Source organism: Scatophagus argus, chromosome 9, assembly GCF_020382885.2.
Source record: "Scatophagus argus isolate fScaArg1 chromosome 9, fScaArg1.pri, whole genome shotgun sequence".
Classification (NCBI taxonomy): Eukaryota; Metazoa; Chordata; class Actinopteri; family Scatophagidae; genus Scatophagus; species Scatophagus argus.
The window spans coordinates 26,319,849-26,389,538 of NC_058501.1; the positions used below are offsets into that span (position 1 = coordinate 26,319,849).

At 44.0% G+C, this 69,690-nt stretch overlaps 5 protein-coding genes across 6 annotated transcripts; 3 read left to right on the forward strand and 2 right to left on the reverse strand.

Annotated features, from left to right (window-relative positions):
- Positions 1-641: 641 nt before the first annotated feature.
- LOC124064275 (sodium bicarbonate cotransporter 3-like) lies at positions 642-29,929 on the forward strand. Of its 2 annotated transcripts, none has more exons than XM_046398576.1 (25): positions 642-847; positions 9,480-9,561; positions 9,772-9,912; positions 9,995-10,133; positions 10,599-10,759; positions 11,879-12,067; positions 14,546-14,655; positions 15,598-15,755; positions 16,470-16,557; positions 16,863-17,009; positions 17,118-17,221; positions 17,721-17,895; positions 17,988-18,121; positions 24,666-24,911; positions 25,191-25,296; positions 25,749-25,910; positions 26,222-26,335; positions 27,462-27,623; positions 27,710-27,961; positions 28,138-28,206; positions 28,288-28,461; positions 28,542-28,673; positions 28,752-28,843; positions 28,921-29,028; positions 29,295-29,929. In XM_046398576.1, the coding sequence occupies exons 1-25, from the start codon at positions 803-805 to the stop codon at positions 29,374-29,376; spliced, it is 3,372 nt and encodes a 1,123-aa protein (XP_046254532.1). In that variant the 5' UTR covers positions 642-802; the 3' UTR covers positions 29,377-29,929. The 2 variants fall into 2 exon arrangements, with proteins under 2 accessions (XP_046254532.1, XP_046254531.1); XM_046398575.1 differs by lacking the exon at positions 642-847 and adding an exon at positions 5,646-6,048.
- LOC124064277 (complement C1q-like protein 4) lies at positions 21,936-24,443 on the reverse strand. The gene is made up of 4 exons (XM_046398578.1): positions 24,074-24,443; positions 23,131-23,181; positions 22,690-22,818; positions 21,936-22,316 (listed from the first exon to the last, which is right to left on the reverse strand). Exons 1-4 carry the CDS (start codon positions 24,201-24,203, stop codon positions 21,955-21,957), a joined length of 672 nt encoding a protein of 223 aa, XP_046254534.1. The 5' UTR covers positions 24,204-24,443; the 3' UTR covers positions 21,936-21,954.
- A 1,456-nt stretch (positions 29,930-31,385) lies between the features above and the next one.
- zgc:153896 (uncharacterized protein LOC569930 homolog) lies at positions 31,386-35,347 on the reverse strand. The gene is made up of 5 exons (XM_046398577.1): positions 34,756-35,347; positions 34,048-34,193; positions 32,622-33,245; positions 31,796-32,024; positions 31,386-31,610 (listed from the first exon to the last, which is right to left on the reverse strand). The coding sequence occupies exons 1-5, from the start codon at positions 35,021-35,023 to the stop codon at positions 31,543-31,545; spliced, it is 1,335 nt and encodes a 444-aa protein (XP_046254533.1). The 5' UTR covers positions 35,024-35,347; the 3' UTR covers positions 31,386-31,542.
- Positions 35,348-36,885: 1,538 nt separating this feature from the next.
- Positions 36,886-40,421, forward strand: mrps12 (mitochondrial ribosomal protein S12). The gene is made up of 3 exons (XM_046400496.1): positions 36,886-37,083; positions 37,757-37,807; positions 39,959-40,421. The coding sequence occupies exons 2-3, from the start codon at positions 37,759-37,761 to the stop codon at positions 40,339-40,341; spliced, it is 432 nt and encodes a 143-aa protein (XP_046256452.1). The 5' UTR covers positions 36,886-37,083; positions 37,757-37,758; the 3' UTR covers positions 40,342-40,421.
- Positions 40,422-47,244: 6,823 nt separating this feature from the next.
- Positions 47,245-49,950, forward strand: LOC124065130 (tripartite motif-containing protein 16-like). Its single transcript, XM_046400241.1, has one exon. The coding sequence runs from the start codon at positions 47,973-47,975 to the stop codon at positions 49,638-49,640; it is 1,668 nt and encodes a 555-aa protein (XP_046256197.1). The 5' UTR covers positions 47,245-47,972; the 3' UTR covers positions 49,641-49,950.
- The last annotated feature ends 19,740 nt before the right edge of the window (positions 49,951-69,690 follow it).

A 69,690-nucleotide genomic window follows, 5' to 3' on the forward strand; every position in this document is an offset into this window, starting at 1 on the left:
GGGAGGGCTGGACTGAGACTCATCGGGAGACACGGACAGATGCCAGATGAAACTGCTGGATGTTTCAGTCTTTCTTCGTCTTTCATGCAGTCCAGAACTGATCCAATGGGGGTCCACCTGCTGTTCACTTGCACTATACTCCACCCTGCACTACCTCACTTTTGGACTACCTCCAGAAAAATATTTATTTCACTTATTCTATTTTATTTTTATTTTTATTTTTATTTTATTCTTCAATTATATGTTACTGTTACGTTCTATGTATGCACCAATCACCAAGACAAATTCCTAGTAATGTGAAACCTCTTCACTTACATGGCAATAAAGTCTTTCTGATTCTGATTCTGATTGGGATGGACACAAACACATTTGTATCAATGGGAGAAAAGCAGTCTAGATAAAGTCTAGATAGATATCTGGTCCTACAGTTGTTTCCAAAGCTTCTGCATTTGTGCATTAGACCCGCTACTCGTTTAATAAATCAGTCAGCTCTGCGGTAAATGACTGAAAATTAATTTAAAAAAAGCTCTCGTGCTTCGTTTCTGGCATAGCTCCGCCTATTCTACTTTCCGCTCGAGGATTGGTGGAAGGTAAAAGAACGCTGGCACGTCAACGGGGAAGAGAGCTGTCAATCAAAAAAAAAGGCGGGCTTTACAGCTGGAGTTAATATATCCCAGGCAAGTTGCAAAGTATTGGTGAAAACAAACGTTTAGAGAAGAAGAACCGATTACTTAACGCTAATTCGGATGAATTATCACCTTCACCAGGAGAGAAACAAGAGTTTTCACAAGGTTTTCTGGAAATGGAGGACGACAACAGCGAACAGATGAGACCGCTCCTCACATCTGTAAGTTCCCACTTTCCTCCGTGTGTACCTGTTAGCCGGAGGCTAGCGACTCCTCAGCGGACTGCGGATTAAGCTGAGATGGTCAGAAACTGGAAGCCTCCTTAAACATGATGGCACAAGAAACCCTGAGTGTTGGTTTGCGGATAACTTGCAAACCCGGCCTGGAAACAACCGCTGCGAACAGACTGCTTTTGTTTTTGAGGGACCACGCTTATGCCAGGAAGTGAAGTAACGTTGCGTGCCGGTTTCTTTAACTGATTGTTAGGGGGCTCCGTTTCAAAATGTGGTGATTCTTGGTTCCGATGCTCCTGCCACATCTATGGGGTTTCTGAAATACGACGAACGGCCGAATTGGACTCTAAAATAAGCATCCTTACATTCGGCACGAATTACACCCATCCAACAGAACTCTTTTTGACAACAGTTGAGCTTCTTTTGTTTGCTTGCCTGCCATTTATTTGACTCTAACTCTATCTTCTGGGTGATGGAAGAGAATAAGTTTCGGCCGAAGTTTTATAGTAAACACAAGTCGATTGAACTCTTATTTACTTGCCGAATAAGAAATTTACTAATAATTACTCAGAACAAATTATTTGAGTTGTTGTACGATGTGCCCAGTTGTGCCGTAAGCACAAATGAAATGAAATTAGCAAGTTAACCATTAGAGTTTGGTTTGGACTGTTAACACTATTACTTCATGTAATTGGGTGGAAAGACGGGTGTTTAAGCAGACTCAGGCATCATCAACTTGTGTCCCCAAGTGTCTGAGGAGGGCAGCTTGTCTCAGTTAGGCAAAAAAGTGTCGTCAGAGCACGTGGAGATGAGTGTGTGTTGTGATGGGATGGAAGTGATTCATCATCATCATCATCATCATCATCATCATTATCAGGGAGAAGCTAGGTTGAAGCTTTGTCATGCTGAAGCCAAGTCTGTGCAACCCTGCTGTTGTAATGATGCTGGCTGAGTCGATTCTCACTATAGTGCTGGATGCTGGTGTTGCTGTGGAGACCATGCAGACAGAATCAGTGGTGTTTATTTAAAAACTCTGCGCATACTGCTGACTGTCTGCATCTCTATATAAAACACTTGGTGCCTGTAAGATTATTGCTGCAGTCCCACAAAAGTTTTTGGTAATCACCAGATGAAGTCATTGTTGTGATTCAGTGTCACATTGTTAACAATAAATGAAGTTATCTTTTTAAACGAACATGACTGTAAGATTTTAGACTGAACCGACTGTCCGGCCAGTCTGTGAACACCACAGCGAGTTTTGGTTCAAAGCGGATCTTTAAGGACTTGGCAACGTTCATTGGGTGTCATTTTAATAGCTGAGTAGGCTGAATGTTTTTGTCAGGTGTGTGTTTCTTAAAGTGAAATATGTTATTTTTTAAGAATGATGTATCAAACAGTAACGGTCAGACTGCTCTCACTGCTTAAAAAGACATTTTTAATGCTCCACATTTTTAATGCTCCACTCTGTAGCATCACTGTTCACTCAGAGTGCAGTTCCACAGCCCATGACATCTGCAGAAATGATATCCTCAAATTGTTTCTGTTACCACATGAAGTGTGGATGTGAGCAGCTGGGGCCTTTGATAGGAAGTCTGATGAGGTGTGAACTGCTGCTCTAGCCTGTAGTTACAACAATCTGGTCCAGGTCTCAGTTTTTAAGGACTGGTTTTCAGATTTGTGACTTTGCAGCCTCTCAACACTCCATCCATGTTTGCTGCTGCTGTTGCTGTTCTGCAGTCAGTTTTTAGCAATGTCAGATGTGTCTTTGTAAACAGGCGAGATTCCTCTGTAACAGTACTGTGCGGCTGACTTCCTGTCTGTAGACACTCCATGGAAATTGAGGTGAAACTTTTCACTCTGTCCGATCAAATGGCCCTCAGCTGTGAACAATGCGAGCTGTGTGAAGCTGCACACTGCGACTCCCTGATCGAGCAGGTTATTGTTTGGTGCAAATGGAGGCGGAAGTGGCAGCTCTCTGAGGATTTTCAGCACGGCAATAATACAACATTTATTAGGCTCTTTGATCCAAGGCAGCAGCAGGAGGACCAGCTTGGTGGCTCTTTCAAGAATTTCCCTTCAGGGATAAATAAAGGAATTCTGATTCTGATTCTTGACCCCGGCAGGGTCAGTGCAGCATCTGAGGTTGTTTGTGTCACAGGTTGTTAGTTTTTACTCAGTTCAGAGACAAACAAAGTGTCAAGTACACACATCCAGCAACCTGCAGGTGCTGGATGGAAACCAGACTGAAGCTCAAAGTACACTGAACGGTGTACTGATACTCGCATGAAATTCACGTGTCTGTTCCAGCTTTCTCTCTCTCTCTCTCTCTCTCTCTCTCACACACACACACACACACACACACACACACGCCGTGTGGACAGGTTAGTGTTGTTAAGGCGTCTCAGGTGACTTGTGTTGACGTCAGCAGACTCCTCTGGTGGCCCAACGCTCTCTGCTGGGCTGGTAGACTGGACCCTGTCAGAAAGAAGAAGAAAGTGTTCTGACAGGGTGATTATGTCAAGGCTTCATGCTTATCATGTTCACATCATCGGCTGAACCGATCAGAATCAGAATCAGCTTTATTTGCCAAGTACGTGTGACCCTACAAGGAATTTGACTCCGGATTTTTCTCTCTCCTGTGCACCATGCAAAATACAAAATAAAATAATAATAATAATAATAAAAAATAAAGTATTTACAAAAAGAAAAAACAAGATATAAATATATGTACATGAATTGGGTCTGTTTGATCAGCACTGTTTCCAATCACTCTGAACAGGAACAAAAGTTGTCCCCTATTGCTTCTCTGTGGTTCTTCTTCTGTGTTCTTTGCTCTTTTAGTCCTAATGTTGTCAGTCTCATTTAGTAGCTTTTCTGGCTCTTTCAGTCACATCTATTGATCCTGATTATTCTTTCAAGATTCAAGAGTCTTTATTGTCATTATGCAAGCATAACGAAATTTTGTGCAGATTCTCAGCTTAAAAACACACTTATAAATAGTCAGAGAAAATTAAAATTGCACACTTAAGAAAAAATATAAAAATATAAAATACGAAAGAAAATAACATTTTCTTTGTGCCATAAACTGTAAATGAACAGAAAATCAACAATTATTGAGCACAGTCAGTAGTTGAAACTCTTTCAGTTTCTGCAGTAAAGCATAAGAAGAAGGTGTTGATTAACACCAACGTGACTTAATGACAGAGTGATGAAGTTATCCTGATGAAGTTATGAACTTCAACAATCTTACTGAAAAATCTCTTAAATGTCACAGTGAAAACAGATTTCTACAAAATAATGCTAAATAAAAATTAATAATATATATATAAATATATAATGTAAAATCAGTGATTGCATAAATACCCCCCCTCACCCCAAGTCATTTTTTAGCAGATACACCTTTGGCCACAATCACAGCGCTGAGTCTGTGTGAACTGGTCTCAATCAGGCTTGCACATCTGGACACAGCAATTTTACTCCACTCTTTTTTGCAAAACTGCACAAGCTCTGTCAGGTTGCACAGGGATTGGCCGTGAACAGCCCTTTTCAAGTTCAACCACAAATCCTCTATTGGATTGAAGTCTGGGCTTTGACTCGACCACTCCAGAACATTCACCTTATTGTCTTTAAGCCATTTCTGTGTAGCTTTCGCTATATGCTTCAGTTCTTTGTCTTGCTGGAAAATAAATCCTCTCCCAAGTCGTAGTTCTCTTGCAGAACTTAATCAGATTGTCCTCCTGGATTTCCATAAGTGTTGCTGCAGTCATTTTTCCCTCTACTGTTACAGGTTTCCAGAACCTGCTGCTGAGAAGCATCCCCACAGCATGATGCTGGCACCACCATGCTTCAGATTAGTCAATTGATTAATAAATGAATTAGTCATTTTTTTTAAAGAAATGAGTCCAGATTTTCTTGATTATTTTGGTTGGTAGGTGTCTTTCGTCCACTGTGACAGTAAACTGAGTGTCTGTGGGTTGCGGACAGACCGAGACGTTTGAGGATGTCACCTTTGGTTATTAGACCTTCTCTCCCAGAATGCACTGCTTCCTGTTTGCCTCCTGCTTGTCATATGAATGGTTTTATTGTCCCGCTTAGATCTGCTCCGGGTTCAGTAAAGTGAATCGTGCTGCGATTGTTTTGTGTGTTTGTCCGGATTTGATTTAGTAGCTGAACCACAGACTGCAGCAGCTCACGTGAGGCTGCTGGATATGTTGCTCACAGGTCACATCTGACAGACTCTTTAATCTGTTACAGCATCACCTGAGCATCACAATGAGAAGTCCATTGTGTTAATTTAATTCACCAGCTTGTCCTCTGAAAACGGTTCTCTGAGTGAAGTTGAAGCTGATAATTCTCTCCCAGAAACATCAATGCACCATCAGCTCATTGGAGTACAGCTTCTCGGTGTTGTTGAAGTACGGTTGGGTCAAACTGAGCTCCTGATGATAAGTTTGGACCTGAATGTCAGAAAGCATTTCATGTTATTCTTGTTCCTGGTAGGAGTCTAGGTCTGAGTGTTTGTGCTCATTCATGTGTGTGTTCATGTTGTGGCTTGTTGTTTTTTATGACAGCTCCTGAACTGAGTGAAATATGATCTGTGTACTTCTAAAGTACTGTTACTCTAACATGTCAGTGCAGTGATGCAAAACCCCAGAGTGTGTTGAAACAAACAGAAGCTGCACAAGCACAGAAACACAACACAACTTCACTGACTTGTCTCGTGTTTTGACCTGGAACGCGTTGGGACCAACTTTGAGTAAACGTGGTGTAAATGTACTGCAGTATCAGAAGTATTGCACATACAAGTAATTGAGGCTTGTTCAGTGTGACCTGCTGTGTATGATGAGCATGAAGAAAAGGCTCCGCCTCCTTTTTTTTTTTTGCAAACTCAGACTCAGACGCTCAGTGAAGCAGCACAGTTGGCTATAAATACATGAATAACAGCCAAGGCTCCGCTGGCTGCTTGCCGGGTGTCTGCTTTTACATACTGAACCAGAAGCAGGAGTCCGCACGTTACGGTCAGCTGCTGGATTTATCTTTACGCTCTTTGACCAGCTCACTCCCAGAGCTCCTCTCTTGGTGTTTGGTAATCTGAGGAGGGTTGACTCGACACAGCCGACGGAGCTGAAGCTATGGAAGACTTCTGGGGACATATTGCCAGTCAGAGGGTGGCCAGAGTGACGTCCCTGGTACGTATCAGAGCTCACTTTGTGTCTCCCGTCAGAGTTTGTGGTCCAGCTGAGCTTGACTGACATGCTCATGAAACTCATGAGGAAATGAAACGGTAAAACAGGAAAAGATCAGAGCTGAACCACATGTGCAAACATCCTGCCTTGAATGCAGGACTTGTACTTGAACAGTGAATTTTTACTGTCTGGTAGTACTTTTACTGTAGTAAATGAAACAAGTATGTCCCCCACCTCTGAAGGGAAGTACAATAAGTTCTTGTTAAATTATTCCAGGCCTCCGGAGTCAAAACTCCTGAGTATAAACCCTGAAATCTTTTTTTTGTTTTTGTGTTGTTGTATAAAATGAAACAATTCCGTTGGTTTGGAACAGAAATCATTTTACAGAACAAAACTGAAGCTGAAATATACAAGGAACCTGATTTATTATATTTGATGGGTCTCGCTACTGTGCGAGTTTGATTCTTCTGCACACTGAGAGTGTAAATCTGAAAGCTGGTCTTTGTGTCAGCCTCATCACCACATTCCTTCAGGACAAACTTTACTTTTGGTCTGTATGTCACGGCTACCTTATCTCTGATCCTTGACCACGCTGTAAAAATACTAAGTAAAAGTGCTGAATTCAAAATTCTACTTGGGTAAAAGTACACAAGGATTAGCAGCTACAGCTTATTGTTAACAGGGTGCATTAGTTAGTCCTCTGCAGCAACTGGAGTTTCACTCTCTGCTGCTGTGAGCTTCTACAAATCAAGCACTTTAGCATCTGTCATATCAACACAGTTGACTTCCTCCATTTCCACACAAATGTCTGATGGAAGTACAGTAGAAGGAACAAACTCAGAGATCCACTTTAACAAACACTGAACTAAGGAGGAGCAGCCAGTTCATTGTGACTGAGGAGGTGCTGAATCGTGACCCACATGTCACACCAGTTCACACCAAGTGTAGTGGAAGCAGCAGAGGCAACATTAGTTCACTTCCCTTTGGCGTTTGATTTGTTTGGTGACAGACGCTGTGATGATGGGACAAATCCACCGCAGTGTGATACTGATATTTGACCTTGATGAACGAGGTGGTGACAGGGAGGTTATGGATTGCAGCTGGCCCTCATTTCATTTTGATCACTTCATAGTGAGGACACAGTCAACATCGAAGAACTATTCAGGTCCTTTACTTAAAGGTGTAGTAGATAAGATGTTTGTTTAAAACATTAAAAACAAACATCAGCAGAAAGTGAAGGAACAACAGAGCTGATGCTATATCAGAGACGTCTCTGTGTTGTGTTGCAGAGATATCTAGTGTACTTAGGATGCTAACCAGCTACCCGTGGACCGTCCTGTCTGTAATACCACTTTGTACCTCTAGAGGCCTCTGCAGTTTCAGCTGGGAGATGAATATAAGCAGCCAGAGGAGTTTCACAAGCTCTCTTAGAATTTATTCTAATAAGGAAACGAACAAACTCACAAAATGTCCATACAGGAAATAATCTTACTTCTGTTTTTCTTACTAAACAAAAAAATACAAGCTTTGACTTTTGTCTGAACTCAAGTTTGTTTATGTTAACGAAATAAAACCCACACAAACTGTCTTGGTTTGTCTTTCCACGATCACCTCTGGTTTGGTCCAAATAAATCGTCATTTCACAGAGTGAGATGTGAAAATATTCCTGCTCTACACGCTGCTGATGTCCAAGTCTGTCTGTCCTCTGCTGCTTCACGTCTCTCTTGTCCCTGACTGCCGGGTCCGCTCGTCCCCGGAGTCTTAGTACTCCTATGAGCTGCTGTAAATCACCCCCGCTGTGTTTGCTGGGAGTTATCTGAGCTCTGTTGCTCACAGTGATCCCCCTGCGGTCCGAGGTCACCATCCAGTGAGCTCCACAGCTGACTGAGCTAATGGTAGCTGTAGCTACAGCCAAAGATCATCACTGCAAACAGTTTAGTGAGCAGCAGCTGGCCGTTACTCTGCTGAAATGCTGCCGCCATACAGTTTTGGAGCTGCCTTTAAATTCTGGCCAAATGTCACAAGTTGTTAATTTAAGTACCCATACAACAAGTCAAAGTACTGCATTGGAAATCCTACCTAAGTAAAAGTATGGTATTATTGTCAGCTTCATGTGGTATTTTACTCTTTTACCAGCTCCACTTTTCAGGGGTCAACAGTAAGGTCAGCCTGCCTGCTGTGTCACCTAAAATCCACCTCAGGCATTCACCTGAGCAGACCAAAACAGGATTTAACACTTTGGGTTTTTTGGAGGTGCTGATGGACGTAGGAGTTGTGCTGCCACGTAGATTTCTAACCCACTTGCCCAATTTGGCAGCGCTGAACCTCATAATTAGCATGCAAGTTTAATAGCTAACTGTGTATAAAATAATTCGTTACTAAAGCTGATAACTGTTCAGTACTTTCATCATCTTTAATCAGTCTTCGTCCAGTCCAAAAATCTGTTGTTGGTTTGGAAAAGTTACTGCTATGTTTATTATTAATTAAACATTCAACTGGACAAGGACCATCTTTAAGTTGTTTCAAGGCTGCTGGTGTTTGGACAACATTCTGAATCAATGTCACGTTGGCCTGAGTATTGAACAAGTATCATTTTGGTGTTTGGCTGTGGTCACCACCAGCTGTTTGACTCTGAAGCTGTCTTTACATGTGTAGTCTCAGGTTACAGTGGGAGTACAGAGGTGTGTGTGTGTGTGTGTCTGTGTGTGTGTGTGTGCGCGCGCGCGTGTGCAGGCTGTAAGCTCACAGTCACAGCAGAGTCACAACTAACGAGCATGGAGATGCACTTCCTGCAAGCATCAAAGCACTTTTGGTGTGTGTGAGTCTTAGTCGATGCAGCTGCAGGTTCTGTCCCTGCTGACAGTCCACTTGTCCAGTTGTCAGCACTTCCTGTTGACAGTGTGAGTCATGGTGTTCCCATGAGCTATGGGCGGAGCCTGATGTTCTGAGTGTGAGCAGTGGGCAGCAGCAGTAGCACATGCCACTGATTTGATAAAGACTCTTGTTGATATGGTGTTCAGTGTCTTCCTGAAGGACGTGTGGACAAGCTGGACCAGCTGGGACTTGAACCACTAACCTGGTCTTTATGTTCTCTAATCCTTCTGCGTTTATTGGAAAGAAAGCTCTCACAATTTAGAAAGAATTCGTTACCAATAAAACTGTAAAATAATAGATTTAAAATGTTGGCCCTGAATGGTTTATATGCTCACATCACAGTCAGGAGATCTGTTAGCTTTGGCTGATGGAGTCAGAAGAAAATTTGAAGTTCCGTAATGATGGTTAGGGTGATGGCAGGAAGGAAGGATGAGAAAATTTGCAGAAAGAAACAGAAAACAGCTGCTCTGGTGAATAAAGAAACATCAGTTTGTGATGACTGACGGCTGCTTCCTGTCAATTGAGTCATTCTATCTCACTGAATCGTGTTTGTGTTGCAGGGAAATGATGAGGAGGCGGTGTTGGACCAGGGGAAGACAAGCTCCACCCTCCACACCAACTTTGAGAAAGAAGAACTGGAAAGTGAGGCACACACACAAGCAAACACACACAAAGTAGTTTGTATCGTCTGTATTTACTTTAAAACAGAGGGAAGTAAAGATGGCCGAGTAATGTATGAGGAACTGGACAGACAAACAGACAAAATGCTGATCAATAACGTGATCTACTGACCTGCTTGCTGTAGTCAGCAGAGTCAGGTGCAGCTTTCCTGACTGTACTTCTGTCCCTCAGGTCACAGAGCGGTCTACGTTGGTGTTCACGTTCCTCTGGGCCGACAGAGTCGAAGGCGTCACCGTCACCGAGGACACCGACCTCACCGAAAACGAAGGGATCGCTCAGACCGGGAGGACGGACGGGAGTCGCCTTCGTACGGTCGGTCCAGACACAGGGACAGCGCACTGTTGGATGCTTATGGAATCATGATCTGATAGAGTTTGTTGTTGTGTCTGTGCAGACACGCCGTCCCAGAGAGTCCAGTTCATCCTCGGGACGGAGGATGGAGACGAGGAGCACATCCCCCATGACCTGTTCACTGAGCTGGACGAGCTGGCCTTCAGAGACGGAGACTTCCAGGAATGGAGGGAGACTGCTAGGTGAGGACTCATTTGACTTAACTCCAGTTGTCTCATTTCACCTTCCTCCCACCGGTGTCTTCTTCTGTGGTTTTAAAACAGTTTGATACAAGAAGATCTGTGTGTCTTTTCCTCTGCTCATTAATAACACATTGTATTGAGAATAATGCACCGCTTTGATGGGTCATGCTTGGCTCTTTGTACAGGATGAAGCTAAATTTATAAATTCAGGATTTGTCATTTAAGCGCTGAGTCTTTGCTCACAAATCCAGGAGATTTTCTGCTGATATTTTTAAGTTACATAACACCTTCTAACTGTTAAATATGTGTGTGTCCTCTTCATGCCTGGCTTGTAGTCAAACTGAACTGAGGTGGGGCAAATTATTTTTTATTTGGATATTTGATTCACTTTTGTTTGTGTGATCAGGGAGCTAACCAGGATGTTTTATGCACCTGTGCTCTGTATGTGGACTGTTGTGTTTTCAGGTGGCTGAAGTTTGAGGAGGATGTAGAAGACGGCGGTGAGCGTTGGAGTAAACCGTATGTTGCTACATTGTCCCTTCATAGTTTGTTTGAGCTGCGTTCCTGCATCCTGAACGGCACCGTGCTGCTCGACATGAGGGCCAACACGATCGAAGAGATCGCAGGTGAGCACGTCAGGTGACCTCAGCCACGTGTTGGCCACCGTTGACTGGACCATCCCCAGCTTTGTTCCTTAGACTGCAGTTAGTTTAAAGAGCACATTTTAAACACAGAAGCGGTTAATAGTGCTTTACCTTCTGCGGGAAACACAACATGAAAGATTACAATCTAAATTTGAAGGACAGAAAGTTGAGACATGGTGGAGTATGTGTTCAGGTGGAGTCAGAGCTGAGAACGTACGTAACGTTCTGTTGCTTTTGGCTTCATGATCATTAGTTATTTAATGTTATGCCGGGTTAGCCAAGCGTGACTTACTAGCACGTTTCTTTAGTCATCTGAATAATAATGATAGCTGATTTCATTGTTTTTCACACTTCAGCCTCACTGATGCATGTTAAGGTCTAGTCCTCTTTCTTCCCTTATGAGGACTTGTATATAGCTTTATAGTGTACTATTTTTACTTACCTTGTAAATTGTTAATTTATTTCACCTCTATATTTTTTGTAACTGTTTATGCACACTTTTTGCACTCTTCTTGTGTTCTTGTGAGCTGCCACAACAGGTGAATTTCCCCACTGCGGTATCAATAAAGTTCATCTTATCTTATCTTATCTTAAATAAGAAAGGACCAAGGTCTGATCCTTGGGCTACTCCACACATCATGTTGGTCTGCTTTGGTGCATAGCTGCTGATGGAGGTTCCCCTTCACCTTCTGAAGTAGAACAATCTGTGGTTGTCAGTATGATCTGACTCATGTGAAATTTGGGGGCAGCCGTGAGGTTGGAGAAGCGACTTGTAATCGGAAGGTCACTGGTTCGATTACCCCACCGGACGGGCAGGAAAAATTTGAGTGTGGTGGAGTGATAATGTCCCCACCCCCCATTAGCCGGCTGATGTGCCCTTGAGCAAGGCACTTAACCCCCAATATGCTCCCTGGGTGCTTGATGCAGCCCACTGCTCCTGTGTGTGTTTCACTGCATGTTGCATGTGTGTGTGTTTCAATCAGTGATGGGTTAAATGCAGAAAAGTCATTCCCCATCTTGGGAGTAATAAAGTAACTTAAAATTAAATGGTCATGCATGTGGCCGGTCAGCTAACTTCGTGTCATCCCTCCTCACATGCAGACATGGTGATTGACAGCATGCTGGCCACAGGTCAGCTGGAGGAAGGCGTTCGAGAGAAGGTGAGAGAGGCCATGTTGAGGCGTCATCACCACCAGAATGAGAAGAAACTGAGCAATCGAATCCCGCTGGTCCGATCCTTCGCTGACATCGGCAAGAAACATTCTGACCCACATTTACTGGAGCGCAATGGTGAGCCTACAGCACTAGAGTCGTTCTCAGGTTCACCTGATGACTGCTCATCTGCTGGTCTGTAAGAAAGCCTGGTCCTTCATGTCATTCATCTTCATCTGTCCCATCAATCACAGATGTTATCCAGGAGGAGAAATCTGACACATGATGACTGGGAATTACAAAAAAACTGCGTCTGAGTCGTAATTTGTTAATAACATGTTAAACATGTTCATGAACGAAAGACTGTATCATGTGATATTTCAGCGTATTAGGGTTAACCCTAACCCTAACCCTAATCCTTTTACATAATAATCATATTTAATACAGCCATTTCTGCTTTCAGTCCTTCTTCTACTTGCTTGTCTGGCTATTATAAAACAGTGTGACACACGTGCTTGTTTTTACTGCAGTTTTCTACTTGCTTCAACTGATCCTGGTCCAGTTGGTATCACATCACTAAACATGCTTCTGTGAAAGTTAATAACTGATGACAGCGTTGATGGTTTCCTGCGATTTTGATAAAATTATTTTAATGTCTTCATGTTCACTTTGTCTCGCGTTGATGTGAGCATGGCTTCAGTGCTTTTGGTATCAGAGTTCACCAGTCCTGGTTGCGGTAACAGAGTGACAAGATGATGGGTCTCTGGTTGGCATGGAAACGTGCTGACTGCCAGCACAGGTTTTATTGTAAAACTAGTCGTCTGTTTCAGTTTTATTCCACTAACCTGTAAGCAATAGCATCACAAATGTTTAATTAATCATGTTGTTGAAGTGGCAGCCTGGGAGCTGTTTATGTCAGCACTGACTTTAGATTTCTTGCACAAAGTCTGGACTTTTGAGATGGAAAATGTGAAGGAACCTTATAACCTGAACCCGCTGCTAAGTCAGCAAGCTAATGACCAGCTAATACCCCGTGACGAGTCAGTGTTTTAATATGCAGACTCATAAATTCTGTTAGTGAGTGATGCTTTAACTCTGCTGACATAACCTGAGGCCGTGTGTAGGTGTGTGTGTGTGTCTAACATCGACCTGATACTGACAACAGCTAAATATCATTGGATCACACCTGACATCATGTGATCAGGAGGAAGATCAGAGGACATATTCCATACATACTTATGAAAAACAGATTCATGTATCCATGACAACACATTGACCAGCCTCTAGTAAACAAATGCCTTGATATGAGTGATATCTCATCACATGTCATCGCATGAGGATTGATGCTCTGAACGATCGTTCACTCGTCCTGCTGATGTTTCTGTCCTTTCACGACATTCTGCTTCTGTTCTTTCTCCTCTCCTCAGAGGAGGGTTTGTCCTCCTCTTGTCTGTCCCCCCCTCTGTCACCCTTCCACTGTCCCCTCGTGTGTCCTGCTTGGTTAGATGCCTCTTCCCCAGCCCTACCTCCTTGCCTCAGACCCCTCTCTTCCTGTCCCATCATGGCCACCACCTCTGTGCACCCTGCCCTCCCATAGCCACCCCCTCCCTCCCTGCTTCCCTAGTCGAAGCTCGCCCGTCAGACCACGCCTCCTCTGGCATCCTGCGTTGCCGTTCTGCTCCGGACAGACTGTGGGGTGAAGCAAGGGTACCCCAGGTAGTGGTTTAACCATCAGAGGAGGTGTTCAGGATGGAGGATCTTCACAATCATTAAGGCAAATATGTGTCGGCACAAGCCAGCATGGTGTGGCTCAGCCAGTGAGCTCACTGCTTGTGCTGGGCGTCTGCCAGCTGTGAGTGTGTCTGTATGAACAAAACCTGACGCTTTTCAGTGTCTGTTGTTTCACCTGACTGTTTTAGACTGTAGAAAACCATAATAAAGAAGATCTGACGCTTATGCTTACAGATGCCTTTCACTGTGAATTGAACCTCTAAAAACACAGTCTGGGGACAGCCAATCAGCTTATTTTTAATTTTCTCAATCACTAGCTGAGGCCCGATTTCTAATCAGATATGTACAAGAATTTCATGTGGTCCTAAATTCCACCTAAAGGGGAAGCAGTCATGAGTGTGAAGACTAACGAAGCAGAGCAATGTGCCGATGGTCTGTTAGTCTTCTTGAACAACTGTCATGGATCCAGAATGTTTATTAACTAACATCACGTGTCAGCAAGTTTCTGTCTATGCTCTGCACAGTGCGATAATTTCGTGTTTCGTGTCATTTTATAATCTCCCATGTATTATACAGATCTAAACAAAGAGAAGCCCCACATAGTACAGTTTCTGTTCCAAGGTGGGGTTGAAATCCTGACTTGAAAACATGAAAACAGCCTTTTGTGTTTCCGCTTGATTTCAAAAGAATTCAGCACAAAATTCACATGTGGAGTTAAACAAAGAGGCGGTTGACCTGAGACAGAAGCAGATAGATGACTCCTGCTTTGTGCTGTACCTGCACCTTCAGGACTCAGTCCAACACAATGTTGTCTTCCATCAGTTTCAGATCAGCTCATTTTTTTTGTTCAGTGTGTTAATGGACTGTCTCTTCCCATGTGTGCAGGTCTGCTAACATCCCCTCATTCGGCTCCGGGAAACCTCGACAACAGCAAGAACAGCGAGAGTCGCATCAATGGCGGCAGCCGGGAAAACAGTACAGTGGACTTCAGCAAGGTGAAGACCCAACAGACACAACTGATACAACTGATGTTTTAGTTGGCCGACACAATGGCAGAGAATGAGCTGACATCTATTTCAATATGTTACTGTAATCCTTATGCACAAGTGCCAAACATTTCAGTCTTCTCAAATGTGAACTTTTGCTTCTCTCTCTACACACAAAGTGTAAGCAGTTAATTTTAAACTGCAGGGGAAGTGGTCAGATTGAGCGGTATGAACAGACGGTGTGGTTTCAGTGTTTGAAATAAATATAAATAAATTAATTAATAAGCTGCTGTCAGCTGTATGACTCGAGTTGTGAGTTCTGTAATTGTTCAGTGTGGTCCTGAAGGAGCCAATCAGAAGCTGCGACTTCTGTTTCTCTGCAGGACTATGAATGTGTAAGTCTGCAGCTCTGGACCAATCAGAAGCCTGTGTTGTGTTTTTGTCATGGTCATGCACGATGCAATGTGTACTTTGTGATGTTCAGTGATGTCGGTATGACTGACTCAGGTGCTTTGTTTCACTGTTGGACGTTTTGTGCTGTAGCATCTGCTGGATTTGTTGGTTGTTGTCATGATTTCGTCTGAATGTTAACGCTGTGGTGCGTAGTGCTGGATTACTGTGTCTCCCACTTTGAACTGGATCGTTGCTGGGCGGAGACAATCACGATTTATCCAGTAAAATCTGAAAAGATGTCAGTTTGTCCCATCACATGACGATTATCTCAGTGATGAGTTGATTATGTGTTTGTTTAAAATAGAAAGTCCATCAGAGGGAAACAGCATGTTCCTGTGAGATCATATCGGTCACATGACCAGTCACTGCACTTCTCTTACCTGAGGCCATCCACTCACCTGTGATGTGTGACAGCAGCACCTTCACCTGACAGTCTGAAATGCCCCCTGCAGGCTGCAGTGTTCATGACAACTGTGTGTGTGTGTGTGTGTGTTTCAGGTGGATATGAACTTCATGAAGAAGATCCCTCCTGGTGCTGAGGCCTCCAATGTTTTGGTAGGCGAAGTTGACTTCCTGGAGCGACCAATCATCGCCTTCGTACGACTTGCCCCTGCCATGCTGTTAACTGGACTCACAGAGGTCCCAGTGCCCACCAGGTGAATATACACACACAGCTAGTTCTTGATCAGAACAGAGTGTCTTTGAATGTCTTCCTGTTTGTAAATAGTATGTTGTTGTTGAGATGAGCTCTAGTATCCAATGGTGGAAAGTACATTTACTGAAGTACTTAATCTATTTCATACTGGTACTCCAGTACACCTCAGAGGTGAGTATTTTTAATGCACTACATCAGTCTGTCAGCTTCAGTTCATGTCCAGATGAAAATCCTGAGTGTCCAGATGTGTTGATGCTGAATGTCTGTGATAAACTGAAGGATGGAGATGAAAATCCTCCTCCTCCTTCAGCTGAATCTGCTCTTTAAAAAAGCCTGAAAACAGGAACTTGTTTGGAGGTCCTGGATCTCCCAGGACAGCCGGACTCCAAACACATGAGGATCTGATAGAATCTGATGATTAAAGCAGTCAGCAGGACAGAAAGGAACTCAGTTGAGCTCAGATGAGCTTAGAACGACACACTGTACTGCAACATGAGTACTTTTACTTTGAGTACATTTTACATCAGTGAAATGTAATGTAGTATTTGTACTTTTACACTGTCACCATCTCACCTTCTCAGATATTCATCACTGATGTGTTTCCAGCTTATTCTGCTGCCCACATTTGACCATAAATTGTCATTTTAAAGATTTAAAATGGCCTTTAATAGGGTACTTCAGAAACACACTGAAAAACATTTAACTGTCCTGGCAGGTTTCTCTTCCTGCTGCTCGGTCCGTTTGGAAAAGGTCCGCAGTACCATGAGATCGGACGCTCCATGGCCACTCTGATGACAGATGAGGTGAGAAGAATCAGTTGAACAATGACATGTTAAGGTTTAGAACTCACAGTTCTCAACCTGGTGAGAACTCGGTTATGTTGTTGATTAGAACACAAAGATTTTAATGTAAAGTCAAATTTATTTATTTGTTTTTATCCATTATAATCAATATTTTAACACCATTCCAATGGATTGTGTAGGATGTCTTAACAACAACTGTCCAGGATCAGTAAGTGCTGTACACAGACCATAGTGTCCTTACTGAGCAGGTCTGCAGGTGAGATTCTTTACTCTCTCACACTACAGACTTCACTTGTCTCTGGCAGATTTTCCACGATGTTGCCTACAAGGCGAAGGACAGGAACGATCTGCTGTCGGGAATCGATGAGTTCCTGGATCAGGTCACCGTGCTTCCTCCGGGTGAATGGGACCCCAGCATCCGCATCGAGCCCCCAAAGAGCGTCCCATCACAGGTGAGCTCACTACACCAGCGCCATCTCATCTGACAGCAAAGATCTCAGAAACACACTGGAGTCCTGTCTGATCTGAGGTCTGTGCCCTCATCCTGTCTTCCTCTGTAGGAGAAGAGGAAGATGGCGCCTGTTCCTAATGGCTCCGCCCACACCTCAGACACCTTCAAGGAGGTGGAGCAGCACACAGGACCAGAGCTGCAGAGGACAGGGAGGTCAGTCTGCACAGCCTCACTGTGAGAGACTTCATCAGCAGCATATTCATTACAACATTTTATAAAGAATTTCCCTTCGGGGATAAATAAAGGAATTCTGATTTTGAATAAAACCACGAGTCATCCTCTGGTTGAAGTGTCTTCAGCATGACCATGTTCCGTCTTTGTAAACCGAATCTCTTCGTGACATAACAAACACGAACAAACTTTGACTCCAGTCAAAATAAACTTAGAAAAACTGGAACCAATCAGTTTTGAGTGGTTTTAGTGTGATTCTGGTCCCTGAATCAGCCAATAGCTGGCCTCTAAATCTGCTGTGTCTCTCGTGTTGTTTGGCTATTCAGGATCTTTTCATAAGATTATCACACTTTTTCTGAACATCTTCTTTGTGTTGGGTGTCTTATTGCCGCATCAGAGACGTTTTCTTCATGTCAGGTGTTCTGAATGTATGAAGTGGGAGCAGAATTATTCAGGAGCGACTCCGCCTTCTGTCTGTCAGGATCTTTGGTGGTTTGGTGAATGATGTTCGGAGGAAAGCTCCCTTCCTCTGGAGTGACATCAGAGACGCCATCAGCCTGCAGTGTTTGGCGTCCGTCCTCTTTCTGTACTGCGCCTGCATGTCACCTGTCATCACGTTCGGAGGTCTGCTGGGAGAAGCTACCAGAGGAAACATAGTAAGAGGCAGACTGATGGATGATGAACTGGGAGGACTGGTTTCCTCTGAAACATGACTGAAATCCTCTCTCTCTTTCTCTCTGTGTGGTAGAGCGCCATAGAGTCTCTGTTTGGGGCGTCTCTGACTGGCGTGGCCTACTCTCTATTTGCTGGTCAACCTCTCACCATCCTGGGCAGTACCGGTCCTGTTCTGGTCTTTGAGAAGATCCTTTTCAAGTTTTGCAGGTGAGTCAGGCTCCACCTCCCGCAGGAACACCTGTCACCTGTGTGTTCAGCTGTTGTTTGAACTCATTTCCCATAATTCTCTACCGTTCTGTGGGAGGTGTTTACACAGCCAGCCATCCTTACTGCTTGTTTTCATCCTACGTGAGGAGTCCTGGTCAAGGTGTGTGCGTCTGTGCTTACTGTGATGTGAGCCGTGTGTACTGCTGATACTTAAACTACGTGAAACTGACAATACTTGCACACTTTTACTTCAGAAGATTTGGCATTCAGGGCTGAATACTCATTAATGAAAGGTCAGTGTGGCTCCCGCTCAGCTTTGGGTGACCTCTGATGCCATCTGCAGGTGACTCTGGTAGGAATTCAAATCGTTGACATCATTAATGGCCCATAATGACATTTCTTTTGTTTTAAAATTTAGGTTAAGAGCTGAAAACAAAACTGGAGCCAAGCAGGTGTCAGATTATCCTGATTTCTGGCTTTTTGGATTAGCATAATTTGTGTTCACGAGGGGGTGGAGGATTTTTCTGCTGTGTTGGTCTTTTTGTCTGAGTATTTAAAAGGCTTTCTGTAATAACAAAATGTTTTGTAACACTTACATAAAATCCTCATTTTTTTTAAGCAGCTCTGTTTTCTGCACCTTTATATAACAGAGTCGTACTTTTTCCTGCACTTTAAAATATTTCCAGGAGGACACGTCCGTGTCTGCAGTTTTTATCACATTAAGTGGAGACAAGCAGTTGGTTGAAGAGGTTCTAGTCTGTTTTTTCTGTTGTTGTTCTGATTGTTTGTTTTGGTGTTCCGGTTTCAGCTCATCAGTTTTTGGGGAACACATTTTGAGTACATTTACTCAAGTACTGAAGTAAAAGTTGAACTGTTTTCTACTTTACATCTACTAAGAGCAAAGGAACTGTGATAAATTTGATTGTTCCAAAATTAAGCCACCTAAGGCTGCAATAATCGATTGATTGTTTGGTCTATAGTCCAAAGTGAAGTCTTAAAACTGCTTCAGTCCAAAACCCAGAGACGCTTCTTTCAGCAGATCTAACAATTAAGACGCTGGAACCAGCAAATGCTAGAAAAGTGACCGACACAATTCATAATTTATCAAAACGGCTAAAATTAATTTTGTTTGGACTGACTGAATCATGTCTGAAACATGTTTAGCTTTTGGCCCCAACAAAAAGTCGACTTTTTCACATTTCAGATCTCGGAGTACATTGACCCAACAGTACATAAAGCTGACTTTTACTACATCGACCCAACAGTACTGCTGTACTTTTACTACATTGACCCAATGGTACTGCTGTAGTTTTACTTCATAGACCCGACCGTTCTGCCATACTTTTACTGCATAAAGCTGACTGAATTGCTGTACTTTTACTTCTTCGACCTGACAGCACTGCCATACTTTTACTAGATGAAGCTGACCGTACTACATTTTGCTGTGCTAAGTAGGATCCTAAATGCAGGACTTCTACTTGTAGAGTATTTTCATGTTGTATTTCCTTAAAGAAGAAAAGGATCTGAATACTTGTTCTGAACTTCAGTTTGCCAGACAAATGTTTTGGTATTTTAGTTTTGGTGTCTAATCATTTGATTGGATCGTGCCATAAAAACCACTGAGTCTTTTTGGAGTCTGAGAAACTTTAATCAGACTTTAAGAAAGAGGAAATGGACATATGGAAATGACACAATGTGCACGTGATTCACAGCTAGGACAAATAATGCTCTCAGATAATAAAGGAAGACACTGAAATCAGTGTGGTCAGTCAGGAGAGTCCAAAGACCTGTGCTGGCCCAGTTCTGACCAGATGTGGACAGGTGAATCGTGTTGATTGGCTTCACATGGGGAACAGCAGGAAGCCGCTGAAGGTGCTGTGATGGTTGCTGTTGTCCCAGATCTGAGTGTCGTGCCACAGCTGCAGCGACAGTGTGTCGCCCTCCTCCAGCAACAGGGCGGCGCCGTTGGATGCCGTGTCACTGCCCTCACCGGATGGCTGTTCATGGGCGATCAGCTGGATCTCTAGATTGTTTTTGTAGAGAACTGCGCTCATGGGGAAGTTTGTGGGGGCATTAGCTGTGAAACGGATGTAGTAGACTCCACGCACAGGTGCTGTGAACACACCTGGAGGAGAAGGAATCAATAAACAGTCATGCAGGACAGGTGAGAAATGACAAAATTACTCAGGGCAGTTGTGTGAGTTTGATTTTTTGACAGGCTCTTATTTATTTACCACATTATACAGACTAACTGTAGCTTTAAAGCTGCTTTAAACATCTGCTCTGTCAGTTTAAATAGTTCTTCAGAGAAACGTGATCGTGTTTGTGTCCACCCCAGTATTCACTCTTGTAGTCCTGTTTCTGTTTGGACGTTTCAAAGTTAAAACATCATCAAAAAACCTTTTGGGAAAAAATCTGCATTTCACAGAGATGTGTATAACTCTGCTGCTATTGTTATCAAAAATAAAGTTACACGAATATTGCTCCATCCATGGGGACGGGTGTGATGACTGCACTAACGTGAGTCACTTACCTGTTTTAGAGTCATATGCCTGTCCAATGTTGGTCAGGACATCCTTGTAGATCAGGGTTTTACTTCCTGACGTTGTCTTCTGAAGTCCGTTACCTCCGAGAGAAACTGCAAATGCCACCTTTGGTACCTCTGAAGGCAAAAGGACCAGAAATTTTTTGACAGTCACAACTGAGAACAAACAGTAAAACAGGGAAATGGATTTTAGTCTACGTGTCCACCGAACAGTTTTTATTTCCACAGAAGAAATAACCCCAACAAAAACTGTTCATCATGTTTGGGATTATCGCTTTTTTCCCTAAGAGAAGTTGCTTTTGATTTTTTTAAAATATATTTTTCACTTTACATTCATTTTTATTGTCTTGAGGTGAAGACAGAAACCAGCCAAAACTTGTGTGTTTGCTTTCTTTCTAAAAAATCTTTCTAGGATTTGATAAAATTAAGAATGTGACCACATCCTATTGGGTGTGTTAAACTATATGTGAATATCCACGAGAGGGCAGAGCAGGGAGAGGGGCGCTTGTTTTGTGCCTTCTTTCTTGCTGCTGTTAAATCCTCTCAGTACCTTTGTGGAGGCCGCTGAGACGAAACAGCTTGTACCGCAACATGGAAAGAAGTCAACAGGAATGACTGACCTCTTATGGCCTTCAGCTCCCTCTCTGTGGCCTCCAGTCTCCCTTTGACACCTAAAAACACAGATGCAAAACCGTCACCAGCTGTTGAATCCCAGTATTTCAGTCCTGTGTTTCAGCACATTCTGCTGGAAGATAAAGTAGTGTAACATTTGATTTTAACGCCAGGAGTAGTCAGAGCAGTCACGTCCGATCTGAATTCAATCCTTACTTAAATTTTAGGATTTTTATCAACAAGGCAGTGAGAGTTTTTGTAAGCTTTCAGAAGACATTCAAAGAAGCCAGTTAGTTTAACTATCAAATACATTCAGAAATGTTTCTGACCAGCATGACAAGTTCAGAAAATGTTGCTGAGCCAAGAGCACAAAAATCTACTCTTAAATCACTGCAGGAATCTGAAGAAATATCATCAAAACTGAGGTAGATGTGTGAGGTCCGTAAAGAGTGTCACATGAACATTTTAAACTTTACCGAGATTTTCTGACTGAAGCTGTTTCACTGCATCCTGAAGAATCCTCAGTTCATCTTCGACGTCGGGCTCTGTCGGAGGCTCATCCACCCTTTAACACAGAGATAAATGTCCAAATTTAGGAGTCGCACTGGACATGTCATAAATGTTGTTGCTGCTCTGGTTTCATTTCACCTGAAATTATTTTTTTTTACTTTTATCATCACTGATTCTTTTGTCTGTCCTGTGAAGGACTTTGTGTCACACAAGATGGTGGTGGTAGTGATAAGTTTGTGTTGCTGTACATGGGGAAGAGCAGGAAGCCACTGAAGGTGCTGTGATGATTGCTGTTGTCCCAGATCTGAGTGTTGTGCCACAGCACCATCTTCAGTCGGTCACCCTTCTCCAGCAGCAGGGCAGCACCATTGGATGCTGTGTCGCTGCCCTCGCCGGATGGCTGCTCGTGGGTGATCAGCTGGATCTCTGTGTCGTTTTTGTACAAGACGGCGCTCTTGGGGAAGTTGGTAGGGCCGTTAGCTGTGAAGCGGATGTAGTATACTCCGCGAATTGGTGCTGTGAAGACACCTGTAGGGAAGACGAAGAGTGATGAAGACAAGGAGCTAAACAGTGTTACATCGTCCTGAAGTGGGCAATATAAGACAATGGTGGACTTGTTTCCATCCATGTTTTTATTTCCATTTTCAATTTGTAGAAGCTGAAATTTTGTATTTCTGCTATGTTCTCAGTTTTGTGTCATTTAACCTTTGACTGAGCTCTTCTAATGACAAAGGCATCTTGTTGCAGTGTCCCTAACCCTAACCCTGCTGTTTGTTAACCACTAAATTGTTTTCATTCAACAGGAGTGGATGGAAACAACTATTTTTCTTTTTCCAAATTTCTGGAAGTTTGGTCAAAATTGGTGTTAAATTGAAATGTCTCCTTTACTATTGTGTCTCACCTGTCTCAGCATTGTAAGCCCCACCCACATTGGTCAGGATGTCCCTATAGATGAGGTCTTTGTTGCCAGATGTGGTCTTCACAAGGCCGTTACCTCCCAGGGACGCAGCAAAGGCAACTTTCGGGGTTTCTGTAGAAAAGAAAAACTTCAGCTGAGTCATTTTTGAGGCAATGTTGGCAAATCAACGCTTTATCATCCAAGCCCAGAAAATCCATAACTATTTGTCCTTTTTATTGACACAGTGTATTGAACACTATGATGTAAAATCTTTAAGGAAAATTGTGTCAACACTCAGCTTCTCCTGTCAAGGCATCTTTTATATCCTCACTTTACTCACTTTGTCCACTTAACTGCTTCACACTGAATTCATTGACACACCATATTCAGCATTTATCAGCAGTATGTGAACACTGAAGTGTTTTACCTGTTGGCATTTCTCACCTTTGGATTTCTTTATTTCCCGCTCAGCTGCATCCAGACGTTCACTCATCACTGCAAACAGTCAAAGAAAAGTGGAGTAGAGTGGAACAGATCAATTTTGTCCAGCACTCAGTGAAGCTCACACAGGAAGAAGTCCGGTTCTGTTCATGTGTGGTTCAGCTGAATGGCTCCAGCAGAGTTTCTGTCACATTAATGTTCCTCATGGATTAAAACCTTCTCTGATGGACATGAAAGTCTACTGGTTGACTCATCAACTGTGTAGAAAAATGTCTTTTTATTTCAGAGGACACCAAAGTGAAGTACGACTCCCAGGGTGTATTTCAATGTCCAATCACAGAGTTTAACACTCTGCAGTGTGTGTTGCTGAATGTCACTGCAGATGACACACACAGCGGATAACCGACGTTACAGTCTGCATCAGTAATTGATTTTCATTTGGATTCAGTAGCCGCAAAGTGTATGAAACTGTGACTGATTTAACACCACAGACGTGACATCGTGTACATACACTCAACTCTATTTCAGTGTTCGTCTCTTCAAACATTTCTCCTCTGTTACTTCTTGCTTATCAAACATGGATGCTTATGAATCAACTCTGAATATTCACAAGACATGAGAACTAAGCTGTAAAAACAAAACTGAGGGACTCGTCTGTTTGTGCGGCTCTTTCTTCTTTCTGCACATCAGTGAAGATGACAAACACATTGACCTTTATTTACATTCAGGTTTTCAGGTTTACTTTTCCAAAACCGACATCAACTATGTGATGGAAACTCATTGCTACGTATTGTGTCCTCTCAGACTTTATCACTCTGCCTGTCATTCAGAGAATCTGTTAAACATCAATGCCTAAGCTGCAGGTCATAATCCTGAAGAAAAAATCCTGTTAATTCATAGTGAAGTCAAGACCCTTCTGTAAATACATACTCAAATGAAGCCTTACCACGTCTCTCGGCCTTCAGCTCCTCCAGGGTGGCTTGCACCCTCCTGAGCTCAGCCCGGCTGTCGACGGGCTGAGCCGGGCCAAACTGGGCCAGGGTCAACAGCAGCAGGACGAGGAGGCACCAAGACATGATGAGATGGGATGAGCAGGAGCAGAGAGGGACTGCTTTTCATATGGACCCTCTGAGGTTGATGACCTCAGTTTCACCTGCGTCAGCATTAACTGAGATCACTGGTAACACTGATGACTCCTGCAGTTCAGCACTGAGACAAAATACCATTATCAGTTATAACAGTGTCACCCTATTTTATCAGTTCAGGTTTCCAATTTGCTGACTGGTCTGTCTGTGTTTGGACAAAGTTCAACATGTGACATCTGTGGGTTTTTGTGGCCGATATTGTTGTTAGTGTTGAAGAATGTGAGCTGATTTAATTGAACTGTTAATTATTAATTCATGTAATCCTTTCAGTACTGATGGATGATTTGGAAAATGATCAGCAGTGATGTTGGTGTATTTGTGCCCTGGTGTTAGAACATGTTAATCAGTCCTTTAAAATAATGATTGCACCCTTCTTATCTCACCTGTCCTCAGTGACTACGGCCTGTCTTATCTGTCCCTGCGGACCAGTATTGGACTGTGGACGGCCTTCCTCTGTGTGCTGCTGGTCGCCACAGACGCCAGCTCTCTTGTCTGCTACATCACACGCTTCACTGAGGAGGCCTTTGCTGCCCTTATTTGCATAATCTTCATCTATGAGGCTCTGGAGAAGCTGGTCCACCTCGGGGAGGTCTACCCTATCAACATGCACAACCACCTGGACAACCTCACCTTCTACACGTAGGCCAGAACTCCTCACTTTTTCATTGTGCTTTAATTATTTCCATCACAGTAAAAGTAACTTGTTTCAATCCCGAACTATTCTGTCTGATCACTGCATGTTGAATATGTGAAAAATATAAAGTGAGGGTTTACTAGGGTTTAAAAAGTTCTTCTTAGTCATCAGACAGCATCACAAACTGAACATAAGCTGCCGCTGAGTGCAGATTTTGGCTACAGTTGTCTTTATAATAAATTTATTGTGATAAACCTTTTGAATGTGTTGCTGCTGTGCCGCAGGTGTCGGTGTTCTCCACCTTCCAACACCTCAGCTGAAGTCCAACACCTGTGGAGCATGAAAAACTTGACGTCAGAAAACATCCAGTGGGACCAGCTAACTGTGAAGGTTTCTTCATGAAACTCATAAATTACACACACAGTGCGGCCAGCAGCTCATTGCTTTAGTCTGTATCACTGAATAGACTCTTTGTACAAGCATACTGCATGTACTTCAGTTATCAGTTAGGATGACAAAATACCATCAAATGGCACAAAATAACATTCAGGTATGATTTATTTTCTTGCCGAAAGCAGACAACAGACTGTGTGGTGTTTCAGTGTAAAATCAGTCTCATGTGGTCCAGTTTACAGTTTGAACAGTCTGCACTCACGCTGTAGATAAGAGTGCATCTAAGATGAATGTGTTGCCTTTTTACAGAACAAAACGGAAGTCTGCGGATAACTGAGCAGATGTTGATCTTGTTAAGTCTTTAGTTTCTGAATTGTTTATCTGGAAACTTTAAACTTGTAAACTCGTGGCCACTGGGGGAGCTGCATCTCAACACTGTCTGTCTCCAGGACTGCGTGGATTTACGCGGGCAGTTTGTCGGCTCGGCCTGCAGCCGTGATGGACCCTTTATCCCCGACATCCTTTTCTGGTCCGTCATCCTTTTCTTCGCCACCTTCTTCCTCTCCGCCTTCTTCAAACAGTTCAAGACCAAGAGATACTTCCCCACCAAGGTGTGTATCAGTGACACACACACACACACACACACACACACTAATCTGACAAACAGCTGACAAGTCTGTGAGAAACCCGAGACTGAGGCTTCTTTAATCAAAGCTTAAAGAAGGTACTCGTCCAGAACCTAACATGAATTTAAAACGATTTTGAAACAATATGAAGCCGACTTGTTGGTTGGGTTCAACCAACAGTGGCAGAGCTCAAAATGCCCAAACATCCAAATCAGCCCCCCAGTTTGATCACATCTAATTTATTTCATAAAATGTGAGCAGAGAGAAAATGTGTGTGTGTGTGTGTGTGTGTGCAGGTTCGCTCAACCATCAGTGACTTTGCCATCTTTCTGACCATCATGATCATGGTGTTGGTGGATTATCTGGTGGGAGTTCCAACTCCCAAACTGAACGTGCCCGACCGCTTCGAGGTAACCCCAACTACACTGTTCTCCTTTACTCTTTAGAATCTGGGAGCTGGTGTGCAGCAATTCATTATAATACATTTCTGTGGTTACAGTTGTTGGTCAAGAATTGAAAGCTGATCAGATTTTGCTTTGTTTAAATCGTCCCCAGCAGCTGTTGCCTTAGTGTTGTAACAGGCCAGAGGACGACGCCTTATCAGCGTCTTTGAGTTTCAGCTTACAGCAGCACATGACGCAACACTTTGGACAAGTGATTTGTTTGTTTTTAGATTCAATTCTGCAGTTCAGAAATGAAGATCATCAACCATCAACACAGAAACAGTAATGAGGACACAATGTGACCACACACACATTTTTCCATTTTCATTAGGCTTCATTTTGAACAGAAATGAAGTAGTTGAATGCATTGTTTTGATGCTGCTCCCCCATGAGGCTGTAATGTTCATTACATACATCTTTAAAGCTTCTCTGTTGTAAAAATGATAATAGATGTAGAACAGCGGCAAACAGCTGACTGAAGAACCTGTACTGTAGCTGCAGCACAGAAGAGCTAACAGAAAGCACTAAACAACTGACCAAACGTCTTAGCCTTACTTTACAAATCACCAGTGAGGATGTGAAGCAGGAGTTTTATTTCCAGTCATGGGAGGAATATCGCACACGTGAACACAATTCATTTTCTGTTCCTGTTCTTCCTTCTTCTGCCACTCTTTTTGGCATTAAATCTAACATCATCATCTTTGCTGTACTGTGAACACACCTTCAGTGATAAGATGATCGGTGTGTGGGAAACACGGTCTTGTTGACTCGAATGAGCACCACATCAGTGAGCCACGTGGTTGACGCGCTGAAGGAAACATTGGGGAGGATGAAATCGCCCCAGGAACACCTGGCGTTACTGTCCTCTGAGCCGAGCAGCAACCTATCACAAAAGCACTCGTGTTCATGAAACCGTTGGACACTACAGGAGTTTGCATGTTCTCCCTGTGCCTGCGTGGGTTTTCTCCGGGTTCTCCGGCTTCCTCCCACAATACCAAAAACATGCACATTAGGTTAATTGGCTGCTCTACATTGCCCCTAGGTGTGAGTGTGAGAGTGTGGAAGTTCTAACACTGCTGTTTGTTTTATTCAGCCCACATCAAACACTCGGGGGTGGCTCATCTCTCCACTCGGTCCCAATCCCTGGTGGACACTGCTGGCCGCTGCTGTCCCTGCCCTGCTTTGCACTATCCTGATCTTCATGGACCAGCAGATCACAGCTGTCATTGTCAACAGGAAGGAGAACAAACTCAAGGTCAGGACTGTGGCCAAGACTGTAGGAGGTAAGCAAAGACAGGTAGCTCAAGGACCAACACTCCCTTTGTGTGGGTTTGGTTGCAGAAAGGCTGTGGTTACCACCTGGACCTGCTGGTGGTGGCCGTGATGCTCGGTGTGTGCTCCATAATGGGTCTGCCGTGGTTTGTAGCAGCGACGGTACTCTCTATCTCCCACGTCAACAGTCTGAAGGTGGAGTCGGAGTGCGCAGCGCCAGGTGAGCAGCCAAAATTCCTGGGCATCAGGGAGCAGAGAGTCACCGGCTTCATGATCTTCATCCTGATGGGCTGCTCCGTCTTCATGACCTCTGCCCTCAAGGTGAAGTTCACTGCTGAGGTCCTCACATAGAGAGATAATTAGCTGTGTGGTGTGTTCAGGTGATACAAGCTGTCAGCATTCATTCAGCTCACTCTCACGTCAGCTCAGACTAGTTCATTGTGGAACAGTGAAGATATTTTTTCTCTGACTTTTAATTTTCTGCTGCTCTCCTTTAGTTCATTCCGATGCCTGTCCTGTATGGAGTCTTCCTCTACATGGGAGTGTCCTCACTCAAAGGCATTCAGGTCTGTCTGTCAGTCCTGCTACAGCTTCATCTGTTTGTGTTTCACTGGCTCTGATGTCCTGCCCGTCTGTCTGTCCTGCAGCTCTTTGACCGGATCAAACTGTTCGGCATGCCAGCCAAACACCAGCCAGACCTGATCTACTTGCGCTACGTCCCTCTGTGGAAGGTCCACGTCTTCACTGTGGTGCAGCTGTCCTGCCTTATTGTCCTCTGGGTTATCAAGGCTTCGGCTGCCGCTGTCATCTTCCCCATGATGGTGAGACTGAGACGGCTGAGAGAACATGTTTGATTCATTCTGTTGAGCAATAACTCATCTGTTCTTGCTGTCCTCTGCAGGTTCTCGCTCTGGTCTTCATCCGGAAGCTTCTGGATTTCTGTTTCACCAAGAGAGAGTTGAGCTGGCTGGATGACCTGATACCAGAGAGCAAGAAAAAGAAGGATGACGACAAGAAGAAGAAGGAGAAGGAGGTGAGCCTTCAAACTGAAGTCTCACAGTGTGACTGCTTCAGTGCCCTCACTGACTCTGTTGGTGTGCGTTTGTTCCAGGACGCTCAGCGGATGCTGGAAGAGGCAGAGGATGATCAGCCATACGATGAAGAAAACATCATCGACTTTCCAATCAAAAGCCTGAGAGGACGGTGAGTGAGTCTCATGAGAGCATGATCATTACTGCTAACCACCAGCAGACAGTAACGTGTCTGTTTATGTCCTGCAGCGTGGATCCATCAGAGGTCAACATCTCTGATGAAATGGCCAAAAGTGGCATTTGGAAATCAGTCTCCATGAACTCCCACAGCAACAAACCTCTGAAACGCGGCAGCAGGTACACTTGGTGATATCGTCTGTTTACACTCATGATTGGTCCACCCACCCACCCACATACAGTAAAGTGTATTGCACAAGAATGTAAACCTCAGAGGCTTCACAAATCTGGATAAAGCACAGTCAGGTTGATGTTTGACATGATGTCCTCACAGGTGACTGATGCAGAGTTAACAGGTGTGGATCTGGACTGATCATTGTGCAGATCTGTTAACTGATTGATTTTTTTTGTTTGAGATGTCTGAGCCCGACTGTTGTGTTTTCCAGCCAAGACAAGCTGTCGGGTGTCCAGATAAATGTGGAGAATGAGGACATTCGGAGAGTCGTGGACGCTGAGACGTCACTATGATCCTCCACCATGTGGTGATGTTCCTGAGGACAAGGAAGGCGGGCTGCTCTTCCTCGCTGTAGCCCTCTGTCTTCTGAACTGAGGTGAAAGGTCGTGCAGCACCAATCAGGGCTCACCTCGCCATGCCGTAGTCTCATGCTGCAATTTCTTGTATGGGGGCGAACTTTTTCTTTTCTCATCATTTTATGGTGAAACATAAAGACTCCACCACTGGGAGCAAATGATGGCCACTGTGTTTGTCTGCTGAAGTATCAAACCGAAAATCCAAGTCCATGGACACCTGATTTTCTGGAGTAATCTGAAAACACCTGAATTTAATTTTATTGTTTTAAATGTTTCAAACGAGGCTCTTCGCCTCTGGAGTTTTATTTAATTCATCATGCTGATTCAACATATGTGTGTGTGTGTGTGTGTGTGTGTGTGTATGTGAGTGAGAGATCACTGTTGTGCCTCACCTTGTTGCCTGCAGTGGCTGACTGAACAACATCACAGCTACTGTCTTCATAGTTTGTTCTTCAAGTTTCAATAAAATCAATTTGGGGACAACAATCAGTCTTTTAGGTTTGGCACTTTGATTTTTGATGATTGCTCATAATGTGAAAACACTCACATTGACATGCTTTTCTGCCCCATATGATTAAAGGTGACCAGTTGAATGTAGCAGAGCTTTGTGTTTTACAGTTCATCTCCTCTCAAGATATGAAATGCTTCTGTGCTCATAAAAAGCAACTAAATTTAAGACATGAAATTTAAACTGCACTAACGATTTGTCTGTACTTAGGACATTATCAGTAAAGTTAATTTGAATCAACCACACCTTCCTCACACATGGAGTTTTGGCATCAGGTTAATCGTTATGTCCTCTCAAAGTGGAAGTTGCACTAAATGATATCAACATGTCTTTCATGTGTGTGTTCACGTTTGACTCGGTTTGGAACTGATTCATCTGGTGCAGTATCTTTGCTTCTCCTCAGCTCTCTGGTGCCCTCCTGAGGAGACTTTCAAGTGTCTGTTAACAAGACCTGAATGATGAGTTAAATTATGATAATGGTTCAAACCCAAGAAAGCAACAGTGATGCTGGAATCATGTCATCGACCACATGATGGCCATCATTTGGTAAAGACACAATATAAACAAAAGTAGTAAAATTACTCCACTGCAAGTCAAAGTCCTGCCTTTAAAATGTTACTTAAGTAAAGATACACAAGTACTCACAGCAAGTATCAAAAACAAAAGTACTCATTAGATAGTAGAATGACTGTGTGATGTTTTAATTATTCTATTATCATTATGTATAATTGCTCTGTTTTTTATTTGTATTGTGTACTTTTTGTACTGTTGCGCAGTTTGTTTTATCTGTAATCTAAAATGTCGTTTCAAACTTGAATGCAAACAAACTACTGCTGTTTTTTTTAGGATAAAGCAAGTTAGCATAAATAACCACACGGCTGTGCAGTTGGGCTCATTTAAAGGAATATTAGATAAATATATAAGATAGTTGACGATGCTGCACAAGATCAAACTCTGGAGGAAGGTTTGGGCAGTCCTTCCTTTATGCATAATATTTTATCAAAAAGATGATCTCAGAGGTTTATCTGTTAGGCTTCTTGGCCCTGAGCGATTACCAGGCAACCAGTGGCGACTCCATGAAGTTACTGGTCCAACCAGAAAATACATTGGCACATTCGGTTTTTGTGAAGATGAAACAAACCAAGTATGACAGGCAAATCAGTGAGTTTTGGAGCTGCTGGTACTCGAATTTAGTTTTCTTTGGACAGAGTCTGGCTAGTTGTTTTCACTCTTCCTGTAAACCCTCTGAGGAGTAACAAAGACTTAATTTTATTTACAAAATAAAGTCATGCAAATGATGAATTCTTCACATTCATTTCAAACCCATCTCTAACGATTGCATTTACCAGATACATCAATATAAACCAGTAAATCACATGTAGTAAAATGAAACAGAAAAAAATACAATCAGGTGAATTTCCCTGCTGTGCTATCAACAAAGTTCATCTCTTTCTCTCTCTCTGATCATGTGGTTGTGTTTTGTGTAACTATAACACAATAGTTCACTTTGATATGATGTAGTGTGGGTATAGTGATGTAGACAAAAACACATTAAAGCAGAGGTTTCAGATGAGGTGATGCTGATCCTGGATCTGTTAAATGAACACGACGAGTAGCATGGACAGCAGCAGTGCGACAGACAGTTGAGCTGTCTGTGAGCCACCTGAAACAAACACACAAGTTTAATTTCTAAAATCAAGTACTCTGATATAGTAGTGCCATGATTGCTACTGTTACTGTGAGTGATGTGTTCCTGGATTTATTTTATGTAGATTTTTGTGTTTAAGTTGCATTTTACTTTGAACTACTTCACATACAGTTTGATAGTTCAGTCCCTTGTCTCCTAACCTGAGGGGGTTTGCACCAGGAGATTCTGGGTTACTGTCAGTGAGCCGTTGTGCGGTGCTGGTTCGATCTGCAGCAGTTTACACATCAGAGGGTAAATGTGGATGCTGTCAAATGGATCAGACAAGAAGTTCTTTTTGAAGTCAGGTCCAAAGGCCCTGAAGATGGTCTTCATGTCCATTTCTCCATTATGGTAGCCATGATCGCCTTTGTTGACATAGACAATGAATCTCTGGTGGGAAACAAAAAGATGAAGAATTCCAAAATGTCATTATGAGTCTGCTGCTGCTGCTTTAATCCTGTCCTGCTCCTTTGACCTCACTGACTTCACTCACTTTGTCTTCAAATGCAGCTACAATGTTTTTTGAACTAAGAATCTGCTCAGTGTTTGAGTGGCTTGGGTCAGTTAAGTTGACGGCCAATAGGGGCGTGGTTGTTTTATGAAAAAAGAATTTTAGTTTTGGCAATTACAGATTTGTACCAATAAGTACTCAAGTGTGCTAACAAACTTCAAGGAAGTACATTTTGATTTCTCAGCAAAAATTTGCTCCAAAATGTTCTGTTATAACTTTCTCTAATAATCTGGTGGACAAATTGGATATCATTGCTGATCTGTAATTTTGAAGTTATCATTCAACCATTAAGAATCGCACCGTGTTTGTATCCTGACTTTTGTTTGGCATTTTGTCAGCGGCTTTGGTCGCCTATTAGTCATCTGAGTTCACTTCAGGAGAATATTCTTTAAAAGAGAATCAAACTGACTAAACCAAACAAAACCAACATCAAACTTTAGTGGCTACATCTTTGACAGCGATAGATAAAAACTCACAGAGTTCAGGTTAAATCCCAGATCTGCAACAATCACAATGGGAGGCAGCCGCTGACTTTTGGCAAGATGGAAGTTCTCAGGAATTTCATTTTTCTTGTAGACTGTCAGATTGGGTGCATTGGACAGAGCATTGAAAACGTCCTGCTCTTTCCCAGGCCGTGGTGTCAAGATGCCGAAGCCACCGTAGTCGAGGATCTCAAAGCTGGCAAGCTGGAGTAAATTCAGGTATTTGTTGAGGATGATCTCATCCACCTGTGGTCGCTTCTTCACTGTGGTCATACCGTGGTCCGAGGTGATAATGACATTCAGGCTGTCAGTCAGGCCATGGCGAATGATGGCTTCCCTCAGGTAGCCAATGGTGCGGTCGATCTGCTTAATGATCACCTTCCTGTCCTGGTGGTCCGGTCCTTTGGCATGGCCTACATTGTCTGGCTCACCGTAGTACAGTGTCACTAGGTTGAAGTCTTCATCAGAGAACCAACTCATCACCTTGTCGATGTTCTCACGCCACTCGGTTTCATTGTCGTCAGGGTGGTCAATTGACCGCACAAGTGCACGGTTGACTGCCTGGCCACTGTAGTTGACCCCGCCTCCTGGGTAGTAGAAGGAAGCAGTTTTCAGACCCTGAAACATAAACAGAAAAAATGCCGACATATTACCATGTTTTAAGTTGACACAGAGCAGCACAATCGCTCATGTGGAGTCGTGTTTGTGTCACTAGATGGCTCTAAGTCCAATATTTACTCTGTTTAAGGTCCATTTTTGTCTGTGCCACCTCTTTGGCTCTTTAGCTGCTAAGTGTTTCATTTTGCATTTCTATATTAAAAAGTGATATCTTAAAAATGTTAATTACAGCCACTTTAAGCTGTGCATTTGATTTGGTAGACCATAATGTTATTCTCAACAAAACATCTTAGGAGTTGGGGATATTGCTCAAATGGAAAGTTACTCCTGGTAATTTCACATAATCTACTGCAACTCTGAACAGCTGCATATCTCAAGGCTTTGTCCTCGGTCCCCTTCTGTTCATATCTATAGCAAATCAGGTCAGGTCCAAAACAGCAACTTGGCAGTCCAACTCTCAGTACCGCCTGACTTCCTGCCTGTGTCTCTCATCTGCAAACCCATTGGTTCCTACAAAAGGCATAAGTCATTAAAAACAAGGAGGGGATAGTGCTTGTGCTTGTTATGGACTATTTTAAGCGGTGGATTAATCCACATTTGGTGCTTCAGAGAGTATTTTTTGCAGCAGAACTGAGTATTGATGATATTCAGTTCACTGGATCACTTTTAAAACTGGTTTTAAATTTAACTGTTTTGATCATCAAGTAAACTATGACTAATCTTTAATTTAAAAGGAATCTTTCTTTGTGTAGTTCATGCATGAAGTTTCTCTTGTTATCGATCATCCTGATTGATCAGTCACCTGATTCTGAGCTGTGATCCATAATGGTGGAACTCCGTTGTCCCACCATTTTGATTTTCTCAGCGTCATTTTGAAGGGAAGCTTTAAGTTGGTCTTGGCGTCAAACATCATGTTGTGGACGACTTCATGGTCCTCTACCCATCTGCCTATTGCACAGAAAACACCTCAAATTAACATGAACATTTTTCAGGCCTCTGCAGACAAGCTGTGGCCCTCTGTTTGCAAAATTATTAGAATGAATAAGGTTCATCATGTACAAAAAAATTAGCCCTGAAATTTTCCACCAATTTTATCATCATGTCTGAAAATCTTGCTTGTTGAATGGTTGGTCTTTCAGAATTTTACAAACCAAACAATCAAAAAACTCCTGCAGGAGTCACAGTCACCTGATCTGAGGTCAGATAGAACAGGACACCAGACACTGGGGACGTTTTACCCTATAATGAGTACTTTTACTGTGAATACTTTTAGTACTTTTTCATGAGTATACCTATATACTTGTACAAAATTAACATTTTCAGTGCACGACTTTTACTTGTGGTATTAGTACATTTACTTAACAATGTAAATACTTCCTCCAACGCTGCATACTGTCACTACAGTAGTAATTTTAATAGTAAATGTAATGAATCGGGTGGAGTTTCAACAGTTAATAACAACAATAATAATAATAATAATAATAATAATAATAATAATAATAGCGGGTACCAGTGATGGTGGTGAAGTGGGATGGGGCAGTCATGGTCAGCATTGGGGGTGTAATGTATTTGGCCTTGACTCCGTCCTTCACCAGCTGGTCCAGGTTCGGCGTGTCCACATCCTGGTCATAGTCCCACCTGAAGCCATCAAAGGAGATGAGCAGCAGCTTGTTCCTCATCACTGCCTTGCTCAGTGGCTTGCCAGCAGTGCAGATCACTGATGTGATGACCATAAACAGTTCCAGCCTCATCTTCATCTTCACACCAACTGAATGCATCTCAGCGAAACTTCACCTGTCTGCACACCTGAACCTCCGTCCCTGTTTAATATGTAACTGTGGTTCTCTGATAGAGATCTGCTGATGTGTGGTGAAGAACGAGACCTTCGACTGGTAGCAGAGCTCAAATGGACTCTTATCAGGGGTGACGTTTTTAATCAGCATCAGCAATCTGTGGACCCGGTTGATAATTGCTGCGTGGTCTGACTCAGTGCAGCATTCAGTCCAAATGTAACACAGCAATAAACCAGTGACATATTAGAGTGGATAAAAAATTGCCCGCCACAGCAAGTTTTAGAGTACTTTGATGAAGGTGTAAATAGATAGATAGATAGATAGATACTTTATTGATAGGGGTTAGTTACCCTAGTTACCCTAACCCTTGATCCCGAGGGAAATTCAAGAAAATGGTATGCATGTCTCTGGGCTGGGGAGGCCAGAGCCCCACATGGGGGCTGATGGTGGGAACATATCTCTATATCTCCACCCTGTGTACACACAGTTTAAAGTTTTCACATAATTATTGTGACATAAATTTGGATTAAAACTGAATTAAATGGTTATAAACCTTCAAGTATGACTATAAATAAATAAATAAAAACCAAAAACATTCAATCATTAACTGTTTTCAAGACTTTGTCTTTGTCAGTTTAAGATGTTTATCGTAACTCCGGTTATACAAGTACACTTTGTTGTCTGCAGGCTTTATTAGATAGATAGGGTTAGGGGTTAGATTGGTGCCTCATATTTAATTAGACAAACTATATATGATATTACTGTTACCCATGTTAGCTCTTTTATGATTTTACTGATTAGTTGGACCACTGATAGTTTATCTGACTGTAATATGATGATGGTGTTAATAAAACTTGTTGTCATAACATCAAACGGATTTAACAGGAAAGGATGTTCTGAACATGAATGTCCGCACTGCTCAACAGGAACTGTTTTTAGATGAGCTGTGCAAGCTAGTTTCTTTTCAATATACAAGTGATGTTGTTGGTTTTGTGAATGTACATCGAGTCGTCTTTGTCTCCTCCAACTGCTTCCCGGAGCTTTTCTGGGACCATTTTGGTGGATGAGACTGACCGGAACAGGGCCTCGTCCTCGTTCTCCTCTTCTTACTGTTAACCAGCAATATCCCACTATAAGAAGTGCGAGACATAAACAAATATTTGTGCAGCAATATACTTCACGTAGATATGGTAGTAATAATAATTCATTTGTATAGGTCCTTTTTCAGACAAAAGTCACAACACGCTTCACATTTGATAAGAACCAAGGAACAAGGAAATCAAATAACAATAATAAATAAAACAAACAAACACACATCCACAAAAAAATTAATAACACTGTAAAAGAAAGTGAGTATCTAAAAGCTTGTCTACACAACAAAGTCTTTGTCTTCTACAAGCGACCTCAGATTCAACTGGGTGGACATAGTTAAAACATTATCACCATCTGACTAGATGATTATTCACGGGGCACACAATCAACTTTTTAAAGACTTTAAAGCCCAAAGAAAACATACTTATTATCACTCACATGTAAATCCTCACAATATGACTGCAGATATAATTTTGAATAGTCAAAAGGTATATTATAGCTACAGTTTACCTTTGTGTAAATGGATAGATAGATAGATAGATAGATACTTTATTGATCCCGAGGGAAATTCAAGAAATATGTTGACATGCGTTGTTTATAAGGCATTAACTGCTTCTCATGAAGATTCCAAAGCATTATTGCTGCTATGAATCGTTGAAATTTTGTTTTTCAAGTCAAACCATGAAAGACGTCGACATTTTCCAATACTGGATTTAAAAATATTACGGCGAATTAAACGCACGTCTCTTACTTTCGTGGAAGAGATCACCCGGAAGCACTTTCATATCGACGGTATTACATCCGGCATTTAGGAGGTCACGTTACTCACGTTATTATGCGAAGTCCTTGGATTATTTTTCATTCATAATACGCTAAATGTATTTAAATTCGCGAATTATAACTCGAGTTTAATGTATCCGGATATCTTCTGGTAGTCGGGATTCTCTGAGCCGGTATGTATATGACATCAGTGCTGGTTTTTGTCAGTTGGCTAACGTTAACGTTAGCCGCTAGCCATGATGTCTGTGACTGCTAAGTAGAAGCACAAGCCAGCATTAGTACGTAGTCATATCAGTTCTCTTAACTTCCCGCTAGCATCCAGCATAGCTACAAGTCAGCAAAGCGTGCAGCGTCCTCGTTTGGTTAAATTATCATTAGTGTGGGGAAGGTAATCCAGACTCCGTTGACAATGTTTGACACTTTAGAGTTTCTTGTTCATCAGGAAACTGTGCAGCGGTAAATAAGTTAAACTTAAAGCACAGTAAAATTCAACAGGAATGACTTCTTACACTCAGAACATTCTCAATCAAATCATTTTCAAATTAACACAATAACAGCTATTCAATCCGACTGAAGACAATTTGCATGTGTCACTGGGTGGTGGACCACTGTGCACTGGCTTAGAGGATTTTAATTTTAAAAGGTTTAGTCATGCTTTACCTACGTGTGTATAAGTTGGCAAAGTGAAGAAAAGTTGGAAAGTTTTAAAAGTGAATTTGAATACTTGATACATTTATGTTTTGTTTTGTTGTTGTTTATTGCTATTACAACAAACTTTGGCCAATAAAGCCCTCGACTGTTAGTGCTATCACAGAGCCACAAATTTTAATCTGCAGTTTGTTTCAGGAATGTCTTCGTTATGGAGCCTGAGACCAGTGCTGACATCACTGTTTCAAGGTAGGTATACACACCTGCACACTCAGTCTGCTTCAGGTGCTGACTGACTCAGTTTTCATCTTAATGACTAATACAGAAAAGCATGTATTAGTAGATCTTAATGAACCTTGAACAAGTCTGGACTTAACCTCAGTGATTCTCCTGCTGCTTCTGCAGGTTGGGATGCATATGTGCATTGTAAACTTAGCATTAGGAACTTGTGATTTGTTTTATTAACAATATAATAGCAATTATCAATAAAATATTTGAGCAAAATTGTTTATACTCTCTCTGTTCAGCATCTTTTATGAAGCAAATATAAGCACACTATCAAAAGTAATCTGAAGACTAAGTTCAAGTATAAGCGCACCAGCAGTGTTATAAGTGAGAAACTTGAAGTTCATTTTATTAAGTATGCTTGAGTATAAGTATAGCAAGTATAAACTACGGATCATGTACTTGTAGTGTACTAGAAATTATACTAATTTAAAACTTCTTCGAACTAAATTGGAACATTTTTAAGTTTATAAAAGTATACTTTAAGTACACTTAATAAGGTCATTTTAAGTCTACAAAAGTACACTTTCAAGTATACAACAAGTACAGTCATCTATATACAACTAGTGTACCATTATATACTTCTAGTTCACATTTTAGTCTATTGAAGTATACTTAAAGTATACCACAAGTACACTCTTCTATATACTGCCATTGTACGAGGTTAAAAAAACTGAAACTGTTAATGCTGTCTGGCCTGACATGATTAAACAAAATGTGCTGATCATGCTGTGTACATAACACCATTGCCAAACCCTTATGAAAGGGACTAGAACTTGATCAATGAAGTCAAGTCAAATGTTTCTCTGGTTTTATTTTTAAGGTACATAAAGATAATGCAATTGAGCACACATACTATTTACTGTAAACTTTTGAACTCCAGCACTATATGATCTTGAACATGTAAGTGGTGGGGTAACACCTCAAACAAATGTGTGTAGTGAAAAACATTTTTATCCTGCTAAATTAAATGTAAGCATGAGTCAATGACTCGACCTTATTCTGCACTTGGATCAAGATATACTAAGTATTAGTACTTTTTGTCAAAAAGAAGTAAAAAGTATGCTACAGTACAAGTATAAGCTTTAGTATTAAAGTGTAAGTGTAAGTATTAATGTATTTAGTCTTAGAATTTTCTTTATACTTATGAGTATAAATCAAGTATACTTCACTATACTATTCTTAAGTATATAAAATATAGTGTATAAAAAGTAAACTTCAAGTATACTGCTTCAGTTTTAGTATAAAATAAGTATACTCGTAGTACACTTGAATAAACTACTTTTTGCTAAGGGTTTTGATGCAGTCTCCTAACTTTCTGTAGCAAATGTGTTTTAAAACAACCAAATTGTCTCATCTCAAAAATACTTTCTACTATGAATGGGCAAAACCAGACAAGTGACAATGAAAAGGTAGTCAGAACTAATGTTAGTGTACAGGAATCACCTTGAAAAAAAACTGTAGTTGAGGTTCTTAATGAGTCGGTTGGTGTTTTCGGACAGTTCTTGGGACTTCACTCTGGGGCTCGTCTGACAGCTACATGCCTTCAAGGGCTTTTCTGTCTTCCTTCACACCAGCAATGGGAACACTCAATTGACACAAACTAGCTGGTGGTTGCTATGGCAATGTCACATCTGTGTGACATACTACGACATGTTCTGTTACCAGCTGTTTTGTTTACCGCTGACATGAAAAAGTGTGGCTCTTTGATAGGTTGAGGGGTTAACTATGACCTACAACAATCACAGAGTGTGAAATTCAGTCATGTGAGTCACAAGGAGCTAAAGATTATTCTCCTGAGATAACTGATTTTGTGATTTGCAGCTGAAATCAGTTGTAATCTCTGGACCAGCCGTGGTTGAAATGTGCTTCTAAAAGAGTTGCGTTTCATTAGCACTTTGAATGGCTTTTTCTCCATCATGGTGGTGTCTGAGTCTGCTGGGTATCGTAGTATTGAGAGACAGAAAAAACATGATTTTTCAGAAACAATTTGAAACAAGTTGAAAGAATTTAGACAGATGAGAGAGCGCTGTGCTGACATTAACAGCAAATTTTCTGTTAGAATCTTGATATTTATAGAATTTGAGCCTAAAAATTACTTTTCCCTCTCTGCAGCATCCATGAACACCTCTGCCTGGACAAGTCCCATCCTCTCCAGGATGATGGCCACCCTGAACCAGATGCACCGCCAGGGGAAGCCCAAGCCGGCTCCTAAATCTGTTGGTGCCACATTTGGCCATCCCCAGCTGAAGGCCGTGATCCTAAAGACCATGATCCGAAAGCCCAAGAAACCAAACTCCGCAAACAGGAAGTGTGCTCGTGTACGGTTGTCCAATGGGAAGGAGGCAGTTGTGTTCATCCCTGGGGAGGGACACAACCTGCAGGAGCATAATGTGGTGCTGGTGGAGGGCGGGAGGACCCAGGACCTGCCTGGAGTCAAGCTCAAAGTTGTCCGAGGGAAATATGACTGCGCTCATGTAGTGAAGAAGAAACAGTAGACTGAGAGAAGAACGCTGGTGCTGGTGTGATGGAAACTTGTGATTGTCACTTGTTTAATAAAGACATACTCTTAATTACACCATCATGTGGGTGACTGACTCAGAAGTGAAGTCCCATCACAAAGTTTATTGTTTTAAGTTGCATGGTACCATGAAAAGTTAATTCAGATTAATGATTATTAGAAAATTGTGTTAAAGAAGATTTTCTGTTCTACCCTGAAATAGCTTTTTCTTATATAGAACAATTACCGGCAAAGTAATATAAATTTGACTGACGCATTTGCAATTACATAAGGGTATACATGTACTGATATATATGTTGATCCTCAGAGTAGCAAAAGATGCTGTTTTAGTTGTCCTAGAACAAAACACCAATCTTCAGAAAATTATTAACATGATACTAAAGAGTGATACTGTACTGTATACATAAAAGTCTGTGGTTTTCATTTAAACCACAGATAACTTTAATGTCTACAATGTTTGCTGAAAACTGCCCCTGCTGCTTGGATGTTGCAGTTTATCTCCCAGCCAGCAGTGGCAGCACTCATTGTACTGCTACTCAACAGCAGCTGAACAAAGAAGACGTGAACGCCATGTTTAAATGTACCTGCTTTTCATCTGACAAACTTTTCCAATAGTTAACCTGCTCCTGACATCGACGTGAATTTTGCTGGCGGTCTGTTAGGTTTGTCTTTCCGCCATTAGTTTTCATAATTCATTCTAAAAACAACTTGATTAGCCTTGAACGACAGAAATGTATGTTTCGCTTAAGCAGCCATCTGGGAGACGTTACACTTAATGAGACTTCTCACTTGGATACCTTTATTGAGGGTATGTATTGATGGCTGCACTCTATTTAATAATAGACCAAATAAGAGTGGTGGTGGTGTATGTTTATTTATTAAATTCTGACCTCACCTCTGCAATCTGTGAAGACCTGGTTATTGGTGATGGTCACTCTGACTCCCTATTCATATAGTTAACTTTAAATAATGCAAAAACTCTTATAATTGGAGTAACTTATCACCCCCCTGATTCTGACCTCTGTCATGCCTGGTGTTTTGGTTATGCTTTGTTCTTTGATTTTGGTAGTCCACGTGCCTTGTTTCATGTTTGTTTCTCATGTGTTTTCATGTTTTATGTTCCAGGTTTCTGTCACGTCTTGGTTCTCTGTCTTTTGGTTTTTGAGTCCTTGTCATGTTCCATGTGTGTCTTGTGTTTTCATGTTTTATGTTCAAGGGTTATGTCATGTCCTGTTTTATTTTGAAAAGCGTCACTTCCCCTGTGTCTCCTGTTTTCAGGTAGCTTTGCTTTTGGTTTTCTTGATTGCTTTGTCCCTCCTAATGTGTGTCACCTGTGTCTCGTTGTCGTGTCTATTTAGTCCTCATATTCCCAGTCACCTGTGTCAGAGTGTTTTTGTATGCCTGTGTGGTCAAGCCAGGAAACCTTTTTTTGTCTTGCCATGATATGCCATGACAGGAGTTTTTTGCCACAGTTTTCTTGATCTCAAGTCACAGTAAGTGTGAGCCTGTTGATTTTTGTAAATAAAGGCTGTTGCTCAGACGTCAGCCTTGTTAGACTCTGCATCGGGGTTCAGCCCTTTTCTGCGTCAGTGATGCTGGCCTTTTTGACAACCTCAATGCTTTCTTGTTGAAATTCTTTATCATATCAGTGACCGTAAGAAGGAGTGCATTATTTTAGGAGACTTCAGCACTGATAATGCTAAGGATAATACTTCTGAACATGATTTCCTAAATATGATTTATTCATCTTTTTTTTTTTTTTTTTTTTTTTTTAACCTACTATTGATACCTATACCAGAATAACAAACTGTACACGGTCAGCCATTGACAACATCATCACAAGATGAAAGTTGCAAACCCCAAGAACAAGTAATTCATGGAGCCCACAACTTCAGAAATGTTCCTCTGACTTTGGCTGATAAACATCAGAAGATGATGGCTTACCATTTAAATTGTGCTTCATTTTTTAAACCAGAATTGGACAAAGTAAAGAGTGTCATGATTTCTTCCTTCCCAGACAATGTGCAGCAGCATTTGCTGGCAAGGGATGCACCTCAAAACACAGTCCTTACAGCAATATCTGTTAGCATAGATGGTATTAAGTATGCAGCTGACATGGTGGTGTCTGTTGGTTCATGCACAGGCCTTCCAAAATTTAGGCAGATTCAGCAGGTTGTGATTCTGAATACCAATGTTCTGTTCATTTGTAGGCAACTTTGCATGGTATCATGAACCCCGTTAGAGCTTACGAAGGCTGCAAAAGTAGCTCAAGCTTGCTTGTAACCCAGTTGAAAGACTTCAATGATGTCTTTTCCCTCCCTGCCTACAGAGTGAAAGGTGAGTTGTTTGTGACCCTACTGTGTTACATTTTGTGCTGCTGATGTCATTTTATTCTGTCAGAACCATGGACCAGTCCTGCCCAGTGAGGTTGGTGCTTGATTAAAAATGACATTTGAAAAGTAACTTTCCATGAAAGACCGATTACTTGGGAAGAGTTAATAAGCGAGTTGAAAACTCGACTTGATGTGCAGTATGACTTCATGCATCACAAATTTTCAAATTAGTTTTTAATCTTCCTCTATATCTACAGGACACCGATACCATCGCTGATGTTACACAAGTTCCTGTTGGGATATTGGCTGTTATACCATAAGATAAGATAATCCTTTATTAGTCCCATGACTGGGAAATTACAATGTTACAGCAGCAAACAGGATACAGAGGGTGCAAAGCATGCAGGGATAAGGGAAGGATGAGCATTCAAAAAGAATAAATACACAGGAAACAAGTACCTGCAGCTGTACACAGTACAGAAAAGAAAAAGACTATTCACACTAGAGTCCCTCAAGTCATGATTAGTGGATGGATTGATTATTGTACCGATTTGTTTCAGGAAAACACTAAGTATGTATGTACTGATCCAAGTAGTAGTGTTACATGAGTAAGGTTTATTGCACGATTATTATTACACATGTATCATTGCAGGTCTGGTGTGACCATTTGTCCCATTATTACACATGATTTATTGTCCAGTTAACACATTCAACAGCTTAAATGTCCAGTCCATCAAGACTATTCACACTAGAGTCCCTCAAGTTATGATTAGTGGATGGATTGATTCTTGTACCGATTTGTTTCAGGAAGACAGACAGCAGCCAGGTCCACATGCCCTGCCTCCTGAACCCTCTAATATTATCATTACTGGAAAGTAATATTGTAATGGATGATACTGGAAGCCATGCACAAGCTTTTTGTCTTACATTTGGACTAGTATACGCTCTTCATTTGGATTATCTAAAAAGACTAAAGAACACCTTTGACTTCATTCAGAGGGTGATGCTCAATCTGGGTGTAGGTAACCTGAGACCAAGACTTCAGAGCTTGAAAAATACTTGTTATGCCTTTTGGTAAAAGGCAGTAATTGGTTCAAGATGGAATTAAGTTACATAAATAAGTTTATGAATAAGTTAGTAGTTAATAAATAGTATAAGTGAATTCATGCTAAAAATGTTTCAAATATTTTGTTTTGAAGTCTGATCAGAGTGAGATATCTCTAGCACAAATGCTCTTTGTTCTTTTGTATATGCGACAACAAGAACGAGTGAGCGCTCATACCATGGATCTTTGATGTATTTTTCTCTGGTAATGTTGTAAAGAAGCGCTTTGTAGAAATAAAGGAGAAAATGGCTCACATACACACTAAATGTGGCTAAAATCGCTTGCACCTTGGGGAATCTTTTGTCTTTGTGAGTATTGATGTGTTCAGAAAGCATTTGGACATGAGTTAGAAGTATTTTGGTTGTTAAGAATGTAATGAATGTAATGTAATGCAAATGGCTAATCATTAGGTGTGGTACTGTGTATTAGCTGTAATTTATTTTTCTCTTTCTGTATATATCAGTTACAAAATATAGAAACTTTGTGAAAGAGCTTCAGTAAAATCAATAAAAGCAAGCCTTGTTTGGAGGCCTATTTTAGTTTGTTCGCTGGCTGTCTAGCTTCACATAGTTATGTGGTGTGAGGACAGCACAATGCTCTTTGCAGAAGGTGTGTGTACTGCCGGCAGATCCTTAAAATAGCAAGGGATCCTGAAGCATGGATACGTGATTTGAGTGTTTAACTCATACTTGCAACTAACCTGCAAAGTTCCTAGTAAGTTACAGTCAGTCACAGTTGGATGATTTTGGTGACTTGTTATACTTAAGTTTCTATAGTGTCTCAGTTTGTGGGATATCGGTTGGGGGTTTAATCCCATCTTGACAAATCTGAACTAGTTTTTGAAGTTTAATAAAATGTTGGGACACACTAGCCCTAAATGTTATAGATGTTACAGAAAGATTTGGTGGCAGCCAACATGAAAATGGAAAAGTGAGAGAATGTCTTTTCTCATGGGAAGTTTTTTTTTTTTCTATTTTTGCATTTTGTTTGTTTTTTCCACTTCAAAACATATGTATTGTTTGTGTTTCATTTAATTTGAAAGCTGGCTGAAGCTTAATTGAATATTGGTATTGTGATAAAAAGAGCCTTGAAGTCTTAAGTAATGTCAGAGTAAAAGATATGTTTATTTATTTAGAAAGATTTTCTTATGAAAGATTATTTTTAAAGGCTTACATATTTGCTGTTATTGTGTCACTTCATTTGTTTCCAGGAGTGGCCTTGACTTAAGATGCACAGAATCACATTTTGTTCCAATTATAAAGTAAGCCTGCAAATTTATCATTCTTTGTTCGGACTTCAACAGGCACCAACACACCCCACCCGCACTGGTGAACATCCAGGGAACAGACATTGAGAGAGTCATCTCCTACAAATACCAGGGCGTTCACCTCAACAAGAAACTGGACTGGACTGACAACACGGACGCCCTGTACAAAAAGGGCCAGAGCAGACTCTACCTGCTCAGGAGGATGAGGGCCTTAGGAGTACAGGGTCCACTCCTCAGGAGCTTTTATGACTCAGTGGTGGCATCAGCCATCTGTTATGGTGTGGTCTGCTGGGCAGGCAGCATCTCTGCCCGGGACAAAAAGAGGCTGGACAGACTGGTGAGGAGGGCTGCCTCCTGGACTCAGTGGACTCGGTGGGTGACAGGAGGACGATAGCCAAGCTGTCGTCCATGCTGGAGACCCCCTCCCACCCCATGCAGGACACTCTGACAGCACTGGGCAGCTCCTTCAGTGACAGACTGCTACACCCACTCTGTGTGGAGGCGGTACCGCCGCTCCTTCCTGCCCCCTGCTGTCAGACTCCACAACAAGCACAGCTGATAGACTGGACATTTTAAGCTGTTGAATGTGTTAACTGGACAATAAATCATGTGTAATAATGGGACAAATGGTCACACCAGACCTGCAATGATACATGTGTAATAATAATCGTGCAATAATCCTTACTCATGTAACACTACTACTTGGATCAGTACATACATACTTAGTGTTTTCCTGAAACAAATCGCTACAATAATCAATCCATCCACTAATCATGACTTGAGGGACTCTAGTGTGAATAGTCTTTTTCTTTTCTGTACTGTGTACAGCTGCAGGTACTTGTTTCCTGTGTATTTATTCTTTTTGAATGCTCATCCTTCCCTTATCCCTGCATGCTTTGCACCCTCTGTATCCTGTTTGCTGCTGTAACACTGTAATTTCTCAGTAATTGGACTAATAAAGGATTATCTTATCTGCTTACTTGATTTTTTTTTATTTTTTATTATTATTATTTTATTATTATTGGGTTTTTTTATTATTTTTTTTAAGTGAAATCGCTTTCCTAGATTCTACTGAGTAAACTAACTTGGCTTATTTAAGTTGGTAACAATGGAAAAAAATCAGGTTTATTATACTTCCTATTTTTAAGTGTAAGTGACTTCACAAAGTACATACAATTAAATTTAAAGTAAACTTAACAAGTAGACATGAAGTAAACTTAAGGCTATTAGTAAAATTTACTTACCTTTTTTAGTGCAACTAGTTTCCTAGATTCTTTCAAGTAAGCTCAACTTTTCACATTTTAGAGTGTAGATGTCTTCTAATTGTTACAGTACTCGCAGGTAACTTTAGGCCTTCTTTGATCTCCCTGGAGCTGATCATTGGCTGAGTCTTTGCCATTTTGGCTGTTCTGCGATCCAGTCGAAAGGTATTTTTCCATTTTCTTTCACATCTTTCTTGTTTTGGTTGCCATTTAAAGTGTTTGATATTGTTTTAGCTGAGCAGCCTGTCATTTTCTGCACTTCTTGATGTGATTTCCCCTCTCCAATCAACTTTTTAATCAAAGGACGCTGTTCCTCTGAACAATGTCTGGAACGACCCATTTTACTCAGAAATGCACTATAACCAGCATGTACAACATTTGCTGCCTTCGTCCTTAAATATGGGCCTCCTGTTGGACACCTGTTTTTTCACAAAATTGATTGACCTACCATACATGTCATGACTGTTGAGTCTGTTGGTTTTCTATCACTCTATTACCCCTACCAGTAAATTATTTTCCATGTAGAAATATGATTTCTACCAAAAACAGTGATTGATCTAGTTAGTGATGTTGGACTGCTGTTATTAAGGACACAGCTGTATATGTTCATCATGATCAGACTGACTGTTTCATACTTTGACAAAGTGATTGCAACAGTTTGCTCCATCTTGGGATTTTATTTGAAAATGGAAAAATGGTAGGTAAACACAATTTACTTAATTTTTCATTTTATTGTGGTGAACTTTGCCTGCATTACTGACTAAGAGCTGTCATTGGCTTTATTTCCAGACTTCACATAATATATGTAAATTGATGAAGACGTGTGGCTGATGAAGATGTGCAGGTGACGCGGATGTGCGTGTGTAGTGTGTAGTCTCCTCTGTGGTCCAGGAATGTAGAACGTGATGAACGTGATGGTGAGACACTGATAAAAGCCAGCGTGATACCAGAGCAGAGATAATTACAAAAAGACAAGGAAAGACTTAGAAAAACAGGAAAGACAGGAAAAACTTAATGCAACAGAAAATGAGAAAACGTAAATAACTAAAATAACTACATATGTTATTTAGAGTTCTTGACATTAACTCTACAGACACATGTGCATTTATTTATTTTAATGCAATTTGGCTGACACAGCGCCCCTAATATCTGTGCTTTACTTAGGTCTTTACTTTTCACTCCATTCTCCTTCATTGTACTTCAGGGAAAGTGTAAATTTAAAGTACTATTATTGCAATAGCAAACTAAACATAATTTCAGGAAGAGTTAGTGAATTATGGAGGCACCAGCCTTATGAGCCAAGAAGTTTCTTACAACTAAAAACGGAAATGTTGAGCAGGATTTGACAGGGCTTCAGTTTCACAGAGCTGCATTTCTTCCTGGATTGAGTCAAAGCTCGATAAGCCCTCCCTCTTCTCTCTGATGCCAAACACTGCTGCAGCTCTACTCTGCCCTCATGTTTGCTTGTTCCCTCCCCTTCTGATCTAGAGTTTCAAGACGAGTGTAACCAACATGGTGGTGAAGTGCAGGAGCTGACAGGCCTCATTGGCTGCAGAAACACGTGTTGTTTAGCTCACAGATCAAACTGCTTTCACTTTTGAGGAACTGAAAGTCAGACAGTCGTTGTCACTGAGAGGCGAAATGGCGCAGAAAGGAGCTCAGCTGGACCAGGAAACCTTCTCTTGTTCCATCTGTCTGGATCTACTGAAGGATCCGGTGACGATTCCCTGTGGACACAGCTACTGTATGAACTGTATTAACAGCTTCTGGGATGAAGAGGATGAGAAAAGAATCTACACTTGCCCTTGCTGTAAGGAGACCTTCACACCCAGACCTTTTCTAATGAAAAGCAACATGCTAACATTTTTAGTAGAGAAAGTAAAAAAGTCTGATCTCCAACCTGGTCCTGCTGACCACTGCTATGCTGGACCTGAAGATGTGGCTTGTGATTTCTGCCCTGGGACAAAAATGAAAGCTTTCAAGTCCTGTCTGGTCTGTCTGGTCTCTTACTGTAAGAAACACCTCCAACCTCATTATGATGTGCCTCCATTCAAAAAACACAAGCTGGTGGAGCCCACTGAGATCCTCCAGGAGAACATCTGCTCTCGTCATGATGAGGTGATGAAGATGTTCTGCCGTACTGATCAGCAGTGTATCTGTTATCTCTGCCCAGTGGATGAACATAAAGGCCACGACACAGTGTCAGCTGCAGCAGAAAGGACTGAGAGGCAGAGGGAGCTCGAGATGAACATCCAGCAGAGAATCCAGGACAGACAGAAAGACCTGAAGGTGCTTCAACAGGAGGTGGAGGCCATCAATCGCTCTGCTGATAAAGCAGTGGAGGACAGTGAGAAGATCTTTACTCAGCTGATCCATCTCATGGAGAAAAGAAGCTCTGATGTGAAGCAGCAGCTCAGATCCCAGCAGCAAACTGAAGTGAGTCGAGTCTTGGAGCTTCAGGAGAAGCTGGAGCAGGAGATCACTGAGCTGAAGAGGAAAGACGCTGAGCTGAAGAAGCTCTCACACACAGAGGATCACACCCAGTTTCTACACAACTACCCCTCACTGTCAGCACTCAGTGAGTCCACACACTCATCCAGCATCAACATCCGTCCTCTGAGACACTTTGAGGATGTGACGGTTGCTGTGTCAGAGCTCGGTGACAAACTACAGGACATCCTGAGGGACACATGGACAAACATCTCATGGGCAGTAACTGATGTGGATGTTTTACTCTCTGAATCTCAGCCAAAGATCAGAGCTGACTTCTTAAAATATTCACATGAAATCACACTGGATGCAAACACAGCATACAGACACCTGCTGTTATTGGACGGGAACAGAAAAGCAATCAGAGTAAACCCAGTACAGTATCATTATAGTCACCCAGACAGATTTACTCAACACAATCAGGTGCTAAGTGCAGATAGTTTGAGTGGACGTTGTTACTGGGAGGTGAAGTGGAGTGGAGAAAATTATGGAGTTGATGTAGCAGTTGCATACAACAATATTGGTAGAGAAGGATTCTCAAATGAATGTGCATTTGGACGTAATGACAAATCTTGGGCATTAAGATGCAACAGAAACACTTATGTGTTTTTGTACAACAATATCACAACTCCAGTCTCAGGTGCTCAGTCCCACACAGTTGGGGTGTACCTGGATCACAGTGCAGGTATTCTGTCTTTCTACAGCATCTCTGAATCCATGACCCTCCTCCACAGAATTCGGACTACATTCACTCAGCCTCTCCATGCTGGACTTTGTGTTTATCATGGAAGCACCGCTGAGTTCTGTAAGCTCAAGTAGAAACAAGTTATTTAAGGTAGACTAGGTTATGTTCTGTTTCATTTCATTTCATGTCCTTTTATTTCCGTCACTGTTGCTAAAAGATGACGTGTAACAGTAGTTTTTCTAAAATGTTTTGTAAAAGACAACTTTATGATTGGTTATTGTCTTACAATGCGATGCCGAATTCATGTTAGCTACAGTAAAGACATTGCATGTGACAGTTCATACATTGAACAGGGATATAGAGCAGACAGGCCTGGAGAGCAGAGGAGAGCAACTGGTAAATATGTTGTAAATATGTGAATAAAAACATTTTGCTTGCTTACAATATTTGTAGTAGAAATCATATAATAATGCATAACTTTCTGTTTAATTAAATTCAATTCAATTTTATTTATATGGCACCTTATACAATCAAAGTTGTCCCTAGGTGATTTACAGAAACCCAGAGCCTGAACTCCTGAACAAGCAGACGGTGGCAAGGAAAAACTCCCTTTTAACAGGAAGAAACCCTGAGCAGGACCTGACTCACAAGGGAGAACCATCCTGCTGATAGTCGGCTGGGTGAAGGAGGAGAAGAAGAGGTAGACAGGACAGAGAGGATGAAAGAGAGAGAGAGAGAGAGAAACATACATGCAGTAAACATCATACATTACAAAGGACAGACATGACAGGTTGTTGTAACTGGAATTCTGAAGACTATGTACCGTATTTTCACGACGAAAAGGCGCACCGTACAAAAAGGCGCAGTCTCAGTTATGTGTGCAATTATTGTATTTAACACACAGATAAGGCGCATCTGAAGATAGGGCGCGGGTTTTATATACACGTTTTATATACACGTCCGCCCCTGTGTGTATTCATATACTACGTACGCCCGCCTGACAACACACACGTGCATATTTAAAAATAGATCGGGAGCAAAACTGAGTTTGGTTGTGCTTTATTTAAGTATTAATTACAACAACACTAAAACAAGCACATTACCGGTAACAGTCACTCAAACCCATTGAAGTCCTCATCCTCTGTGTCGGAATTGAACAGCTGCGCTAAATCACACATGGCAGGTTCACGTTCCTCACTGTCAGAGTCAGAGTCCTTGCCGTGCGGCTCCCCAGAAATGATGCCGACTTTAGCAAAAGCTCGAACAACAGTGCCAGCAGACACGTTAGCCCAAGCAGCTACAATCCAGTCACAAACTGTGGCGTAACTCGCCCGGCGCTGCCTTCCAGTCTTTGTGAAACTGTGGTCTCCTTCGGTCATCCACCGCTCCCACGCCGCTCGCAGCCTCACTTTGAACGGCCGGTTCACGCCGATGTCCAGCGGTTGGAGTTCCTTCGTCAGACCTCCCGGAATCACAGCAAGCGTAGCGTTCATCTGCTTCACTTGCTTTTTGACGTCGGCGGTGAGATGGCCACGCATGGAATCACAAACCAGCAGCGATTGTGATGTGTGGAAAAAACCACCCGGTCTCCGTACATACACCTGCCTCAGCCAATCCTTCATCATTTCCTCGTCCATCCAGCCCTTTTCGTTTGCCTTAATAATGACGCCTGCTGGAAACGTCTCTTTAGGCAAAGTCTTTCTCTTAAAAATCACCATCGGCGGCAGTTTCTGTCCGTTAGCATGGCAGCCGAGCACAACGGTAAACGAAGCCTTTTCGTACCCCGTTGTGCGTATCGCTACCGTGCTGGTTCCCTTCTTTTCCACCGTGTGACTCACCGGGATGTCGAACGTCAGCGGCACCTCGTCCATGTTGGTGATGTGGCTCGGCTGGATGTTTTTGTCGGCGATGTGTCTGCTGCAGAAAGAGCGGAAGTTCGCCAGCTTCTCACAATAATCCGCCGGATGCTGCTGCGCTACCGTCGTCTATCACGTCCGCAGCATCATGGTTCTCAACTACGTCCGCACACAGATAGGGCGCTCTGGACGATAGGGCGCGCTGCACATTTTGAAAAAAATCTAAGACGTTTATATGCGCCTTATAGTCGTGAAAATACGGTATTGTTTTGAGAAAGAACTGTCCACCCACTGGTGGACAGGAAATGCACGGGCCATCCTGGGGCTTGTAGAGCCACTGCCCCGACCCCCAACCTTGCTGTGTTTCGCCTTTGTTATATGAAGTATCAATGTTTGTTCTTGTCATCTCTGTTTACTTTCCCTTACTTTCTTTGTGTCTTGTTTGACTTTTCCCTTTCCCTTTTGTTGTTTGTTTGTTTCCCTTGTTTGGTATTTGTTTGTTTACTTTGTTTCTTGTACATCCCTTTTGTGTGCTGATCCGACAACGTTTCGACTCTTTTTGGTCTTCCTCAGGTCCAGCACACCCCCGTGGCACCCCCTGATCCATCCTTCCTCCTCGACGGCCAAGACAAACTGAGCTTTCAGGTAAGTATGCTTTCCTTTTTTATTTAGCAGGATTTTTTCTTTAGATTTCCGTTATTTCGGTTTTCTTTATTTTGGTTTTCCGTCGCCTGCACCGGTATTAGGGTTACAATAGGGAGGGGAGGGGGGAGGGAATTAGGGTTAGGGTTAGGGTTAGTAGGTAGGGTTAGAGGTAAGTATACTTTATTTAGTTTAGGGTTAGGGTTAGGGTTAGGGTTAGGGTAGGGTTAGGTTAGGGTTAGGGTTAGGGTTAGGGTTAGGATGAAGGTAAGAGCTGCCTCCCTCCTGGGAGACAGAAGTGCACTGTCCATCACAAGGGGACGACCAGTGTCCCAGCCCCCTCCTTTATTCAGGTTCGCCTTTGTTATATGAAGTATAAACTATCTTGTCTTTTCTTGCTTTCCTTATTTGGTCTTTCTCATCACCTTTCTTTTCTTTCCCTTACTTTCCTTTAATTTTCTCGAATTTGAGCTTGATATCTTAATTTAGAATTTGTGTTAGTCTTTTCTTGACTTTGTTTACTTGTTTGTACTTTGTTTGTTATTGTTGTTTTTCTTCTTGCATGCACTCTTAACGACGTTTCGACTTGTGTTTTGTCTTCTTCAGGTTGTACATGCAAGGAACCCCCCCATGGCACCCCCTGTTCCATCCTTCAGCTTCGACAGTACCGGACCAACTGCAGCAGGTAAGTATATTTCTTTCCTTTATATAGGCTTTTCTGTTTTTAGTTTTTCGTTATCGTTAATTTACGTTTTCCTTTTAATTTAAGTTCGCTTCGCTGGGGTTTGGGGTAGGGTTAGGGTTAGGGTTAGGGTTGAGGAAAGGGACACGATTCCAGGTAAGTAGCTTAGCTTAGCTTAAATTCTAGGGGGACCGGGACAGTGGCCGAATCCCGAGGAGGCACTGGCTGGTTAGGATGAAGGTAAGAGCTGCCTCCCTCCTGGGAGACAGAAGTGCACTGTCCATCACAAGGGGACGACCAGTGTCCCAGCCCCCTCCTTTATTCAGGTTCGCCTTTGTTATATGAAGTATAAACTATCTTGTCTTTTCTTGCTTTCCTTATTTGGTCTTTCTCATCACCTTTCTTTTCTTTCCCTTACTTTCCTTTAATTTTCTCGAATTTGAGCTTGATATCTTAATTTAGAATTTGTGTTAGTCTTTTCTTGACTTTGTTTACTTGTTTGTACTTTGTTTGTTATTGTTGTTTTTCTTCTTGCATGCACTCTTAACGACGTTTCGACTTGTGTTTTGTCTTCTTCAGGTTGTACATGCAAGGAACCCCCCCATGGCACCCCCTGTTCCATCCTTCAGCTTCGACAGTACCGGACCAACTGCAGCAGGTAAGTATATTTCTTTCCTTTATATAGGCTTTTCTGTTTTTAGTTTTTCGTTATCGTTAATTTACGTTTTCCTTTTAATTTAAGTTCGCTTCGCTGGGGTTTGGGGTAGGGTTAGGGTTAGGGTTAGGGTTGAGGAAAGGGACACGATTCCAGGTAAGTAGCTTAGCTTAGCTTAAATTCTAGGGGGACTGGGACAGTGGCCGAATCCCGAGGAGGCACTGGCTGGTTAGGATGAAGGTAAGAGCTGCCTCCCTCCTGGGAGACAGAAGTGCACTGTCCATCACAAGGGGACGACCAGTGTCCCAGCCCCTACTTTATTCAGGTTCGCCTTTGTTATATGAAGTATAAACTATCTTGTCTTTTCTTGCTTTCCTTATTTGGTCTTTCTCATCACCTTTCTTTTCTTTCCCTTACTTTCCTTTAATTTTCTCGAATTTGAGCTTGATATCTTAATTTAGAATTTGTGTTAGTCTTTTCTTGACTTTGTTTACTTGTTTGTACTTTGTTTGTTATTGTTGTTTTTCTTCTTGCATGCACTCTTAACGACGTTTCGACTTGTGTTTTGTCTTCTTCAGGTTGTACATGCAAGGAACCCCCCCATGGCACCCCCTGTTCCATCCTTCAGCTTCGACAGTACCGGACCAACTGCAGCAGGTAAGTATATTTCTTTCCTTTATATAGGCTTTTCTGTTTTTAGTTTTTCGTTATCGTTAATTTACGTTTTCCTTTTAATTTAAGTTCGCTTCGCTGGGGTTTGGGGTAGGGTTAGGGTTAGGGTTAGGGTTGAGGAAAGGGACACGGTTCCAGGTAAGTAGCTTAGCTTAGCTTAAATTCTAGGGGGACCGGGACAGTGGCCGAATCCCGAGGAGGCACTGGCTGGTTAGGATGAAGGTAAGAGCTGCCTCCCTCCTGGGAGACAGAAGTGCACTGTCCATCACAAGGGGACGACCAGTGTCCCAGCCCCCTCCTTTATTCAGGTTCGCCTTTGTTATATGAAGTATAAACTATCTTGTCTTTTCTTGCTTTCCTTATTTGGTCTTTCTCATCACCTTTCTTTTCTTTCCCTTACTTTCCTTTAATTTTCTCGAATTTGAGCTTGATATCTTAATTTAGAATTTGTGTTAGTCTTTTCTTGACTTTGTTTACTTGTTTGTACTTTGTTTGTTATTGTTGTTTTTCTTCTTGCATGCACTCTTAACGACGTTTCGACTTGTGTTTTGTCTTCTTCAGGTTGTACATGCAAGGAACCCCCCCATGGCACCCCCTGTTCCATCCTTCAGCTTCGACAGTACCGGACCAACTGCAGCAGGTAAGTATATTTCTTTCCTTTATATAGGCTTTTCTGTTTTTAGTTTTTCGTTATCGTTAATTTACGTTTTCCTTTTAATTTAAGTTCGCTTCGCTGGGGTTTGGGGTAGGGTTAGGGTTAGGGTTAGGGTTGAGGAAAGGGACACGATTCCAGGTAAGTAGCTTAGCTTAGCTTAAATTCTAGGGGGACCGGGACAGTGGCCGAATCCCGAGGAGGCACTGGCTGGTTAGGATGAAGGTAAGAGCTGCCTCCCTCCTGGGAGACAGAAGTGCACTGTCCATCACAAGGGGACGACCAGTGTCCCAGCCCCCTCCTTTATTCAGGTTCGCCTTTGTTATATGAAGTATAAACTATCTTGTCTTTTCTTGCTTTCCTTATTTGGTCTTTCTCATCACCTTTCTTTTCTTTCCCTTACTTTCCTTTAATTTTCTCGAATTTGAGCTTGATATCTTAATTTAGAATTTGTGTTAGTCTTTTCTTGACTTTGTTTACTTGTTTGTACTTTGTTTGTTATTGTTGTTTTTCTTCTTGCATGCACTCTTAACGACGTTTCGACTTGTGCTTTGTCTTCTTCAGGTTGTACATGCAAGGAACCCCCCCATGGCACCCCCTGTTCCATCCTTCAGCTTCGACAGTACCGGACCAACTGCAGCAGGTAAGTATATTTCTTTCCTTTATATAGGCTTTTCTGTTTTTAGTTTTTCGTTATCGTTAATTTACGTTTTCCTTTTAATTTAAGTTCGCTTCGCTGGGGTTTGGGGTAGGGTTAGGGTTAGGGTTAGGGTTGAGGAAAGGGACACGATTCCAGGTAAGTAGCTTAGCTTAGCTTAAATTCTAGGGGGACCGGGACAGTGGCCGAATCCCGAGGAGGCACTGGCTGGTTAGGATGAAGGTAAGAGCTGCCTCCCTCCTGGGAGACAGAAGTGCACTGTCCATCACAAGGGGACGACCAGTGTCCCAGCCCCCTCCTTTATTCAGGTTCGCCTTTGTTATATGAAGTATAAACTATCTTGTCTTTTCTTGCTTTCCTTATTTGGTCTTTCTCATCACCTTTCTTTTCTTTCCCTTACTTTCCTTTAATTTTCTCGAATTTGAGCTTGATATCTTAATTTAGAATTTGTGTTAGTCTTTTCTTGACTTTGTTTACTTGTTTGTACTTTGTTTGTTATTGTTGTTTTTCTTCTTGCATGCACTCTTAACGACGTTTCGACTTGTGTTTTGTCTTCTTCAGGTTGTACATGCAAGGAACCCCCCCATGGCACCCCCTGTTCCATCCTTCAGCTTCGACAGTACCGGACCAACTGCAGCAGGTAAGTATATTTCTTTCCTTTATATAGGCTTTTCTGTTTTTAGTTTTTCGTTATCGTTAATTTACGTTTTCCTTTTAATTTAAGTTCGCTTCGCTGGGGTTTGGGGTAGGGTTAGGGTTAGGGTTAGGGTTGAGGAAAGGGACACGATTCCAGGTAAGTAGCTTAGCTTAGCTTAAATTCTAGGGGGACTGGGACAGTGGCCGAATCCCGAGGAGGCACTGGCTGGTTAGGATGAAGGTAAGAGCTGCCTCCCTCCTGGGAGACAGAAGTGCACTGTCCATCACAAGGGGACGACCAGTGTCCCAGCCCCCTCCTTTATTCAGGTTCGCCTTTGTTATATGAAGTATAAACTATCTTGTCTTTTCTTGCTTTCCTTATTTGGTCTTTCTCATCACCTTTCTTTTCTTTCCCTTACTTTCCTTTAATTTTCTCGAATTTGAGCTTGATATCTTAATTTAGAATTTGTGTTAGTCTTTTCTTGACTTTGTTTACTTGTTTGTACTTTGTTTGTTATTGTTGTTTTTCTTCTTGCATGCACTCTTAACGACGTTTCGACTTGTGCTTTGTCTTCTTCAGGTTGTACATGCAAGGAACCCCCCCATGGCACCCCCTGTTCCATCCTTCAGCTTCGACAGTACCGGACCAACTGCAGCAGGTAAGTATATTTCTTTCCTTTATATAGGCTTTTCTGTTTTTAGTTTTTCGTTATCGTTAATTTACGTTTTCCTTTTAATTTAAGTTCGCTTCGCTGGGGTTTGGGGTAGGGTTAGGGTTAGGGTTAGGGTTGAGGAAAGGGACACGATTCCAGGTAAGTAGCTTAGCTTAGCTTAAATTCTAGGGGGACCGGGACAGTGGCCGAATCCCGAGGAGGCACTGGCTGGTTAGGATGAAGGTAAGAGCTGCCTCCCTCCTGGGAGACAGAAGTGCACTGTCCATCACAAGGGGACGACCAGTGTCCCAGCCCCCTCCTTTATTCAGGTTCGCCTTTGTTATATGAAGTATAAACTATCTTGTCTTTTCTTGCTTTCCTTATTTGGTCTTTCTCATCACCTTTCTTTTCTTTCCCTTACTTTCCTTTAATTTTCTCGAATTTGAGCTTGATATCTTAATTTAGAATTTGTGTTAGTCTTTTCTTGACTTTGTTTACTTGTTTGTACTTTGTTTGTTATTGTTGTTTTTCTTCTTGCATGCACTCTTAACGACGTTTCGACTTGTGTTTTGTCTTCTTCAGGTTGTACATGCAAGGAACCCCCCCATGGCACCCCCTGTTCCATCCTTCAGCTTCGACAGTACCGGACCAACTGCAGCAGGTAAGTATATTTCTTTCCTTTATATAGGCTTTTCTGTTTTTAGTTTTTCGTTATCGTTAATTTACGTTTTCCTTTTAATTTAAGTTCGCTTCGCTGGGGTTTGGGGTAGGGTTAGGGTTAGGGTTAGGGTTGAGGAAAGGGACACGGTTCCAGGTAAGTAGCTTAGCTTAGCTTAAATTCTAGGGGGACTGGGACAGTGGCCGAATCCCGAGGAGGCACTGGCTGGTTAGGATGAAGGTAAGAGCTGCCTCCCTCCTGGGAGACAGAAGTGCACTGTCCATCACAAGGGGACGACCAGTGTCCCAGCCCCCTCCTTTATTCAGGTTCGCCTTTGTTATATGAAGTATAAACTATCTTGTCTTTTCTTGCTTTCCTTATTTGGTCTTTCTCATCACCTTTCTTTTCTTTCCCTTACTTTCCTTTAATTTTCTCGAATTTGAGCTTGATATCTTAATTTAGAATTTGTGTTAGTCTTTTCTTGACTTTGTTTACTTGTTTGTACTTTGTTTGTTATTGTTGTTTTTCTTCTTGCATGCACTCTTAACGACGTTTCGACTTGTGTTTTGTCTTCTTCAGGTTGTACATGCAAGGAACCCCCCCATGGCACCCCCTGTTCCATCCTTCAGCTTCGACAGTACCGGACCAACTGCAGCAGGTAAGTATATTTCTTTCCTTTATATAGGCTTTTCTGTTTTTAGTTTTTCGTTATCGTTAATTTACGTTTTCCTTTTAATTTAAGTTCGCTTCGCTGGGGTTTGGGGTAGGGTTAGGGTTAGGGTTAGGGTTGAGGAAAGGGACACGGTTCCAGGTAAGTAGCTTAGCTTAGCTTAAATTCTAGGGGGACCGGGACAGTGGCCGAATCCCGAGGAGGCACTGGCTGGTTAGGATGAAGGTAAGAGCTGCCTCCCTCCTGGGAGACAGAAGTGCACTGTCCATCACAAGGGGACGACCAGTGTCCCAGCCCCCTCCTTTATTCAGGTTCGCCTTTGTTATATGAAGTATAAACTATCTTGTCTTTTCTTGCTTTCCTTATTTGGTCTTTCTCATCACCTTTCTTTTCTTTCCCTTACTTTCCTTTAATTTTCTCGAATTTGAGCTTGATATCTTAATTTAGAATTTGTGTTAGTCTTTTCTTGACTTTGTTTACTTGTTTGTACTTTGTTTGTTATTGTTGTTTTTCTTCTTGCATGCACTCTTAACGACGTTTCGACTTGTGTTTTGTCTTCTTCAGGTTGTACATGCAAGGAACCCCCCCATGGCACCCCCTGTTCCATCCTTCAGCTTCGACAGTACCGGACCAACTGCAGCAGGTAAGTATATTTCTTTCCTTTATATAGGCTTTTCTGTTTTTAGTTTTTCGTTATCGTTAATTTACGTTTTCCTTTTAATTTAAGTTCGCTTCGCTGGGGTTTGGGGTAGGGTTAGGGTTAGGGTTAGGGTTGAGGAAAGGGACACGGTTCCAGGTAAGTAGCTTAGCTTAGCTTAAATTCTAGGGGGACTGGGACAGTGGCCGAATCCCGAGGAGGCACTGGCTGGTTAGGATGAAGGTAAGAGCTGCCTCCCTCCTGGGAGACAGAAGTGCACTGTCCATCACAAGGGGACGACCAGTGTCCCAGCCCCCTCCTTTATTCAGGTTCGCCTTTGTTATATGAAGTATAAACTATCTTGTCTTTTCTTGCTTTCCTTATTTGGTCTTTCTCATCACCTTTCTTTTCTTTCCCTTACTTTCCTTTAATTTTCTAGGGTTAGGGTAGGGTTAGGGTTAGGGTTAGGGTTAGGGTAGGGTAGGGTTAGGGTTAGGGTTAGGGTTAGGGTTAGGGTAGGGTTAGGTGCAGAGTTTCGAGCCGGTCCCACATTGCATGGGACCGGATATGCTCGGGCCCCCCACCTGAACCCAGACTCCTGTCGATCCTCGACTCTCTCACGAGGGGGGCGGGGTTTCCGCCTCCCATAATGGACCACTGTCCAATCCGCCATCACAAATGTGATTTTTTAATCAATCAATAAAAATAAAATGAACTTAAAACAACTGCAACGCAGCGAAAACTCCTTTGTTTTTTTTAAAAAAATAAAAAAATGAAATAAACAAAAGTCAACTAAAAAACTCCCTCAATCAAATATGCCCTTATATCGCGACGTTTCGACCTGGAACAGTCTTCTTCAGGCAAGGGCAAAAGCAAAAAAGAACCAATATATTGCTCCCAGACAAGAGTGATGTTTCCTCTCCAAAGGTCAGAGCAGAAATGAGCCTTGAAAGCACTTCCCCAAATTTATGAACTCTGTTTTCCTTTTTTCGCTAAAATGAATTCCCTTCCAAATTATTTTAGTTAGAATTTAAATAACCCAATCATGACTAATGGATACAATGTCCACATCCCTTATTTATTTTTTATAATAAATACATCAATTATGTACAACAAAATTAAATTAATTGACATATTTATTCCTTTTTATTAAAAACTTTTTATCTTTTTAACCCTTTTTAAAGAAAAGTATCCACTATAATTTAAAATGAATTCATCTTTGTCCTTTTAACAATTTTTAACTTTTAAGTCAATTACATCCATCTGAGTTTTAACAAGTAACCCAATCCTACCATCCTGAAACATATAGAACATGAAATATAATATCAATAATTTTAGGGTTAAGATCGGTAAAATAGCAAGAGTAAAAAGAACTAGGGTTATGATAATCAGTTAGGGTTAGGGTTAGACAAGAATTTAGGGTTGAAATTATTAGGGTTAAAATAGCAAGGTTAAGGTTAGGAAAGATCATAGTTAGGGTTAGAAAATTTTAGATTCGTGAATATTAGGGTTAGAAATTAGGGTTAGGGTTAGGGTTAGGGTTAGGGATAGGGTTTTTGAATGGCGCGTCAATTAGAAATTGGGTGTTTCCATAATTCCAACCCACTTTTCAATCTGCTAATATTGAGGCTGGAAGTTGGAAGTTGGAATTTGGAAGTGGGTTTTTGGAAGTTGGAAGTGGCCACTAGGTGGTAGTGGTACTCCACCATTCCAACATTCCACCTTCCAATTCCAAGTTTTGCCACTTCCAAGTTTCAACGTATATGACAGTAAATTGGCATTTTTGGCCTAACTTTATTTCTATTTCCAAATTTAAATGTATATAATAATAAATTGGTATTTTTGCCTAACTTTATTGCTATTTCCAAGTTTCAATGTATATAACATTAAAATTTTACCTTTGCCTATTTTAAGCTACAATGTCATATTTTACCATTTTTAATGCTTTCTTAAACTGAAATCACATGTTATAAATGTATAGCATGCACAAGATCATATAGGATCTTTCTGACCCAGTTTTTTGCACTGTATTGAACAAATTCTCTTGTTTCTCAGGGAACCCTTTGGATATACAGAAGACTTTTTGAAGATGTCTTGTTTGAGGTCCTACAACCAAGTATGGACAAGCCTGTGTTTAAGTTTTTGTTGAGCTTTTTTAAATGTCTAGTTTTATATTCTTTTATATTCTATTTTCTGTTTAGCTTATATTCTATGTTACCTCCTACTTTATATTTTTTTAGTCCATTTGCTGCTCCCGGGACCTGAGTCCTAATTTTGTACCATAAACATGTGAATGTGAGCTGGTATGACAATAAAGTTCCTTGAATCCTTGAATCCTCTTTTTTAGTGTGCTAAAATCTGAGCATCCACATTTCCTCTGACCTCTCCTGGTCAGTGAACACCTCACACCTGGTGAAAAAAGTGTGCTTTTAAGCCGAGAATCTTCACAAAATTTCGTTATGCTTGAACAATGACAATAAAGGCAGGGTGGGAGGAAGGGAGGGAGAGTGGGCCAGGGAGAGTGTGAGGCAGTGAGGGTCAGGCAGGCAGGCAGGCAGGGAGAGTGGGCCAGGGAGAGTGTGAGGCAGTGAGGGTCAGGCAGGCAGGCAGGCAGGCAGGCAGGGCCATGGAGAGTGTGAGGCAGTGAGGATCAGGCAGGCAGGCAGGCAGGCAGGGAGAGTGGGCCAGGGAGAGTGTGAGGCAGTGAGGGTCAGGCAGGCAGGCAGGCAGGCAGGCAGGCAGGCAGGCAGGGAGAGTGGGCCAGGGAGAGTGTGAGGCAGTGAGGGTCAGGCAGGCAGGCAGGCAGGGAGAGTGGGCCATGGAGAGTGTGAGGCAGTGAGGGTCAGGCAGGCAGGCGGTGAGGCAGTGAGGGTCAGGCAGGCAGGCAGGCAGGCAGGCGGTGAGGCAGTGAGAGGCAGACAGGCAGGCAGGCAGGGAGAGTGGGGCAGGGAGAGTGTGAGGCAGTGAGGGTCAGGCAGGCAGGCAGACAGGCAGGCAGGCAGGCAGGGCCATGGAGAGTGTGAGGCAGTGAGGATCAGGCAGGCAGGCAGGCAGGCAGGAAGAGTGGGCCAGGGAGAGTGTGAGGCAGTGAGGGTCAGGCAGGCAGGCAGGCAGGCAGGCAGGCAGGGAGAGTGGGCCAGGGAGAGTGTGAGGCAGTGAGGGTCAGGCAGGCAGGCGGTGAGGCAGTGAGGGTCAGGCAGGCAGGCAGGCAGGCAGGCGGTGAGGCAGTGAGAGGCAGACAGGCAGGCAGGCAGGGAGAGTGGGGCAGGGAGAGTGTTAGGATAAGGGCCAGGGAGAGTGTAAGGCAGGCAGGCAGGCAGGCAGGAAGGGAGAGTGGGGCAGGGAGAGTGTGAGGCAGTGAGGGTCAGGCATGCAGGCAGGCAGACAGGCAGGGAGAGTGGGCCATGGAGAGTGTGAGGCAGTGAGGGTCAGGCAGGCAGGCGGTGAGGCAGGGAGAGTGGGCCAGGGAGAGTGTGAGGCAGTGAGGGTCAGGCAGGCAGGCAGGCAGGCAGGCAGGCAGGCAGGGCCATGGAGAGTGTGAGGCAGTGAGGATCAGGCAGGCAGGCAGGCAGGCAGGCAGGGAGAGTGGGCCAGGGAGAGTGTGAGGCAGTGAGGGTCAGGCAGGCAGGCAGGCAGGCAGGCAGGCAGGCAGGCAGGGAGAGTGGGCCAGGGAGAGTGTGAGGCAGTGAGGGTCAGGCAGGCAGGCGGTGAGGCAGTGAGGGTCAGGCAGGCAGGCAGGCAGGCAGGCGGTGAGGCAGTGAGAGGCAGGCAGGCAGGGAGAGTTTCCCTCCAAGAATTTCCCTCCAGGGATAAATAAAGGAATTTTGATTCTGATTCTGATTCTGGTTCTAATTCTGAGTGTTAGGATAAGGGCCAGGGAGAGTGTGAGGCAGTGAGAGGCAGGCAGGCAGGCAGGCAGGCAGGCAGGGAGAGTGGGCCAGGGAGAGTGTGAGGCAGTGAGAGGCAGGCAGGCAGGCAGGCAGGCAGGCAGGGAGAGTGGGCCAGGGAGAGTGTGAGGCAGTGAGAGGCAGGCAGGCAGGCAGGCAGGCAGGCAGGCAGGGAGAGTGGGCCAGGGAGAGTGTGAGGCAGTGAGAGGCAGGCAGGCAGGCAGGCGGTGAGGCAGTGAGAGGCAGGCAGGCAGGCAGGCAGGCAGGCAGGCAGGGAGAGTGTGAGGCAGTGAGAGGCAGGCAGTCAGGCAGGCAGGCGGTGAGGCAGTGAGGCAGTGAGAGGCAGGCAGGCAGGCAGGCAGGCAGGGAGAGTGGACCAGGGAGAGTGTGAGGCAGTGAGAGGCAGGCAGGCAGGCTGGCAGGCGGTGAGGCAGTGAGAGGCAGGCAGGGTTAGGGTTTAGGGTTAGGGTTGGAGTTTCCCTCCAAGAATTTTTCTCCAGGGATAAATAAAGGAATTCTGATTCTGATTCTGGTTCTGATTCTGAGTGTTAGGATAAGGGCCAGGGAGAGTGTGAGGCAGTGAGAGGGAGGCAGGCAGGGAGGCAGGCAGGCAGGCAGGCAGGCGGTGAGGGAGTGAGGCAGTGAGAGGCAGGCAGGCAGGGAGAGTGTGAGGCAGTGAGAGGGAGGCAGGCAGGGAGGCAGGCAGGCAGGCAGGCAGGCGGTGAGGGAGTGAGGCAGTGAGAGGCAGGCAGGCAGGGAGAGTGTTAGGATAAGGGCCAGGGAGAGTGTGAGGCAGTGAGAGGCAGGCAGGCAGGCCGGCAGGCAGGCGGTGAGGCAGTGAGAGGCAGGCAGGCAGGCAGGGAGAGCGGACCAGGGAGAGTGTTAGGATAAAGGCCAGGGAGAGTGTGAGGCAGGCAGGCAGGCAGGCAGGCAGGGAGAGTGGGGCAGGGAGAGTGTGAGGCAGTGAGAGGCAGTCAGGCAGGCAGGCAGGCAGGCAGGGAGAGTGGGGCAGGGAGAGTGTGAGGCAGTGAGAGGCAGTCAGGTAGGCAGGCAGGCAGGCAGGGAGAGCGGACTAGGGAGAGTGTTAGGATAAGGGCCAGGAAGAGTGTGAGGCAGGCAGGCAGGCAGGCAGGCAGGGAGAGTGGGGCAGGGAGAGTGTGAGGCAGTGAGAGGCAGTGAGAGGCAGGCAGGCAGGCAGGCCGGCAGGCAGGCGGTGAGGCAGTGAGAGGCAGGCAGGCAGGCAGGCAGGCAGGCAGGGAGAGTGGGGCAGGGAGAGTGTGAGGCAGTGAGAGGCAGTCAGGCAGGCAGGGAGAGCGGACCAGGGAGAGTGTTAGGATAAGGGCCAGGAAGAGTGTGAGGCAGGCAGGCAGGCAGGAAGGCAGGCAGGGAGAGTGGGGCAGGGAGAGTGTGAGGCAGTGAGAGGCAGGCAGGCAGGCAGGCAGGCAGGGAGAGTGGGCCAGGGAGAGTGTGAGGCAGTGAGAGGCAGGCAGGCAGGCAGGCAGGAAGGCAGGAAGGCAGGAAGGCAGGCAGGGAGAGTGGGCCAGGGAGAGTGTGAGGCAGTGAGAGGCAGGCAGGCAGGGAGAGTGGGCCAGGGAGAGTGTGAGGCAGTGAGAGGCAGGCAGGCAGGCAGGCAGGCAGGCAGGCGGTGAGGCAGTGAGAGGCAGGCAGGCAGGCAGGCAGGCAGGGAGAGTGGACCAGGGAGAGTGTGAGGCAGTGAGAGGCAGGCAGGCAGGCTGGCAGGCGGTGAGGCAGTGAGAGGCAGGCAGGGTTAGGGTTTAGGGTTAGGGTTGGAGTTTCCCTCCAAGAATTTTCCTCCAGGGATAAATAAAGGAATTCTGATTCTGATACTGGTTCTGATTCTGAGTGTTAGGATAAGGGCCAGGGAGAGTGTGAGGCAGTGAGAGGGAGGCAGGCAGGGAGGCAGCCAGGCAGGCAGGCAGGCGGTGAGGGAGTGAGGCAGTGAGAGGCAGGCAGGCAGGGAGAGTGGGCCAGGGAGAGTGTTAGGATAAGGGTCAGGGAGAGTGTGAGGCAGTGAGAGGCAGGCAGGCAGGCCGGCAGGCAGGCGGTGAGGCAGTGAGAGGCAGGCAGGCAGGCAGGGAGAGCGGACCAGGGAGAGTGTTAGGATAAGGGCCAGGGAGAGTGTGAGGCAGGCAGGCATGCAGGCAGGCAGGCAGGCAGGAAGGGAGAGTGGGGCAGGGAGAGTGTTAGGCAGTGAGAGGCAGGAAGGGAGAGTGGGGCAGGGAGAGTGTGAGGCAGTGAGAGGCAGTCAGGCAGGCAGGGAGAGCGGACCAGGGAGAGTGTTAGGATAAGGGCCAGGAAGAGTGTGAGGCAGGCAGGCAGGCAGGCAGGCAGACAGGAAGGCAGGCAGTGAGAGGCAGGCAGGCAGACAGGCGGTGAGGCAGTGAGAGGCAGGCAGGCAGGCAGGCAGGCAGGAAGGCAGGCAGGGAGAGTGGGGCAGGGAGAGTGTGAGGCAGTGAGAGGCAGGCAGGCAGGCAGGCGGTGAGGCAGTGAGAGGCAGGCAGGCAGGCAGGCAGGCAGGCAGGGAGAGTGGGGCAGGGAGAGTGTGAGGCAGTGAGAGGCAGTGAGAGGTAGGCAGGCAGGCCGGCAGGCAGGCGGTGAGGCAGTGAGAGGCAGGCAGGCAGGGAGAGCGGACCAGGGAGAGTGTTAGGATAAGGGCCAGGGAGAGTGTTAGGCAGGCAGGCAGACAGGCAGGAAGGCAGGCAGGGAGAGTGGACCAGGGAGAGTGTGAGGCAGTGAGAGGCAGGCAGGCAAGGAGAGTGGGCCAGGGAGAGTGTGAGGCAGTGAGAGGCAGGCAGGCAGGCAGGCAGGCAGGGAGAGTGGACCAGGGAGAGTGTGAGGCAGTGAGAGGCAGGCAGGCAGGCAGGCAGGCAGGGAGAGTGGACCAGGGAGAGTGTGAGGCAGTGAGAGGCAGGCAGGCAGGCAGGCAGGCAGGCGGTGAGGCAGTGAGAGGCAGGCAGGCAGGCAGGCAGGCAGGCAGGCAGGGAGAGTGGACCAGGGAGAGTGTGAGGCAGTGAGAGGCAGGCAGGCAGGCAGGGAGAGTGGACCAGGGAGAGTGTGAGGCAGTGAGAGGTAGGCAGGCAGGCAGGCAGGCAGGGAGAGTGGGGCAGGGAGAGTGTGAGGCAGTGAGAGGCAGGCAGGCAGGCAGGCAGGCAGGGAGAGTGGGGCAGGGAGAGTGTGAGGCAGTGAGAGGCAGTGAGAGGCAGGCAGGCAGGCCGGCCGACAGGCAGGCGGTGAGGCAGTGAGAGGCAGGCAGGCAGGCAGGGAGAGCGGACCAGGGAGAGTGTTAGGATAAGGGCCAGGGAGAGTGTGAGGCAGGCAGGCAGACAGGCAGGAAGGCAGGCAGGGAGAGTGGGGCAGGGAGAGTGTGAGGCAGTGAGAGGCAGGCAGGCAGACAGGCAGGCAGGCAGGGAGAGTGGGGCAGGGAGAGTGTGAGGCAGTGAGAGGCAGGCAGGCAGGCAGGCAGGCAGGCAGGCAGGGAGAGTGGACCAGGGAGAGTGTGAGGCAGTGAGAGGCAGGCAGGCAGACAGGCAGGCAGGGAGAGTGGGGCAGGGAGAGTGTGAGGCAGTGAGAGGCAGGCAGGCAGGCTGGCAGGCGGTGAGGCAGTGAGAGGCAGGCAGGGTTAGGGTTTAGGGTTAGGGTTGGAGTTTCCCTCCAAGAATTTTCCTCCAGGGATAAATAAAGGAATTCTGATTCTGATACTGGTTCTGATTCTGAGTGTTAGGATAAGGGCCAGGGAGAGTGTGAGGCAGTGAGAGGGAGGCAGGCAGGGAGGCAGCCAGGCAGGCAGGCAGGCGGTGAGGGAGTGAGGCAGTGAGAGGCAGGCAGGCAGGGAGAGCGGACCAGGGAGAGTGTTAGGATAAAGGCCAGGGAGAGTGTGAGGCAGGCAGGCAGGGAGAGTGGGGCAGGGAGAGTGTGAGGCAGTGAGAGGCAGGCAGGCAGGCAGGCAGGCAGGCAGGCAGGGAGAGCGGACCAGGGAGAGTGTTAGGATAAGGGCCAGGGAGAGTGTGAGGCAGGCAGGCATGCAGGCAGGCAGGAAGGGAGAGTGGGGCAGGGAGAGTGTTAGGCAGTGAGAGGCAGGCAGGCAGGCATGCAGGCAGGCAGGCAGGCAGGCAGGGAGAGTGGGCAGACCACACCCCGTGGCTCTATCTCCTTTTGTTACAGAGTTGGGTCAGGAGTGGCCACACCCACTTGAGGCTGACATATGTGGTAAAATTCTTCGAGAGCTTTCCGACGATGTCTTTGAATCATCCGTAGGTGCTTCCCTTACTAAGATATAGCCCTGGGAAGAATCGCTCAGACAGGCGGGGGATGGGTCTGTCTCTGCTGAGTGCTGCTGAAATCAGCAGCTGCTCAGAGGCTGAAAAATGAAGTTTGAGCTATGGGTCTGATTTTCACATATGTTATACTGCTCCCCCCAGGCTTTGAGGAACTGTGACTCCCACGTGTCTGGCCCTTGTCATTTTGAAATTATGGCTTTCTTAAATTCACAGGTCAAGAGGTCACACTGCCTTTCCCACACACTCTTTTTGGCTCTCTTTTAGTCATACAATGGGCCAGAAATGTACAACCACTTCCGGCTGAGAGCCGACAACCCACCGATACCTGGTCTAAAGTTTTGTCCGTCTGGTCCCCCGAGAAGGGTCTCAGCAGGGGCCTTAATTTTCATAAGGGGATTATGCCATAAATAAATGGCAATTTGAAGTCCATAGATCAGCATTTGGAACGCCATAGACTGAAATATGGGGGGAACTTTTTGCCATCCATCAGGTCCTTGACTGGGTATATGAGGAGACTAATGGCACTCCTGCCCTCTACCCTTCCAGGTCTTTCAGGCAGACCACACCCCGTGGCTCTATCTCCTTTTGTTACAGAGTTGGGTCAGGAGTGGCCACACCCACTTGGGGCTGACATATGTGGTAAAATTCTTCGAGAGCTTTCCGACGATGTCTTTGAATCATCCGTAGGTGCTTCCCTTACTAAGATATAGCCCTGGGAAGAATCGCTCAGACAGGCAGGGGAAGGTTCTGTCTCTGCTGAGTGCTGCTGAAATCAGCAGCTGCTCAGAGGCTGAAAAATGAAGTTTGAGCTACGGGTCTGATTTTCACATATGTTATACTGCTCCCCCCAGGCTTTGAGGAACTGTGACTCCCACGTGTCTGGCCCTTGTCGTTTTGAAATTATGGCCTTCTTAAATTCACAGGTCAAGAGGTCACACTGCCTTTCCCACACACTCTTTTTGGCTCTCTTTTAGCCATACAATGGGCCAGAAATGTACAACCACTTCCGGCTGAGAGCCGGCAACCCACCGATAGCTGGTCTAAAGTTTTGTCCGTCTGGTCCCCCGAGAAGGGTCTCAGCAGGGGCCTTAATTTTCATAAGGGGATTATGCCATAAATAAATGGCAATTTGAAGTCCATAGATCAGCATTTGGAACGCCATAGACTGAAATATGGGGGAAACTTTTTGCCATCCATCGGGTCCTTGACTGGGTATAGGAGAAGACTAATGGCACTACTGCCCTCTACCCTTCCAGGTCTTTCAGGCAGACCACACCCCGTGGCTCTATCTCCTTTTGTTACAGAGTTGGGTCAGGAGTGGCCACACCCACTTGGGGCTGACATATGTGGTAAAATTCTTCGAGAGCTTTCCGACGATGTCTTTGAATCATCCGTAAGTGCTTCCCTTACTAAGATATAGCCCTGGGAAGAATCGCTCAGACAGGCGGGGGAAGGGTCTGTCTCTGCTGAGTGCTGCTGAAATCAGCAGCTGCTCAGAGGCTGAAAAATGAAGTTTGAGCTACGGGTCTGATTTTCACATATGTTATACTGCTCCCCCCAGGCTTTGAGGAACTGTGACTCCCACGTGTCTGGCCCTTGTCGTTTTGAAATTATGGCCTTCTTAAATTCACAGGTCAAGAGGTCACACTGCTTTTCCCACACACTCTTTTTGGCTCTCTTTTAGCCATACAATGGGCCAGAAATGTACAACCACTTCCGGCTGAGAGCCGGCAACCCACCGATACCTGGTCTAAAGTTTTGTCCGTCTGGTCCCCCGAGAAGGGTCTCAGCAGGGGCCTTAATTTTCATAAGGGGATTATGCCATAAATAAATGGCAATTTGAAGTCCATAGATCAGCATTTGGAACGCCATAGACTGAAATATGGGGGGAACTTTTTGCCATCCATCAGGTCCTTGACTGGGTATATGAGGAGACTAATGGCACTCCTGCCCTCTACCCTTCCAGGTCTTTCATGCAGACCACACCCCTTGGCTCTATCTCCTTTTGTTAAAGAGTTGGGTCAGGAGTGGTCACACCCACTTGGGGCTGACATATGTGGTAAAATTCTTCGAGAGCTTTCCGACGATGTCTTTGAATCATCCGTAGGTGCTTCCCTTACTAAGATATAGCCCTGGGAAGAATCGCTCAGACAGGCAGGGGAAGGTTCTGTCTCTGCTGAGTGCTGCTGAAATCAGCAGCTGCTCAGAGGCTGAAAAATGAAGTTTGAGCTATGGGTCTGATTTTCACATATGTTATACTGCTCCCCCCAGGCTTTGAGGAACTGTGACTCCCACGTGTCTGGCCCTTGTCATTTTGAAATTATGGCTTTCTTAAATTCACAGGTCAAGAGGTCACACTGGCTTTCCCACACACTCTTTTTGGCTCTCGTTTAGCCATACAATGGGCCAGAAATGTACAACCACTTCCGGCTGAGAGCCGACAACCCACCGATACCTGGTCTAAAGTTTTGTCCGTCTGGTCCCCCGAGAAGGGTCTCAACACGGAGACAAATTCAGCTAGGGTTGCCTGCTTTAATATATATTAGATTATGGAAGCACACAGTAGATATAAAAAGGTTTAAATATGGAAGTAAGCATTTTTATCCATTAAAGCTGAAGTAGTTGAGGGAAAAGAATGCTAACCCACTTTTGCATTACTGTAATGGAGACCTTCCAGGCGCACCCTGGCCCGTGTCTCTATCTCCTTCCGAAGCAGAGTTTGAACCAGAAGGGCGCCACCTAGCCGGCGCTGACATATGTAACAGTGCTCTTGGAGAGCTTTCCAACGGTCTCTGTCCCTCATCCCTCGCTGCTTCCGTTAAAGAGATATAGCGCTTAACGAGGTGAAAAATCCGAACATTTGGCGCCCCCTACCTCCGGACAGAAAGGTCCTGCGGCTTTGCTTCGAAGACCGCGTGGCACTGCTCA

Coding starts and splice junctions, on each gene's coding strand:
- LOC124065130 (XM_046400241.1), top strand. CDS start 47,973: ATGGCGCAGAAAGGAGCTCAGCTGGACCAGGAAACCTTCTCTTGTTCC.
- mrps12 (XM_046400496.1), top strand. CDS start 37,759: ATGTCTTCGTTATGGAGCCTGAGACCAGTGCTGACATCACTGTTTCAA. Junction 37,808..39,958: donor GCTGACATCACTGTTTCAAG/GTAGGTATACAC, acceptor CCCTCTCTGCAG/CATCCATGAACACCTCTGCC.
- zgc:153896 (XM_046398577.1), bottom strand. CDS start 35,023: ATGCATTCAGTTGGTGTGAAGATGAAGATGAGGCTGGAACTGTTTATG. Junction 33,246..34,047: donor GGATCACAGCTCAGAATCAG/GTGACTGATCAA, acceptor TTTATGTTTCAG/GGTCTGAAAACTGCTTCCTT. Junction 32,025..32,621: donor TGGGATTTAACCTGAACTCT/GTGAGTTTTTAT, acceptor GTTTCCCACCAG/AGATTCATTGTCTATGTCAA.
- LOC124064275 (XM_046398575.1), top strand. CDS start 5,992: ATGGAAGACTTCTGGGGACATATTGCCAGTCAGAGGGTGGCCAGAGTG. Junction 9,562..9,771: donor TGAGAAAGAAGAACTGGAAA/GTGAGGCACACA, acceptor TCTGTCCCTCAG/GTCACAGAGCGGTCTACGTT. Junction 18,122..24,665: donor ATCCTTTTCAAGTTTTGCAG/GTGAGTCAGGCT, acceptor ACCTGTCCTCAG/TGACTACGGCCTGTCTTATC.
- LOC124064277 (XM_046398578.1), bottom strand. CDS start 24,203: ATGTCTTGGTGCCTCCTCGTCCTGCTGCTGTTGACCCTGGCCCAGTTT. Junction 22,819..23,130: donor GGAAATAAAGAAATCCAAAG/GTGAGAAATGCC, acceptor TCTTTTCTACAG/AAACCCCGAAAGTTGCCTTT. Junction 22,317..22,689: donor GGCTTACAATGCTGAGACAG/GTGAGACACAAT, acceptor TCTTCCCTACAG/GTGTCTTCACAGCACCAATT.